The following is a 72,089-nucleotide window of genomic DNA, read 5'->3' as shown; positions in this document are numbered from 1 at the left end:
TATCCTTTTCAACAACATCCGCTCCCTTCCCCCCAACAAGAACCTCTTCCTGCACACCCTTGCCACCCACCGCATGGATGCCTCCCTCCTCAATGAAACCTTCCTCCAACCCCACCACACCGTTCACACTTCGCCCTACCTTCTTCACCGCTCCGATAATCCCCTCCCGATTGCGCGTGGCGGAGTTGACATTGGTCACCACCGCCAGATCCCAGTTAGACTCCAACCTCTCTTTCCCGACCCCACCGAACACCTGATACTTAGTCTCTTTTTCCTCTGCCTTACCGTCACCTGTGCCACCATCTATGTCCGCCCTAACGCCCCTCTTCCCTTCGACTTCCTCTCCCACATTGACCATACCTTCTCCTCCTACGTGATCGCCGCCGACCTCAACATCCATGGTCGTTCCGCCGCCCAGTTAGGATGGTGGCATTGGTTCCTCTCCTCCCTTAAAGACGACCTCATAACCACTCCCCAGCACACCCATCCCGAATCCAACACCACTCCTGATGTTGACCTTTCCTCCGCCAACCTCCTTGGCCATATAACGGTGGATGTCTTGGAACCTATTGGTAGCGACCATCTCCCTGTCCTCCTCACCGTTTCAGACGGTCGTCACCCCCGCCCTCACCCTTGTAATGACCCTCCCCCTCAGTATGTCCATGACTATTCCCATGCCAACCGGAATGCCTACTGGGATACCGTCTCCACCCAGGACGATAGCCACCCCCTCACCTACCACCACCCTGATGATGTAACCCATGCCGCCTCCTTTCTCCAGCAGACCTTGTCTGAGGCCATGGAGGCCCACGTCCCTACTGTTGCCATCCACCCCCACCGTCCTACCTTACCCCCACAGGCCATCCTCCTCCTACGTGTATCCCGCCGTCTCTACCATGCCTTCCTCCACACGCGCGACCCGGACACACTACAACGCCACCGGCAACTCCAGCGACACATCCGAAACTTGCTCGCGGCTAAGAAACGCCGGGAGTGGCGACAGGCATGCACCCGTCTAACAGCTACCCTGCCTATCAGCTCGTCCAAGTTCTGGTCAGCCTTCCGTCGCTTTACAGGAAATAAACCCTCCCCCTACTATCCTCTTCTCCATGATGATTACCCCTTCCCTGACACCCTTAGTAAGGCCAATCAATTTGCCTCCTACCTCTCTGATGTCTTTTCCATCCCCGATGATCCCCAGTTTGATTACTCCCTCTTCCCAGGTGTCCGCGATCGAACTGGCACCTTTGTCCCTCCCCTCGCACTTGGATTCCAGTACTTGGACACAATTGCACACACAGAACTCAATGCCCACATCACTACACTGGACCTCATTGCTACACTCCGCACAAAACGCAACACTGCTCCTGGTCACGATCGTGTCACCTACCGTCACCTTCGTGAAGCTCCTGTCTCTTTCCTCTCCACCCTGACCAGGCTCTGCAATGTAGTCTTGTGCACCGGTTACTACCCCGACCTGTGGAAAACCTCCCCTATCCTGATGTTCCTTAAACCCGGTATACCGCCGTCCGCCGTCTCCTCCTACTGTCCAATCAGCCTTAACTCCGTCTTCAGCAAGGTCCTGGAATCTATCATCACCCAATGCATCCACCCGCATCTCCGCCAGCACTGCCTTCTTTCCATTACCCAGTGTGGCTTTCGGTCGTCCTTCTCTTCCGACGACCTTCTCCTTCACCTCACTCATCTAATTTTGGAACAGCTTAATTCCCGTCACTCCGCAATCTTCCTCTCCCTGGACCTCGAACCTGCTTATGACCACGTATGGCATACCGGTCTCCTCTTCAAGCTCCAAACCTTCGCCCTACCCACTAACTACGTTCGTCTGATCGACTCGTTTCTCTCCCACCGTCCTTCCTATGTCACCATCCATAACACGGATTCCTACACCTTTTTTCCCTCCGGTGGTGTGCCCCAAGGCTCCGTCCTCTCCCCCCTTCTGTACCTTTTGTATACTGCAACCTTCTCCAGTTTGCCGATGACACCGCCTTCCTTGCCCTTGCCCCCCACCCTGCAGCGCTCCCAACACCTTCCCCAGTCCCATCTTGACCGGTTCACCACTTGGTGCAACCAGTGGTTGCTCAAGGTCAATCCCCCCAAAACCCAGGCGATCATTGTAGGCAAAACCACGCCTTCCTTCCGCCTCCTTGATTTCTATCTCACCATCTATGGCCGTCCTATCGCCCTCACCCCCACCCTTAAGTACCCTGGCGTCACCCTCGACCGTCGCCTCTCCTGGACCCCCCATCTCCGGACAATCCAAGCCATGGCACGCTCCCGACTCTGTCTCCTCAAGCTCCTTTCCAGCCGTACGTGGGGTCTGGCCCCCCAACCATACTCCACACCTCTAAATCCCTCATCCGCCCTATCCTTTGTTACGCGTATACTGCCTGGATCTCCGTCGCCCCTGCCTTTTATAAATCCCTCCAAATCCTTGAACGCCATGCTCTGCGCCTCACCTATCCATCTCCCCTCCCCCACGCGGATCCTGTACGATCTCATTCCGTTCCTCCACCTCTTCCTTTTTCTTGAAAGGATACAGATCCTGTACACCTTCCATAAACTCGATCCACCTCACTTGCTTGTCTCGCTCATCCTCTCCCACCCCTGCCCACTGTCGCACCTGTATTGCCATGTCCCACCTGGTCTCCATCTCTCCACCCTCCTTACCCTCTCCCAAGGTGGCTTCCGCCAGCTCTCCCTCCCTGATGATGTCCTCCTCCCCTCCATCTAGCCCTCCTATCAACTTTGATCCTCCCCCCCCCCACTTTCTGTGTATTTTCCTTTTGGCACCCTCCTTCCCTTCTCTCTCCTTTTCCCCCCGGGCTTCCCATCCCCCTTCCTCCCTTCCCCCTATCTCCCCTGCCCGTGGCATCTCTGCTCTCCCCCCTCCATCTCCCTCTCTCACCCCGCCTCCTCCTCTCTTGGCAGGTCCCCGGACTTGTACACGCTTAGTGAACATTCGCGCGCCGGAGATCAACGCCTCGTGTTTCTGTGTGCGCCGTCGTTTTGTGCTTAAGTGGTTCAGTGTTATTCGTTTTGTGCACCTACGTTCGCGTGTGACAATTTTCGTCTATGTATGTGTCCAAGTGTCTGAACAAAATTTATCTTGGACTCTGCGTCCTTGAACGGCTCCATGTATTTTAAACAGTGTTTGTCTCCGTTTATTGTCCACCATATTTTTTCTCTCATTGCCTTCATTTGTCTGTTTTGTGTTTCTCTATGGCCAAAGAGGGGCGTAGTATGCTGCTGCTGGCCTGCCTGTGAACAGGTTTAAAAATACCAATAAAGAAAAAAAAATTTCACGACAGTCAGTTTTAGCCCTGACGACGGCCATGGAGGTAGTGGTCGAAAGCTTTTAGTTTTACCCTGAATTGACGCGGCATGTACACAGAGAGATTTTTATTCATAACGTGTTGTTGATACTCCACATACGATGCTGGAAGACGCTGGGAAGGAGCTGTTCGAAGTCGCAGCACATGTCCATTCCTTCGCATCATCCCTGTACACCTCTCAGACATGGCTTCAAATGGACAAAGTGTTGCGGTGCCAGTTCACGTGCATCGCAGGGATCACATCCCTTCCTGACGGTTCTCGCGCACAAGCGCCACTACTTCAATTTCAGCATTTTCGAAAAGTCGACTGTGTGGGCCAGTGAAAGCTTTCCTACTCGACTTTGCATTTTTAATAAGTCTTTTGTCCTTTCGCTTTTCCGAACAGTTTCTATGGCTCCATACTTCCTCGAAGCCGCTCTGTTGTTTGTTGCTTCTGCGTGCTCAATAACCACGATTTTGAAATTTGCTTTGTAGTAACACCTGCTGAAATATTCGATGCTGAAGTTCCACACTTCGATCCATTACACACTTTCTAACTTAACAGCTTGTCTACTTCTCACTCTCTGAGCAAACACTTAAAACTATCAACCAAAACTTCTACAAAAATACCTAAACAAACTAGTTCCCAACTTAAACTCGAGTACTGCGCAGAACTCCGGCTATACTGAATTATATAAAGACATATACGATTTTCTCAATACCGTATAGACATTGAAATCAACTGCTTCTATAAAAATGCAGTGCTACCATGAAAGTAACGGGACTTCTGAAATAATTCCGAAACTGACCTTTCAAAGGAATTCCTGGCCCTAAACTGTATTTTCGCTTACTTCGTGTCTTGTCAAATATTTTTACAAAATTTAGAAATGTGTGGTAAAGTCTTATGGTACCAAACTGCCCGAGGGAGGACTCGAACCTCGGAGGGGGGGGGGGGAGGGGGGGAGGGGGGGGGGGGGGAGCAGCGCGGTCCGTGACAAGACGCTTCAGACCGCAATATTTTTACAAATTTCTCGAAAGCAGCGCACAGCCTACAGCTGCAAAGCAACACTAAAATGTACGACTGGAGGCTCCGTACCATAAAGTGCAGTGTGCATAGATTTATAATAAATCGAAGGAACTGTACGAATTTCAACTGGTAAAAAATGACTTTTGACCAAATTCAAATGAAGCTCTATATTCAAAAATGATGCTTCAAAAATCAACTGAATATTCACAACAGTATTTACATAACATGACTCAAAGAAATAAGTTTAAGAATAGGGTATCTCATTTTCCTGTCAGAGGAATCCCTATAACCGTCGTCATATCTGAGCTTCGTTACTACAGTTTCAATAACACAAAAAAATGCTACAAGCTTATGTGCTTACCTTAGTCTCTCAACATTCCAGAAAAACTCACAAATAATCTCCTTAGCTTCTCTCTCCATAACTGCAAAAAAGTGTTCATATTCCATCACCTTACCTCACACTCACAAAGAAAATTTTTCGGCCTTTCCTCCAAAAAGGTTGCTTCTCGACACTGCTCTACTTCGAATACGTATAACTTTGCTGGTGCTCTCAGATAGAGGCGGTGTAGCAGTATAAAGATACTGTACCAATAGTGGAAGATTACTCCGCTACATGGTTTTGCTCTGTGTCAGCTTCGAAAACTATGTTTATATAAGAAAGATAATTTACACAGTGAAAAACTAATACGCATACTTCGAAATATTAATGGACAGTTTAGAGGCAGAATCTTTAAAGTCAAAGAACAAATGTTAAAAGAAATTCCGGAAAGCGGTAGGCATGGCAGAGAGTAGAGTTCAGCTTAATGTAAGCTCGAGGTTCTGTTCGGTTAGCAAAAGAAAAACTCTACGTCACATACCGCGAATGTAAGGCGACCCCTCACTTCTGGGCATGAAATTTCCGGAAAGAAAACCTGGTCTTGGATTCGGAGGTATGCGGTGCTACGTCCTAAGCGAGAGTTCGTTCTCAGTAATAACAGAGAGAGGTATTACCGTTTCCAGTCGCATTCATTCTCTTTTCACATTAAACGCAGGAGCTTCCTCACTGCTTTAGCTCCGATGTCGTATGTCTGATAGGTTTTCTACATTCGTCCCCTTCATCTCATGTTAATCTTACTGTAGAAATATTAGAGAATCGTGTTTCGCTGCGACAGGCTCACTATTGTGTGCGCTTGTTAAGAGTTCGTATCCGGATTCGAGATGAGTCAGATTCAAGGCCTCTCCCTGGACTCCTGGTTCAGTTTTCCGGTGGTGGCCGTAAATCGTACGCAGCGGAAGCCGGCGCGGTTCCTCTGAGGTGGCCGCCGTCTGTTTCCGCCCCGCCTTTGATCAGGCCTCGTGGCGCGTGCTCCGTCGCTACCGACCGGGCCGTGGACGACGCTCCAGCCGTGACACTCCACAGCCAAGTGCCTAGCAGGGACACCTGGAACAGTAGCATGTAACTAGCGGCTCTGGTAGTGAACCAGTTCTCAATATCTTGGTCGTCTGTTTGTCAATGCGTGAAGAACGCTCCATCAGTAATCATCACACTGTTCAAGCGACTAGAAAACGCAAAGAAGTTTCACGGTCCCTAATGTAATACAAATAAATTCCTTAAAGGAAAAACTTTTTAAATAAATAATAGAAAATGAAGGAAAATCTGTATTCTTCATAAAACAAAAAGTAAGTAATCGAGAACACAGTTTACTGCGCGTGGTCATTGTGGAGAATAAACCTTTAGTTTCCTTAGAACTGAAGCCAAAATAACAGATTTTTTTGAAAATGCAATTTAATGTGTAATTACCTTACCGTTTTCGTCATACAGAGAACACTGTGAGTTGTAGAAGTTTCTTTAAATTTTACACAGACATCAGTTAGGACTGAAAAGGCATAGAACGTGGAAGAGAGCCACTACTTCAAACTAAATTTTCCACAGATGGCATGTCATGTAGCAGACTACACCGGCTGTTCGACCAGTAAATTCACCCATCATAGTGTTCAAATGGTTCAAATGGCTTTGAGCAAAATGGGACTTAACTTCTAAGGTCATCAGTCCCCTAGAACTTAGAACTACTTAAACCTAACTAGCCTAAGGACATCACAAACCTCCATGCCCCAGGCAGGATTCGAACCTGCGACAGTAGCGGTCGCGCGGTTCCAGACTGTAGCGCCTAGAACCGCTTGACCACTTCGGCCGGCTATCATAGTGTATTCTCTACATTTACGTCAACCGCTTTGTAGGTATTAGAACTGTGCTCGAAACATACTAACATCATTATTGTTATCATCATTTTATTATTTCGAACGTATGACACAATTTCTTTAGCTGTACACTTGGGTAAACGAGTGGCACAGCAGATAATTATCAACAGAGAATGAAGGAGAGCAGACAGTGCTGTTTTCGTGAGCCCCGTAAAATAAAAGTGACGTAGCGTCCATCTGACTTCTGATTTTCTCAGAAATGAAGGAATACCTGCACGGTTATCATTTTGATGCTAATGATAGTCTTACTCAGGGCCTTCACCATATAATATATAAAGTATAGCTTCCAGGTTATGTGCGCACGCACGGCTGTGCGTCTCGGAACCACACCTTCCCCGAGCGGTCACGTATGGTTTCTATCTAATACTTTCGTTGTTGCCAGCTCGTGGTAGTAATAAAGAGTTCCTCGTATTAAGACAACTTAAATCCAATAGTATTTGGGGAATTTTAGCAAACGAATAATCAGTCACGAGAAGCTGAAGGTTCGTTCGTGACGTAACAGCGAGATGATTTTGACAGAACCAACTCTAAGAAAAATGTCGATACTCGTGTTGATAAAAAATTGAGATCGACTACTGTAAGCAACTCTCTTACACTGTCATGAATCTACAATCTACCGTTTTATGAGCACGTGTGATGCCTTTACGATAAGGGATGAAGCATGCTAAAACTGGTAATTTAGTTGACATTTCTTAATTTTTCCGAGGGTGACATTCGTTGTTGATTCCACTTTAATACTGGTGCAGAACCAACTCTCCTCAGACATTATTTTTACCGATTGACTGCTGACAGCTGGGACATGACGAAACGATACTGTGCAGTATATGACGGTACGTCACATAAATATTGACATTTTTATCGGTTGTAAACCGAAGTTAAATTATTTTATGAATATAATTACTGTAAAAGATATAGTTAATGTTCTTGAAAGAACTGATATGAAGCGATAATTTAAAAGTAACATCTTTGTTTAATGTCTATGAAAATGCAAAAGGCCGAGGAGGAAGGACGTACTTTATGATACACACACTGTCTTGTTTCGCGTTACGGAAGGCAGCCATTGAGCGGCTACACATATTTTAAGTAAGTTATCCTGTATTATACTAAAATAAACTAATTACTTTTATCAAAAAATAAATTTCTTTCTAATAGTTGTCACCTCAGATGCTCGCAGTGTCTAATTATTTGCAATAAGCATTTTTCAGTAATTTGCGCTGCGAGAAGCTCATCTTCCGATGCAGCCTCTGGTCGACCATTACGTGCGGAAGTATCAATTTATTTTTCAGTGTTAACAGTAACTGTAAATGCGAGAGATTTCGTTGTAAGAACCTTTTTAAATTGCAACAGATAATTAATTTACGTTAAAGTTCATTTTTTAAACTATACAGATTCCATGGGTTCAGTAAGTTCTATTTTGGCCGCTCCACGGCAACAATCGAAATTCTCTCGAGCCTTGCTTTGCAATAAATAAAATTGAAATTAACAAAATTACATTCAATTCAGTTAACGGCAACTATATTTTAGTCACCACGTTCAAAAAGTTGGTACATGAATAACTGCGGCCCTTTAAGAACCCGTTTCATATTTACTTATGCACGTAAGTAAAAGCGATAAAAAAAGATAATATGAGTGAGAGAAAGAATCATGCTCTAACAAAAGAAAAATTAAAAACACAATATATATATATATATATATATATATATTTGTTACGTTATATGTATATATATAACGTAACAAATGGCAACGACATAACAAGTAGCAGGCAGCACTGATGTCTGACATAACGCATTTAAATTTTCAGTTAGCTCAGGAATAATCGTTTTGCAACATTTGGTAACTAGTACGATGTCTATAGTCTATCGTTTTCTAGACATATTTATACTCTGGTGTGCAGTTTTTATTACAAGCCTCAAAAGAATCATATGTTCTGGAAGCAGTCCATTTAAATGTAGTAAAGAAAATAAATTCGAAATATTTTCCTCTCTCGCACTAGTACTATGTTTTCTACGTAGCTTTCCCGCATGGTAAGTTACCCACAGGGAGTGATTACACGATAAGAATACCTAACGTCAGACAGTGTAGCAGCAACACATTCCAGACCTGTAGTGGCGGGCCACCTCACCGCAACACTTCAGGAAAGGTGGAAAGCTCGAGGTTTACCTCAAACGTGGCCTCTAAGGTCCAGAGATTTTACACTTTTAAGGTTTCCCTTGCTGGACTGATACTTGGAGAGACTTGTTTACGGGCCTCCTAAACGGGGAGAGGGACACACAGCCACGTGCGTCTGCTCGTATTCCTTAACCGAGGACATCACAGCTTACTGCCATGTTTGTGGTTTGTTCAACATACGGTAGGTAACTGTTCTACCGAAGAGTGTGTGTAGTTGTCACGCTTTTACTGTTAATACTGGCGAGAGGGCTAGAGACCTCAGTGGATTTTGTTTCTTTCTGCAAAAAGCAGAAACACTGCTTCCGAACAATGTTCCTACACAAAACTTAATTTATTAAATTCCTTTACAGCCTCTCCAAGTGTGCGATAGGAACAAACGGAACTAGTGGGAAACAAAATGCTGGCAAACCGCTACACCAGATTACACTTCTCTCAGCGTCGTACACTGCAGTGAAATGATGTAATGAATAAAAGAAAGTAAAATTAAAAAAAGAAAAACAAGAAATTCAATTAACTTCCTGGTGAAGATAGGTCTGTTTCAGAGACCATATAGCTCGTAACAAATCACGATCTCTGTTCGGCTATTCGTCGAAATATTGAGGCATAAATTTAAAATGCAATCTTCTTCTGAATGTGAAAATTGATATTTTTAGTGTAATACGCAATACAGAAGACAAACATCTATGAAGACAAAAATTTATTAACGTAGCACAGTTATTGTCACAATAATTAACGATCATCTGACAGATCGGTGCACTGATAGGAATGTGCTGATGCAAAGCCACCCTTCAGAGTTTTGCTAAAGCAGAATCCCGTCGTAAGGCGTGTGGCTGTCAAGAGTACTTTTAGCAGTGCTCTGGAGAATGCGCTTAGTAGTAGTCAAATACTCTTCAGGCTCCATCATAAGTTGCCGTGAGCACGCCAGTGAAGTTGTTACCACAATATGCTGAGGTCGAAGGCGGAGGAGGCGGATGAGGTGGAAGATATATATTAAGAGTCCAGTTGACGCTGAGGTCGTTCTGACTGCCGTCTACTACAGAGGTGTTTCTTACTATGTATTCATATGCGTATCGACAAGAATTCACATGTCTCAGGGAACAAATAATCAGTCTTCCATGCGCTAGAGTAGCTTGGCAACCACGAAGGCATGTCTGAAGCCAGCTACGTAGGCTCCGAGACTAGCCAGCCAATCGTATTGCTTTGCGCAAAGTAGCAGCCAGCGAGGCCCCACGTGGTGGTCGAATGGGAGCAGCAATTCGCGTCTACCCGGTGCCGTGAACACGCTCTGGTTTCCTGCTGGGACGCTCTGTACTATTTGGTATGGACGCTTGTCTTGTGATACACAAGTGGGCACACTGAAGCGGCAGCGTCCAGTTTTATGGCGAGATGGTGGCTTGCTTTCACGAGCTTTGCATCGTTATACGTTACGTGTTTTTTTCAGATTCATTCACGTGGAATGCTTTGCAATTTGCGTTTCACGTGAGAAAGGTTAGTCTCACTGTTCGGTTTCACAACTTAGTTGGACCTGTGGGAACCAGCATAAATTTTCTGTTCACTCATCCGAGTCGGCAAGTTCGTGTCCCATTGCAGGCGCTGATGTAAATACAGGACTGCTTTTCCAGCTTTTATAACTGTGTGGTCGTCCAAATCACGTGGTCCTTTGAGGGACACTTGTTTGTCAGGCATGAGAGTGTGCAATCGTTTTCTACATAGCATACACAAGCTTATTTGGTAATAACATGATTTGCCTCTTTTAAGAAGTAATTTTACACTTCTTTGCTTTTTGATTAAAATCCTGACAAGTGTCCACTTAAAAACTTCGTTCACGAGAGATTACCTCTAGTTTTATTATACCTCACGACGAAAAAGAATGATCTGCCTTCAGTGGAGAGATAACTTAATTTTCAAATCAAATTTTCAGCTAATAAGAACTTCAAGGCACGTGTGTGGTGTGACGGACGTTTGTACCTAGCTACCATACGATCTCATTTTCCATTTAATATTTGTTGTGGGATACTGTGTTTCATTTACATTGCCAGAATTACTCCCAAAAGGAGTGATTAAACAACACATATACGGAGTAACTTAGTGAGATATGCTAACAAGGTTGTGGTCTCATGTTGTCTGCGTTTAACTTGTTTAATGGCCCTTTTTCATTATTTCGTTGCGCTGTGAGAAAGTTCCCGCTCGCTACAGCGTATTATTGTATAATTACTCAGGTTGTGTTGTCTTTTGCTTGCTAGTAGAATTTCATTTAGAAGAGAAACCATTCATGACATTAAAACCCAGATCGTATTATCTCTAAACATGTGTCTAAAATCGGCCATATGACCTAAAAGGATGCATCCCGGTATTTCCTTAAGCTTTTCACTAAAACGATGGGAAACCTAAATAAGGATAACCAGTGTTCTTCAGAATGACAATCCAGTGGGGCTTATGATGGCAGGTACCCTCTGTGTCTCTTGTTAAACTATGTTGTCCTGCGAACGCTACATAAAATTCAAGGTCGTGATACTTAATCCCCTCCTATTTCTTTACATTATAAAAATTAAGTGCCCAAACGTCCTCAGCCATTGTTTGGATGCATTCCAGTCTGGGTCGTGCACTACGTTAAATCCACTTACTTGCGAGCATCCCTCGACAACTCAAAGTTCCCTGTTCCTTTCTTTTCTGGTTCTCGCACTGGATATGATTCAATGTGTAGCACCGTTCTCAGACATTTCTTGCACAAAGCAGGGCCCTTTTAATAGCAGTACAATTCTTCTGTTGAAAAATGCTCTCTTTTCCTGTGCTAGTCTGATTCATGTATCTCGCTTCGCCTATGATACGTTGTTTTGGTTCTAAGGTGTCAAAGATACTTCGTCTGCTTCGGAAACCAGTTTTGGTTTACTGAGAATTTCGAACATCCTGTGCTATTATACATTTTCGAACGCTTTTTCTAGGTTGACGAATTTCATGAACGCTTCTCGATTTTCCTAGTCTTGACAACATATTTGGACACAACCTCAGAACTGCCTGTCTGGTGCTTACTTCTCCAGATCCGAAGTATGAGTTCTCTAACGCATCTTACGCTCGTACTACATCCTTAATATCAATTACGTCAGCAGTGTGCACAGATCTCGGAATGTCCGTCGCTATGAATCTGAAATCCGGACCGCCACCTCCACCTTTCCACCAATGACGCTGATTCCCTTTCAACTTTGTAGCTACGTAGGTATGTAATTTTGCTCCACTCATCCTGATATGCTTCCCTAAATTTCTCTATGTATGCCATTACTGGTTTACTGTCGCATTGTAGGGCTTTTAGTGTATCATAAGATGTTTCTCGCTCTCTTCACACCAGGTGGTCTCCAGACGCACCCCTTACACAGTACTGCGAGGTATCTGAAAACAGGCCTCTTGATTTGGTCTCAGTATCAGTTTTTGCCAGCCTATCAGTCCACTCATTTATCCATTTCGTGACCTCACCTACGCTTGCATATTGATGATAGACGAAGCGAGATATAGGAAGCAGACTGGCACAGGAAAAGAGAGCATTTGTCAAGGATTCTGCTGCTGTAAAAATGTCTGAGAACGGTACTACCCACTGGATCATAGCCAGTGCCAGAACCAGATAAGGAAGGAACAGAGAACATTGAGTTGTGGAGGGATGCTCACAAGTAAGTGGACTGAATGTAGTGCACGACTGATTGCTTTGATCGTGACGACACAGTTTTGCACAATGGCAATCACAACAGCGGTGACACTTTCATCCGCATAAAACTGATCAACCTCTTTCCACGGTCGTAATTTTTTAAGTGACACCTTTTAAAAATCCTCTAACGGCTCTAAGCACTGTGTGCGTATTGTTGACTATTTGCCTGCGTCATCTACCAAAACAAACGCAACGACGCAAAGATGATTAGGGTTTAAGATCTTGCCGACGAAGTCAGTGGACATGGAGCACAAGTTCGGATTGAACCATACCGGCATTAGCAGTAATCGCTTTAAGCAAAGCACAGAGGACTTTAAACTGGATGGTCACACAACGATAACACGCGCGACTTCTGAGTGTGTGTCTAATGCCTTAACCACTGAGTCCCTCCAAGCTGTGTGCAGTATATCACTTCCTTATCGCCGTTATATAGACGAATATGGATGCAGATGCGGAAATCTCATTATTTTCAAGCAAGTATGATACAGTGTACCAGGGGTGATTAATGTAGAGTGGTAGTAGTGTAACGTTCCCTGGCAGCACATACAATATTAATAAAATGAAATGACATTTAATTGTACTATGTACGCCGCTATGAAGCAATTCGAATGTACTGTAATTGTTTAACAAAAAATGTTATTTAATTTTGTGTAAAGGACGTTGGTTATTATTGTAATATTTTCTGTAATAATATTCTCGATGTATTTACGATTGTAATATTTCTATACTCATAATGTAATTACGAAATATGTAAATATCTGCGATGAAAAAATGTAAGATACAGCCACAGATGAAAATAATGTTGTAAGATTACAAAGAGATATTCAAAATCAGCAGTAGTATAAAAAGCGCTACATAATGTGTATTCTTTGTCGTCTTCCTCGAGAGCTGAGAGAGAGAGAAAGCTGTGACGTAGCATTATATGAATGAGTAGACTTCGTTTGTCTTGTAAGTAGGCTGTTTAGGTTTTTTTATTGGTAACGCCGCCGCCACATAGCGTTGTGTATAAAAATCACTGGCTGTGCCGTGTGCAGTCTCTGGCTGGTTTGCATTGTTGTCTGCCATTGTAGTGTTGGGCAGCGGCAACAGCACTGTCTTTCTGTTGGAAGGACAACACTACTTCTTCAAGACTGCATGGAAATCCTCTACTTCCGTGTGCATTTTCTTTTACTACTCAGACTTTGAGAAAAACACTGCAATTTTACGTTGATGAATGATCAGGACTGTCTTTATGGACTGTGAGAAAATTTTAACTTTTGACCAACATTGTATCGATAAGTGTGTGCATTTCATTTCTTTGTCATAGTAATTATGAAAAATTTTATCAAATCATTATTGGCCACTGCCCAAAACAATTTGTAAAAATTTTTTGTGGGGAGCATGGGGGCTATGTAAGTAGGCTGTTTAGGTTTTTTTATTGGTAACGCCGCCGCCACATAGCGCTCTGTATAAAAATCACTGGCTGTGCCGTGTGCAGTCTCTGGCTGGTTTGCATTGTTGTCTGCCATTGTAGTGTTGGGCAGCGGCAGCTGGATGCTAACAGCGCGTAGCGTTGCGCAGTTGGAGGTGAGCCGGCAGCGGTGGTGGACGTGGGGAGAGAGATGGCGGAGTTTTGAAATTTGTAAGAATTGGTGTCATGAACTGATATATATATTATGACTATTAAGGTAAATACATTGTTTGTTCTCTATTAAAATCTTTCATTTGCTAACTGTGCCTCAGTAGTTAGTGACTTCCGTAGTTTGAATCTTTTAGTTAGCTGGCGGTAGTGGCGCTCGCTGTATTGCAGTAGTTCGAGTAACGAAGATTTTTGTGAGGTAAGTGATTTGTGTAACGTATAGGTTAATGTTAGTCAGGGCCATTCTTTCGTAGGGATTTTAGGAATTCAGATTGCGTTGCGCTAAAAAATATTGTGTGTCAGTTTAAGCACATTCGTGCATAATTGTTCAAAGAGGACGTTTCACATAGACCAGTCTTGTATAAATTTTTCTAAGGGGACGTTTCAGTCTGTATCTATCTTTAGACGCCATTAGAGGAGAAATTGTACAGGTGTGTAATTTAAATTATTGTTATGGTCTAAATACATTATAATTTATCAAAATTGTGTATTACTAATGTAAATTAGCTTGCCCATGTCATCTATAATATTTCTTTAAAGAATTTTCAGCACTTTTATCGATTATCGTTGCTATTGCTGGGCTGTGCCGCGACCGAAACGATTTGCAGCGGCGACTCATTTAAAAAATTGTTCCGCTATAAAATTAACCAAACCTGTAAATCTGGAGCAGATAAAATTAGCAGTGAATTACGGAATATTTTTCTTTTACAGCGATCCTGAGGCTGACTGAATTTATTTCTGGTTTTACATTTGAGCATTCATGGGCGGATAGTTAACGTTGAAGTTGTTAATCTGTTGGTTCTTTCTATTTCTAAAGCAGACAACTTAAACGTATAGTGAAGTGTGTTTTGTCAATGATATTTAAACGTTCAAGTCGGCTTGGCAATATTTAACCATTTTATGCTAACAGAGACAGTCTTGTGTACCATAGCTAACGCCGGAAAAGAATTCAGTAATTTTTAAAAACCCACTGCACCTAGAAAATGTGTGCCAAGGCCGAAATACGGAAAAAAATTTAATTTAAACAAGTTTCAAATAAATGTTATCAATCAGTTAGTTTGGATTTATCAGCATGAAAGGGTTGCTAAGGTTCACGTAATTTTAAATGTGATTAATTCTGTCTAAATGAAATTTTATTACCACACGTAAATAAGGGGTTCTACAACAAAGTTCGTACTGTAAGAGTAAATAAGATAAATATTTAAAGTCATTTCTTCCCCATTTTCATTTTCATCCATTTTAATTTTTTACATAATAAAAATATTTCTTTTATTTTTTTCATCAAAGTAGCTAATGGTCGACATAAAAGAAGCCTCAGTTTGGTGAGCACAGCAAACGTAAAAGATATGTAGAAGACGAGCATTACCCGTTATCTACATCTGTATCTACATTTACATGCAAATTGGAGAAGCTACTATACGGTGCATGACAGAGCGTAATATGTATCACAGCCACTCAATCACTTTCTTGTTCCACTCGTAAACGGAGAGAGCCGAAACGACTTTGTACATACTTTTCTACCAGTCCCGTTTTCTGTTATCTTGTCCCCTTGTGCTTCACACGAGATGTATGTTGCTGGTAGGAGGATAGTTCTGCAGTCTGTCCCAAATCTGTGTTCCCTACTCCTGAGTTCACGTAGAATTTCTCTAACACTCGCATGTTGATCGAACATGCCGGTAACAAACGTAACGCTTCGCGTCTAACTTGTTCGATTTCGTCCTGTGATCCAGCCTGGTGGAGACCGCAAATACTCGAGCAGTACTCAAGAATGGGTCGCACAAGTGTTTGTGTAAGTGACGTGCACATTCCTAGAATTCTTCAAAAAAAAAACGAAAGTCGAGCGTTTGACCTCGCTGCTAATGACCCCGTGTGTTTGTTCCACTGCCTGTCACTTTGCAACGTTAAGCCTGGATATTTAACTGACGTAAACCTGTCGAGCAGCTCACCAATAACACTGTATTCGAACATCATAGTTTTGATTTCCCTACTCGTGTTCATTAATTTATATTTTTCATCATTTTGAGCAAGCTGCTTTTCATCACAGCAAATATAAACTCTGTTCAAATAATTTTGTATCCTCCTACAGTCATTTAAAGACGACACTGTTCCGTACACCAATGCGACGTCAGCTAAAAGTCGCTCATGCTATGTGTCTGATCCGGTATCTATGCAAGGAACGAGAGTGGTCTCATCGCACGTCGTGTGGGGCGCCCGTGATAATATCCTTGCCTCCGATGAAAATTCGCCATACAGGACAGCTTATTGCGTTTTCTTACTTACAAGGTCTCCGAATCACTCACGTACCTGAAAACCTATTCGGTATTGTGGGGTCTTTGTTAACAGAAGACAAAAACTTTCTGGAAATATAGGTAAATGGAATCTGTCTGTTTCCCTTTATCCACGTTCGTAGGATATCGTAAGGGAAAAGGGCAAGATCAGTTTCGCACGAGAGATGTTTTCTGAATCCGTGTGATTTGTGGACTGAAGTTGTTCCCTCTCAGGGAGTTAATTCTGTAGAAAAGTGGAACAGCGTAAGGTGAATGCACGCGAGGACTAGGATAACAGACACGTCCCTTGGGATGAAATGAGGTAGCGCAGCCGTAAGACACTGGACGCGCATCCCGAGTTGGATTCACCGTGGTCCCTCTTAACGCTACGACAGTTCCTTTGAAAATGGCACGGCCGGTGTCTTTCTCCGTAGCTCCCCCGGTCGTTAGACTCCAGTCGACCTTGCAGCCTCTGTGCCCTGTCGTCTCGCAGGGCGCCGCGCACACTACAAAGGATTGCCCGGGCGGGGCGTGGCGTGTCCCGGCAGCACGCGGGCCGCGCCCGGTTACCGTAACTCTAGCCGCTCCTGATGACGGACGGCGACCTCATGCGCCGAAACCAGACACCGCGGCCCTGGCGCAAAACACGACACTGCCGCCGCCTCCCGTGCAAAAACGCGCTCACCCAACTGCCGCTAAACAATTGAAAAAGCACAGGCGACGGCACACCTAATGTTATGCGGGCAATATTGTTGCTTCTAACTACAGATTATATATTGTCTTGAAGAAAAAACAAAAAAAAGAAACCTGTCCGACATTAACAAATCTTGTTATCGCCAAGGAACTGTCATCATTTACGCGATCCACGTACATTAATGTGACCACCTGTCAAAATCCTGAATAATCCTATTTTGCAGCTCGATGTGCAGGATGAGTGTCAATGATGCTCTGGAAGGTACAGTTTATTCCCAAGAGTTAGCAGCTTTCACTCAGTTAATACTGGCTAGAAATCAAATCTGCATGTGAAATGCACTTCCTTGACTCTTGCGCAGAAAGGAGTGCACTATTCTGCTGCATCCATTTTCAATAAGCTACCACAAGAACTCAAAAATCTTAGCAGTAGCCCAAACACTTTTAAGCCTAAACTGAAGAGTTTCCTCATGGCTCACTCCTTCTAATCTGTCGAGGAGCTCCTGCAAGAGCTGAAAAATTAAGCAAATTCCAGTGTTACATAGTTAATTTTCTTTATTTAAAGTTGCGAACTGTCGCCTGAATACGTCTCTTGTATTTCATTTTATCTGTTTCTACTATCGTGTCATAATTTCATGTATTGACTCGTTCCATGACCATGGAGACTTTTCCTTAATTTGGTCCCACGGAAGAATAAATAAATAAATAAATAAGCAGGCAGGGATGTGGAGCCATGCAGACTCGAGGGCCGTGGCCAGCTGCGCCAGGTTTCTCTCTTTGAGGATCCAAGGCCCGAACAGACTCACCGACGTCGTCCCTCAAATTCCGGAGAGTTAGGTGGCCAGGGGAGGAGGGACGATCCATCCTGGTGGTCATCGAACCACTCAGGTACAATGGGAACAATAGTACACGTTGCATTGGGCTTCTGATTTTCGGAGTCGTATACGCCAACCGTCCTATCAGCTTGCTCTCAATTTTGTACAAAATTTTCACAAAGATCTTGCTAAACCGATTTAGTTCCACCCTAGACTCAGCCCAACCTATAGAACAAGCACGATTCAGAAGCAATTTTAGCACTGTTGACCACATTATGACCGTTAGTGAAGTGATAAGCAGAGCGAATGAATACCAGCTGCCTCTCTGCATTGCCTTTGTTGACTTTGAAGAGGCATTTGACTCCGTTAGCCATGTAGCTGTTCTCCAAGCTTTGATTGAACAAGGAGTGGGAGCAGCATACATTGAAGTGTTCAGGAAAATCTACGAGAATTCATCAGCTTATGTTAACATTGGCGAATCAACTCAAGAATTCCGTATCATGAGAGGTGTCCAGCAAGGCGATCCCATCTCCCCAAAACTGTTGTCTGTTGTATTGGAAATGGCTATGTCAAAGCTGAGCTGGGAAGGTAAGGGAATTAGAATTGATGGAAGAAGGCGTACCAACTTGAGATTTGCTGATGATATCGTCTTACTGGCCAAAGACTTCGCAGAGCTCCGAAACTTAGTTACAGATCTTGCATCGGAATGTCAGCTGATTGGCTTGAACATGAACCTTTCCAAAACAAAAGTAATGTCCAACAAATGGGTCCCAGCTGGAGATTTTAAAGTCAAGGACAGTCTACTAGAAGAGGTCAGTGAATATGTCTACCTTGGCCAGATTATAAATATGAAGGGAGACATAAGGCCAGAAATCTATCGACGCATCAAGCTTGGTTGGCAAGCATATGGGAAGAATTCTACAGTATTCAGATCAAAAATGCCAGTAAATCTGAAGAAAGCAGTATTTGATCAATGCATTCTTCCTGTGATGACATATGGCTGCGAGACATGGACACCGAACTCAATTACAAAAGGGAAACTTAGGACAGCACAGAGAGTCATGGAGAGATCAATGCTGGGCTATACAACAAAGGATAGGGAAAGGGCAGATGACATCCAGTCTGTGACGAAGGGTAATTACATTTTAGAGACAGTAGGTCTTTCTTATGCATTGCATACCACTGACCCATGGGAATGCAGAACTTATATTTTCCCCCAAAGCTTTCGTTCTGGCCCGCGACTATGATGATGTGGGCCGCGTTCATAATTTTATTAGTTCTCTGGCCCTCTGGTTGGTATAATGCGTCACCATCAAAATGGTTACACGGTCGCATTCCATGAGACACTGAGAACATCGGTGGAATGTGTGGTCCTCGGAGACTTCCTCACACCATCTTTCACTCCTTGCCCGCCAATACCGAGTTGAGGATCCCTTCCACCATTAGGATTTGGGTCGACTGTTATTGGCTCTGATAGAGAGAGTGTATACAGGGTGGTCCACTGATCGTGACCGGGCCAAATGTCTCACGAAATAAGCGTCAAACGAAAAAACTGCAAAGAACGAAACTTGTCTAGCTTGAAGGGGGAAACAAGATGGCACTATGGTTGTCCCGCTAGATGGCGCTGCCGTAGGTTAAACGGGTATCAGCTGCGTTTTTTAAAATAGGAACCACCATTTAATACATATTCGTGTACTACGTAAAGAATTATGAATATTTTAGTTGAACCACTTTTTTTGCTTTGTCACAGATGGCGCTGTAATAGTCACAAACATATGGCTGACAATTTTAGACGAACAGTTGGTAACAGGTAGGTTTTTTAAATTAAAATACAGAACGAAGGTACTTTTGAACATTTTATTTCGGTTGTACCAATGTGATACATGTACCTTTGTGAATTTATGATTTCTGAGAACGCGTGCTGTTACAGCGTGATTACCTGTAAATACCAGCCGGCTGGTGTGGCCGTGCGGTTCTAGGCGCTTCAGTCTGGAACCGCCTGACCGCTACGGTCGCAGGTTCGAATCCTGCCTCGGGCATGGATGTGTGTGATGTCCTTAGGTTAGTTAGGTTTAAGTAGTTCTAAGTTCTAGGGGCCTGATGACCACAGATGTTAAGTCCCATAGTGCTCAGAGTCATTTGAACCAGTTTTTTGTAAATACCACATTAATGTAATAAATGCTCAAAATGGTGTCCGTCAACCTCAATGCATTTAGTAATACGTGTAACGACATTCCTCTCAACAGCGAATAGTTCGCCTTCCGTAATTTTCGCACATGCATTGACAATGTGCTGACGCATGTTGTCAGGAGTTGTCGGTGGATCACGATAGCAAATACCCATCAACTTTCCCCACAGAAAGAAATCCGGGACGTCAGATCCGGTGAACGTGCGGGCCACGGTATGGTTCTTCGACGACCAATCCACCTGTCATGAAATATGTTATTCAATACCGCTTCAACCGCACGCGATCTATGTGCCGGACATCAATATGTTGGAAGTATAACGCCATTCTGTCATGCAGTGCAACATCTTGTAGTAACATTGGCAGAACATTACATAGGAAATCAACATATATGGCACCATTTAGATTACCATCGATAAAATGGGGGCCAATTATCCTCCCTCCCGTAATGCTGCACCATACATTAACCCGCCAAGGTTGCTGATGTTCCACTTGTCGCAGCCATCGTGGAATTTCCATTGCCCAGTAGAGCACATTATGCCGGTTTACGTTATCGGTATTGGTGAATGACGCTTCGTCGCTAAATAGAACGATTGCAAAAAATCTGTCATCGTCCCGTAATTTCTCTTGTGCCCACTGGCAGAACTGTACACGACGTTCAAAGTCGTCGCCATGCAATTGCTGGTGCACAGAAATATGGTACGGGTGCAATCGATGTTGACTCTCAACGCCGACGTTTTTGAGATTCCCGATTCTCGTGCAATTTGTCTGCTACTTATGTGCGGATTAGCTGCGACAGCAGCTAAAACACCTACTTGGGCATCATCATTTGTTGCAAGTCGTGGTTGACGTTTCACATGTGGCTGAACACTTCCTGTTTCCTTAAATAACGTAACTATCCGGTGAACGGTCCGGACACTCGGATGAAATCGTTCAGGATACCGAGCAGCATACATAGCACACTCCCGTTGGGCAATTTGATCACAACAGCCAAACATCAACGCGATATCGACCTTTTCCGCAATTGGTAAACGGTCCATTTTAACACGGGTAATGTATCACGAAGCAAATACCGTCCGCACTGTCGGAATGTTACGTGATACAACGTACATATATGTTTGTGACTATTACAGCGCCATCTATCACGAAGCGAAAATAGTGGTCCAACTGATTCATATTTCTTTACGTACTACATGGATATGTAATAAAAGAAAATGGGGTTACTATTTAAAGAAACGCAGTTGTTATCCCTTTGACCTACGGCAGCGCCATCTAGCTTGCCAACCATGGCGCATTTGGTTTCCCCCTTCAAGCTAGACAAGTTTCATTCTTTGTAGTTTTTTCGTTTGACGCTTATTTCGTGAAATATTTGGGCCGGTTACGATCAGTGGGCCACCCTGTATACAGAGCAAGTCTATGGCACTAGACACAAGATATGCCTCCGAATTCAAAACCAAAGCAAAATTTAGGATTCGACAATTTATCGACGAGGTCATTACAGCACAGGTTACGAACTTGGACAAGTCAAAGATGGGGAAGAAAATTATGCGTGGCCCATAACAGACTGGGCTCTCGCAGCCAGAAACTGTCTCAATAAAATTATTATGTACATGTGACCACATCATTGTATGATAGAACTATTCTGGGCGGGAAGGAGCGCCCGTCCGACCCGCAGATTAGTGTGGAGGTGCGGTGAGCCGGCCAGTCTGTGGATGGTTTTTAAGCGGTTTTCCATCTGCCTCGGCGAATGCGGGCTGGTTCCCCATATTCCGTCTCAGTTACACTATGTCGACGATTGCTGCGCAAACACTGTCTCCGCCGGCCGGAGTAGTCGTGCGGTTCTAGGCGCTACAGTCTGGAGCCGAGCGATCAGTACGTTCGAAGGTTCGAATCCTGCCTCGGGCAGCCCTTCCATCGTTTCTAGGTCACCAGTTCAATACAATACAATAATAGAATTTACGACGTTTCCGCAGACAAACGTGTCGTTCCTGAAGAGGGGCAGCAGCCTTTTCAGTAGTTGCAGGGGCAACAGTCTGGATGATTGACTGATCTGGCCTTGTAACAATAACCAAAACAGCCTTCCTGTGCTGGAACTGCGAACGGCTGAAAGCAAGGGGAAACTACAGCCGTAATTTTTCCCGAGGGCATGCAGCTTTACTGTATGATTAAATGATGATGTCGTCCTCTTGGGTAAAATATTCCGGAGGTAAAATAGTCCCCCATTCGGATCTCCGGGTGGGGACTACTCAAGAGGATGTCGTTATCAGGAGAAAGAAAACTGGCGTTCTACGGGTCGGAGCGTGGAATGTCAGATCCCTTAATCGGGCAGGTAGGTTAGAAAATTTTAAAAGGGAAATGGATAGATTAAAGTTAAATATATTGGGAATTAGTGAAGTGGCAGGAGGAACAAGACTTCTGGTCAGGTGACTACAGGGTTATAAACACAAAATCAAATAGGGGTAATGCAGGAGTAGGTTTAATAATGAATAGGAAAATAGGAATGCGGGTAAGCTACTACAAACAACATAGTGAACGCATTATTGTGGCCAAGATAGATACGAAGCCCACACCAACTACAGTAGTACAAGTTTATATGCCAACTAGCTCTGCAGATGACGAAGAAATTGAAGAAATATATGATCAAATAAAAGAAATTATTCAGATAGTGAAGGGTGACGAAAATTTAATAGTCATGGGTGACTGGAATTCGGTAGTAGGAAAAGGGAGAGAAGGAAACGTAGTAGGTGAATATGGACTGGGGCAAAGAAATGAAAGAGGAAGCCGCCTGGTAGAATTTTGCACAGAGCACAACTTAATCATAGGTAACACTTGGTTCAAGAATCATGAAAGAAGGCTGTATACATGGAAGAACCCTGGAGATACTAAAAGGTATCAGATAGATTATGTAATGGTAAGACAGAGATTTAGGAACCAGGTTTTAAATTGTAAAACATTTCCAGTGGCAGATGTGGACTCTGACCACAATCTGTTGGTTATGACCTGTAGATTAAAACTGAAGAAACTGCAAAAAGGTGGGAATTTAAGGAGATGGGACCTGGATAAACTAAAAGAACCAGAGGTTGTACGGAGTTTCAAGGAGAGCATAAGGGAGCAATTGACAGGAATGGGGGAAAGAAATACAATAGAAGAAGAATGGGTAGCTTTGAGGGATGAAGTAGTGAAGGCAGCAGAGGATAAAGTAGGTAAAAAGACGAGGGCTAGTAGAAATCCTTGGGTAACACAAGAAATATTGAATTTAATTGATGAAAGGAGAAAATATAAAAATGCAGCAAATGAAGCAGGCAAAAAGGAATACAAATGTCTCAAAAATGACATCGACAGGAAGTGCAAAATGGCTAAGCAGGGATGGCTAGAGGACAAATGTAAGGATGTAGAGGCTTATCTCACTAGGGGTAAGATAGATACTGCCTACAGGAAAATTAAAGAGACCTTTGGAGAAAAGAGGACCACTTGTATGAATATTAAGAGCTCAGATGGAAACCCAGTTCTAACCAAAGAAGGGAAAGCAGAAAGGTGGAAGGAGTATATAGAGGGTCTATACAAGGGCGATGTACTTGAGGACAATATTACGGAAATGGAAGAGGAGGTAGATGAAGATGAAATGGGAGATACGATACTGCGTGAAGAGTTTGACAGAGCACTGAAAGACCTGAGTCGAAACCAGGCCCCTGGAGTAGACAACATTCCATTGGAACTACTGACGGCCTTGGGAGAGCCAGTCCTGACAAAACTCTACCATCTGGTGAGCAAGATGTATGAGACAGGTGAAATACCCTCAGACTTCAAGAAGAATATAATAATTCCAATCCCAAAGAAAGCAGGTGTTGACAGATGTGAAAATTACCGAACTATCAGTTTAATAAGTCACAGTTGCAAAATACTAACACAAATTATTTACAGACGAATGGAAAAACTGATAGAAGCCGACCTCGGGGGAGATCAGTTTGGATTCCGTAGAAATGTTGGAACACGTGAGGCAATACTGACCTTACGACTTATCTTAGAAGAAAGATTAAGAAAAGGCAAACCTACGTTTCTAGCATTTGTAGACTTACAGAAAGCTTTTAACAATGTTGAGTGGAATACTCTCTTTAAAATTCTGCAGGTGGCAGGGGTAAAATACAGAGAGCGAAAGGCTATTTACAATTTGTACAGAAACCAGATGGCAGTTATAAGAGTCGAGGGACATGAAAGGGTAGCAGTGGTGGGGAAGGGAGTGAGACAGGGCTGTAGTCTATCCCCGATGTTATTCAATCTGTATATTGAGCTAGCAGTGAAGGAAACAAAAGAAAAATTCGGAGTAGGTATTAAAGTCCATGGAGAAGAAATAAAAACTTTGAGGTTCGCCGATGACATCGTAATTCTGTCAGAGACAGCAAAGGACTTGGAAGAGCAGTTGAATGGAATGGATAGTGTCTTGAAAGGAGGATATAAGATGACCATCAACAAAAGCAAAACGAGGATAATGGAATGTAGTCGAATTAAGTCGGGTGATGCTGAGGGAATTAGATTAGGAAGTGAGACACTTAAAGTAGTAAAGGAGTTTTGCTATTTGGGGAGCAAAATAACTGATGATGGTCGAAGTAGAGAGGATATAAAATGTAGACTGGCAATGGCAAGGAAAGCGTTTCTGAAGAAGAGAAGTTTGTTAACATCGAGTATAGATTTAAGTGTCAGGAAGTCATTTCTGAAAGTATTTGTTTGGAGTGTAGCCATGTATGGAAGTGAATCATGGACGATAAATAGTTTGGACAAGAAGAGAATAGAAGCTTTCGAAATGTGGTGCTACAGAAGAATGCTGAAGATTAGATGGGTAGATTACATAACTAATGAGGAAGTATTGAATCGGATTGGGGAGAAGAGAAGTTCGTGGCACAACTTGACCAGAAGAAGGGATCGGTTGGTAGGACATGTTCTGAGGCATCAAGGGATCACCAATTTAGTATTGGAGGGCAGCGTGGAGGGTAAAAATCGTAGAGGGAGACCAAGAGATGACTACACTAAGCAGATTCAGAAGGATGTATGTTGCAGTAGGTACTGGGAGATGAAGAAGCTTGCACAGGATAGAGTAGCATGGAAAACTGCATCAAACCAGTTTCAGGACTGAAGACCACAACAACAACATCCGCTAGTGTTGCAGAGGGTTTTCGTCAGCGTGACAAGTAGTCACCGTAATGAATTCTGCATGCAATAGCAGTGTACTCGTTGATAGTTTTATCACATGTATTCGCGGCCAGAAGTAGAAGGATTTTGTTGATACACGCGAAGCCCTAAATGACTTAAGTGGACTACTATAATCGAAAATCGGGTTGGCTGAACACCATTCCTCCCGAATGCGATCGTATGTCTTAACCACTGCGTCAGTTCCCTGGTGTCAGATTCCGGGCGAGGAAGGCACGTTGACAAAACTACAGCCGGCATATCACCGCTTGTGAAATAAAACGGTATGGGTTCAGATTGCTAGTTGTAATTAAGTTTAAGGGTAGTAAAATATTTTTGTGCTTCAGTTACGCCGTCATTAATGTTTTAGAGCGCTGTGTGTGTTATTCCAAATAGTCGACAGAAAAATTCTGTCAAATACTTCAGTGTTCTCTAAAACAGGTGCGGACAGTATTTTCCTCTTTGTGTATTCGATTTTAATATAGCGTCGGCGCCTTCATTGTTCTGACGGGTTGGCTAGAGGTTCTGAAATTGTCACTTGTCGCTGCTTCACGTTTCTGGCTGCGTATTGCTCAAATACAGAGGCCTTTTTCGTTGTCTGCGTAACATACATTTCTCAAAAGAAACTATTTCCTAAAAAATCAGAAGCATTGTTTCACACTATGTTTATGTGTTCGTTCATATTTGGAGCAATATTGCCTCCACATTTTCATTCAGTCATTGTGTATGTTGTCTTTTGGACATACGTTATTGTTGCGCTGATGTGCATGTCTTCGTCATTACATCTCCAAGAATGATGAGAAATCAAATAAGAGAAATAATGTAATGGTTAATAGTTAGATCTCGGGATATCATACTTCGATTTTCTCGTTCACTTAGCCAATATGACAAAGTTATCTTTTGCTCCTTCGTAGCCCAAAAAACATTATTCCTAACAAGAGTAAAGACACTGTCAGGCATTAATAGCGGTCTGAAGTAAAGTTATTTACCTTAATCAACATACAGGGTGTCCATAAAGTCCCTTTACAACTTCAATAGCAGGCCGCGGTGGTCTCGCGGTTCTAGGCGCACAGTCCGGAACCGTGTGACTGCTACGGTCGCAGATTCGAATCCTGCATCGGGCATGGATGTGTGTGATGTCCTTAGGTTAGTTAGGTTTAAGTAGTTCTAAGTTCTAGGGGACTGATGACCACAGCAGTTGAGTCCCATAGTGCTCAGAGCCATTTGAACCATTTTTGGACCAACTTCAATATTTTATTAAAACGACAGTTGTTGAAATATTTTTAAAAAATTTATTTTATTGTAATCACAGTTTACTAAAGTTTTTGTATATACTAAAATTTTTTGTTTCAGATACTTTGTTGATAGAAGGAACTGAACCTCTATAAAATGGCAACTCCTCAAGAAAAGGCACAATGTGTGTCCTAGTTTATTCAGACAAAATCGGATGTTCAGACTCAACTAAACTTCAGAACGAAGTATGGAAGTGATCCACCATCGCGTCCTTCAATACGTGCAAGGCACAAAAAACCTTCACTCGTTCACCTACTAAGTCCATCCGCACTGCTGCCAGACTTTGAAACTACCACTTTCAGGTGTGCAAAAGGTCCTCTACAAGAACTTAATGTTGTACGCTTACAAAGTGCAACTGTTACAGAGACTTGAGCCAACTGACAAGCCAAAACGGACAGAGTTTGCACTCGACATGCTCGAACGCCTTTCGGAGGATGAAGCATTCCGCAAGCGAGTTTGTTTCAGTGACGAGGGAACTTTTTATGTTTCTGGAACATTAAGCAGCCACAATGTGAGAATCTGGGGATCTGAACACTCCCATGTGACTAGTGAGCTTCATCGGGAGAGTCCAAAAGTGAATGTTTGGTGTGGAGTCATGTACAACCGAATAATTGGTCCATTTTTTTTTCAACGAGTCAACAATTACTTCAGATGTTTACCTCGACCTTCTGACCGAATATGTAGCACCACATATGATTGACTTACAACCAACTGTCATTTTCCAGCAAGATTGTGCACCACGTCATTGGGGACTGCACGTTCGTCGGTTCCTCAATGAAACATTTGCAGGCAGATGGATTAGGGGTATGGGCCAATTCCTTGGCCGCCACCGCGTTCGCCAGATACCACTCCCTTGGACCTTTTTATGGGAGTAGCTACAGCGAATATGGCAAGAAATTGAGTACCGTGTTGATGTGCTTCGTGCAACTTAAGGCGCCCATACAGACGTCTATTAAACACAGTCAAATAAACTTTTATAAACCCTGATTACAACAAAAGAAATGTTAAAATATTTCAACAACTGGCGTTGTAATAAAATTTTGAAGTTGTAAATGGAATTTATGGGTACCCTGTGTATTATTTACTGATTTACTGAAGCAAGTGATATACTGAAAAAAAAAAAAAGTTAAATTGGGAAGAGTTCTTTGCAGCCCCTAATAACACATTTTTCGAAAACCACATAATACTATATTCAGGATGATGTATTTCTTCTTTGCTTAAACAGAACAATTAAAAAATGTTTCAGTAATTGGGGAGCACTCTTCGCTTCCAGCAGAGAGTAAAGAGCACACCAGAAACACCAAACTGCCAGTCTAAAAATCCTCTAGACTGATTACTAGAAAGGTGACGACGTACTGAGACACATTGCTCTCAACAGAATCTTTATTCCTCCCGCAATGACTGAAATTGCGTGTGCCTTGAAACATTTGACATGTTATTCTGACATAGAATTTCGTACGCTAATATCCAAAGCCAAACTCATCCCAAAAGCAAATAACGTAATTACACTATTTAGATGACATTACGGAAAATATAGAATTAAATTACATAGGAGTCGCATAAATGAAACAGGGAAGTAACGTACTGCATACATCCATCAAAAGCTACTGTTCTTTTGATTTATGACCTCGTCGATATAATTCTACGACAGCGCCTTGTCTGGTCGCTGACAAATATCCATTATGAAACACGAGAGCAAGATAGGACGGTAGCCGACGAGGTGGCCTTGTGTCAGCCAATAGAAAGTCACCTGATCCGATCAGGCGAGCTATGCATAATCTCTGGAGTGAAGGTGGGGTGGTCAGTTTCATGAAAAGTGCGAGTCCGGAGGTACGCAAAAACTGGAACACCTATGCTGCGCAGGCGCTAAATAACGATATTACGGAATGCTGAAAGTGCCTTGACTAAGGAAAATAGTTGCTGAAGAAAATAATTAAGCAGGGTCACCAAAAACACTCAACACAGCTGTCAAAATTGCTTGACATTTTGTATTTCCGTTGTCTTGTATAGCAAATATCATGAGGGTACTAATTTAGGTAATGGGAACTGATCGTACAGAGGAGGAAACGAGGGAGGCTCGAGGTAACATCAATTCGGAGCCATAACTATCAAGCCCTTCAAACACTTTTCATGAAGTGGGAACAGCTTTTACATGCTAACTTAACAGAATTCCTCTCCGACAGTAATAAACAGTTGACGGTTCGTTTCTCAGCACCATTATTATTTTATCATTTGTCAGTAAGCAATGAATTGGGAGTCAGAAATAAATAAGAAATACTAACAGATAGGTCAGGGTTGTGTGGACAGCGAGAAAACTGATCGAGCCTAAAGATGTTGCGTTGCGGTCGTGTACTAATCGTATTAAAGGTATCACCCAAGCCACGCAGTTTATTGCGATTACTGCTGACTACACGCATTTTTGTGTGTATTTCAGGACATAAACGTTCTTCTCGTACTTCTAGGGAACGAATGCCTCCATTCAAGTGACTTGCATTTCGCATATGCCTTAGAGTGCTACTGTCAAATTAGGTCACAAGGGACTATAAATGACACATAATTGTATTCTTATTGTAATAGCTAGCAGAGGTAAGCTTTTCTTGTTTTAATTTGGATAGTAGGTATCCAGTTTACGTAATAGCTCTGTAGTTAAAGGTGTTCATCCAGAAGTTAATGGAACTGCGCTCTGCGCAGTACTGTAGGTATTTTAAGACAGGGAGAAAGTAGTGAATAAGCAACTAACACGATTTTAAATACTAATTTTTTCTCAATAGACTTTCAATACCTACTGTGACGTCAAGAGGTTAACTTTAGCACCAAAAAAGTCAGATAGATGGGTACTTCAGCAACTTTTATGAATGAGTTAAATGTTACGTAGACTGTGGTAACTTCTTGCGCTAGTTAAATAACTAGAGTTAGCATTGTTACACAATAGTCTTCCGTAAGGGGAGTATATTTCATTAAATTACACATAAATTGAATTAAATGTATGTCATTGAGTCGTTTCCACATCCAAGAGACTGTAACCGCGGGGTTCACGGAATACGACTAATATAATAAAACTGAGATACAATGACACTCCCTCCACACAGAGAAAACTTAGCTAATAACTTCTCTCTGCAGCAGCGTTTGAATTTTCTGCACACAAACGTATTGAAGATAATGATTACCTGATGCAAAGTAATATTTCAAGATGAAGGTGAGAAAGTTTCATGTTCAGTAAACTTCCGTTTTCAAGAAAAATACAGCTATTATGATGTGTGGAAACTAGACTATAGACTTTTGGAGCTATTGTAGACGGAGGCAATAAACGGAATGTCTCACTTTTTCGATAGATGTACATGTATCTGTGACTTACCTGACAAGAGCAAAGAGAAGCAGCCTCTGTGGCAGTAGATGCTATTTTCATTTAACTCTCATTAGTTCAATGGCTACGTATAGGAGGGATGTCTAACGTGTTAGCAGACCTTGTAACATGCATAATTACGGAAAAGATGGCACTCGCGTACAGAAAAATGAATGGACTCTTTGGAGAAAAGGAATGGTAGCTGCATGAGTATGAATAGCCGAGATGGAAAGCCTCTACTAAATAAATAAGGGAAGGCTGAAAGGTAGAAGAAATGTGTAGGCTTATTTAAACAGATCTAACTTTTACAGATGATTCTGTCATTTACCGTTTTCTAAACTCATTACATGATCAAAAATAATTGCAAACAGATTTAGACAAGATGTCTGTATGGTGCGAAAAGTTATTCGCCTACACGGTAAATCACACAAATCTAAAGGCTGTAAATCCATCTATATAGTTGAGGATCACAATTACTAATAAGTTAAACTGGAACGATCACATAGATAATGTTGTGGGGAATGCAAATTAAAGACTGCAGTTTATTGGGAGAACACTTAGAAAATGAAACAGGACTACTAAAAAGCCTGCTTACAATATTCTTTTCCGCTCTCTCCTGGAGTATTGCTGTGCGGTATGGCATCCGATTCAGACAAGGCTGAAGGAAGACATCGAAAAAGTCCAAAGAAGGGAATCTCGTTTTGCATTACTGCGAAACAGGGGAGAGAGTGTCGTAAATATGATACGCGAATTGGGGTCGCAGAAACTTCTCACGAAATTTCAGTCAGAAACTTTCTGCTCAGAGTGTGAAAATATTTTGCTGGTGCTCACCTGCATATAGAGAAATGATAATTATCATAAAATAAAAGGAATCACAGGTCGCACGGGAAGATTTACGTGTTCGTTTTTTCCGCACGCTGTTAGAGAATGGAACCGTAGAGGAATAGCTTGAAGATCGTTCGACGTACCATCCTCCAGGCATTTAACTGTGAATTGTAATGTAGACATAGATGCAGAACTTGAAGACAATATAGTGGAAAGGGAAGAAGAAGTAAATAAAAATGAGATGAGAGGTATGATACTGCTAGAAAAATTCGAAACAAAGAATCCAGAACGTAAAGGAATTCAGGATTCTCTGCCACTTGACCACAGGAGCACTAGCTTGAAAAACAGTTGACGATCTGATATTCTGACCCCAGTTCGTCTGGCACCTACACCTGTATTGTATAACCACGTAACAATAGCTTCCGTACAATCTAGGCTTTTCAGTTTATTGCTGACCCTTTGTTCTGCTCTGTCTACACCTGCACGTGCCTGAGGCCCAGCCATTTCTAGCTGAAACAACAGGTTAAACTAATTTTCGTGATTCACTACAAAGTTGGCAGGTGAAGTCCTATTGCTGCTCCTTCTGTTATTTGTGTTCACTTCCCAACTCTCTTCACCGTTCTCTATCTTTAACCTGTCCAGAATTCGCCTTACCTCATGTAATTCAGCCTGAGTGGCAAAAAATTTCTCATCTCCCTATATCTACTGCACATCCTTCAAAAGGCAGAGTCAGATCATATTTCCTCTAATTGGAGGACGACAAACGGCAAATAACCGAGCCTGCAACTATGACAGTATTAAATATTAAGTGATTCTGTACATTTACTGCAGTTAAAAATGATATGAAGTGTGATTTTAGGTTGTTTGTGACTTAAAAATATCGCGTTTGTAACTAGAAGTAGCTTGAGTGTCGAGAAGAACCTCTCTGTATACGGGATGACAGCATATGTCAGATAGTGAGTTACTATGCAGTCACCAACTTACGTTAAGCATTTCGGAATGGAGCTACTGGTTTGTCCATTTGGGCGGCCACATAAGCGACATCTAGGCTGCAAACCGTTCTCCTGCAGTGACGATACGCTGCAGCCCGAGCAGTTGGCAGAACCGCCGGCGCTCCCCGCCCGATCTACTCTGCTCACTCGTCGTGTGTTCAGCCTGGACGGCCGGCCGTCGCCACGTCACTCGGCACGCGCTGCTGACGAAAAGCACGCCACGCCACGCCACGCCCTGCCTGAGAGCCGACAAACAGGCAGCCAGTAGCGAACTGCGCTGCACAGCCTCTGCCGTTATCTCACCGTGCTAACTGCATCGTGCATCAGTAAAGATTAACTGTTTTCACCCAACGTATCGACTAATTGCAATCACATTTTTCACATTAACATTCAAAATTACAGGATGACAATCATTGAACCATATGAAAAAAAAAAAAAAACAGAAATTAGTTACAAAGTACGGCGTGCACGCCCACCCGGATAACGCGCTGCTTCCCTGGCTGGAAGGCGTGCCGGTCCCCGGCACGAATTCGCCCGGTGGATCAGTGTCGAGGTCCGGGTATTCCGAGCAGTCTGTGGATGGTTTTTAAGGCGGTTTTCCATCTACCTCGGGGAAAGAGGGCTGGTTCCCCTTATTCCGCCTCAGTTACACTATGTCGGCGATTGCTGCGCGAACCAGAATTCGAAACCAGAACAGCTGTTAGCATGAGTGACATAAAACTAGATATCTTAGGTGTTGCGAAACAAATCACTTAAGAAAGGCAAGTCTTCCGGTCCAGATGGTATACCAATAAGGTTCCTTTCAGAATATGCAGACACAATAGCGCCTTTCTTAACGATCATATTCAGCCGCTCACTTGACGAAAGGTCTGTTACTAAACACAGCACAGGTCACACCAATATTCGAAAAAGGAAGTAGGAGTGACCCATTGAATTACAGACCCATATCACTGACCTCAATTTGCAGTAGGATTTTGGAGCATATACTGTAGTCTATCATTATTAATCACTTTGAAGAAAATGACTTATTGATACACAACAAACACAGATTCAGAAAATATCGTTCTTGTACAACACAGCTAGCTCTTTATTCTTTCATGAAGTAATGAGTGCTGTCGACAAGGGATCTCCATATTCCTAGATTTCCAGAAGGCTTTTGATACCGTTCCTCACAAGTGACTGTTGATCAAATAGCGTGCATATGGAGTATCGTCTCAGTTGTGTGACTGGATTCGTCATTTACCCTCAGACAGGTCACCGAGTAGAACAAAAGTGATATCTGGCGTTCTGAAAGGTAGTGTCATAGGCCCTCTGCTGTTCCTGATTTGAATAAATGATCTAGGTGTTAATCTGAGCAGCCCCCTTAGATTGTTTACAAATGAGGCTGTACTTTACCGTCTAGTAAAATCATCAGACGGTCCATTCCAATTATAAAATGATCTAGAGAGAGTTTCTGTATGGTGCGAAAAGTGTCAATTGGCACTAAACAAAGAAAAATGCGAAGTCATCCACATGGATACTAAAAGAAATCCGATAAATTTTGGGTATACGATAAATCGCACAAATCTAACGGCTGTCAATTCGACTAAATACCGAGGAATTACAATTAAGAGGAACTTAAATTGGAAAGACCACATAGATAATATTGTGGGGAAGGCGAAAGAAAGACTGCGCTTGTTGGCAGAACAAACCCACTAAAGAGACAGCCTACATTACACTTGTCCGTCCTCTGCTGGAATATTGCTGCGCTGCATGGGATCCTTACAAGGTAGGATTTACGGAGGTGATCGAAAAAGTGCAAAGAAGCGAAGCTCGGTTCGTGTTGTAGCGCAGTAGGGAGTTGGGGTGGCAGTCACTGAAACAAAGGCGGTTTCCTTTGCGGCGAGATCTATTTACGAAATTTCAATCGCCAACTTTCTCTTCCGAATGCGAAAATATTTTGTTGAGGCCCACCTACGTAGGGAGAAATGATCATCATAATAAAATAAGAGAAATCAGAGCTCGAACGGAAAGATTTAGGTGTTCCTTTTCTCACGCGCCATTCGAGAGTGGAATGGTAGAGAAGTAGTATGAAAATGGTTCGATGAACCCTCTGCCAGGCACTTAAGTGTGAATTGCAGAGTAACCATGTAGATGTAGAACACTGTCTCCACGTACGCGTACACCATAATTACTCTACCACACAAACATACAAACATTTGCAAACTTTTGGGGTTGCACTCGTCTGGTATGAGACGTTCCCAGTGGTGGTGGAGGGGGGGGGATGGGGGGGGGGGGGAAGAAGGGGTGTAGTAGAGGCCGAACCGCACAAAAACCCTGGGCTCGGCGTGGGGCGGCTACGTCGTGGGTGCACTGATGTTGCTTGTTGTGGGGTTGTGGACCGCTGAGGGCTACGGCGGCACGAAGCCTTCCTGTCGTTTGTAGGTCCTCGGTTCAATACACAATGCACACAGACAGACATGGGGTGCACACACTTTATTCAACATGTAAAAGTCGCTAGAGATATTCGGATTTAGGTTACGTCATGTTGGATATACCTATACCACTGGCGATGATGTGACGCTGACGAATAGCGAAATTTTGCGCGCCCCGCTGAGGTTGGCCGGTTGACTTGATTTTGGGGGAAGGGATCAAACAGCGGCGTCACCGGTCCCATCGAAGGATGGGGAAGGAAGTCGGCTGTGCCCTTTCAAAGGAAACATCCCAGCGTTTACCTGAAGCGATTTGGGGAAATCACGGAAAACCTACATCAGTGTGGCCAGACGCCGAATTGAACCATCGTCTTCTCGAATACGAGTCCAGTGTACTAACCACTGCTCCTCCTGCCTCGGACATCACCAGCTGAAGTGTAGGAGCATCGATTTTGTCGATGACCTCATAGATGGCTTTTTTCAGCTCAGCAATGGTTTTGGGGTTATTGCTGTACACATTGTCCATAACGTTACGGCGTAAAGTGAAGCGCCGGCACGCCAGGCGGGAACGTTAGAACAGAGAGGGCTGTGGAACGACGTCAGCGAATTGCTTTCTAGCCGACCGCTCTCCAGGATGACAACGAGACGGCAGCGCCCTCTACACGAAGAGGACACAAGCGCCGCGCCGCTTGACCGCGCCCAGTTGCACGAATTCTACAGCAGCGAGTTCAAGACTAGTCATCTCGCTCCTACTACATACTACTATACTGAACAGGTTTCTTATTTTTTCCGTCGCCCTTTCCTTGCGACACACCTGTTTAACACAAAGTATGGTAGTCATTTCCTTTCGTTATAAAATTTATTAATAAAATTTTCTTCAATTGTTTTCTAGCGGTCCGAGAAAGGAAGGTTCCAAGGCACCCCATTATAGACGAATAGGCAGGATGCAACATTGAGAAACTCGCCCCCCGTAGCTGAGTGGTTTTGGTCAGAGAGCTGGTTGGCCTCTGTAATAAGGAACTGAGTGAAAGGATCAACAACGAACTTGAACGGATGTCATGTGACGTCCGCAAAGACCAAACGCAACGATCAACAACGAAAAAGAAGGGAAAAAAAGATGAACAGAGTAGGAAAAAATGTGGTCAGCATAACAGAATGTCAATCCTACAGGCCCAGGTTCGATTCCCGGCTGGGTAGGAGATTTTGTACGCCCAGGTACTGGGTGTTGTTTTGTCCTAACCATCAACATTTCATCCCAATCTACGCGCAACTCGAAAACTTGCACCCGGTGAACAGTCTACCTGATGGGAGTCCCTAGTCGCACGACATTTACGTTTTAACATTCAGAATAGCCCCACAAAAAGGAGTCACTTGTGTTCAGATCCGGAGAACATGGCGGCCAACCGGGGCCCGTGCCAGTGGCCTCTGGGTATATGCCGTCCCAAGAGTGCTCCTCCAGGACATCAAGGACTCTCCTGCTACGATGGCGTCGAGCTCCGTCTAGCATGAACCACTTCTTGTCGAAATAGGGATCACTTTGGATAATGGGGGTGAAATCATTTTCGGAAACCTTCACATATCGCTCGGTAGTCACCGCACCATCGAGGAATATCGCATCAATTATTCCATGACTGGGCACGGCACACCAAACTTCTCGATAGCGAAATGCGGGTTCTCAGTATACCAAATGCCCCAATTTTGCTTATTGACGAATCCAGCCAAATGGAAATGGGCTTCGTCGCTATGCCATACTAACCATGCACATGGTAATTACCACCATGCTCCGCTGCCACCCGTGCAGTTTGAAACGTCCTAACTCAAACCGTTCAGAAGTTATGACGATTTTATTTTGTACAGTTCAATAACTGACGCCCCGTACATCGACGTCTTATTCTCTACAAAGAGATTTCACTGCTAACACACTACTACGGCTCTCCGAGCTGATTATCAACGATGTAATAAACATTCCTGCCTGAATTTCAATAGGATTCATTTAAAGCCAAGACGGAGCTGAAAGGAGCCTTCCCAAGTCCAATGGGACTTTCGTCGACGGTTGGTGTGAAAGGAAGAGTCGCCGAAACGCAGCATCAGGTTGACGGGAGCGGCTGACTTGGACATGGTGGTAGTGCAAGTGTGCTGAAGTGGCAGGAAATACCGAGGGCGTGGGGTTTGTGAGCACTCTGGCAGGTTGAGGAGACGTGCCTCACGGGTGAGGCAGGCTTGGTGTTCTGCACTCTATGCTGTGCCTCAGAAGAACCATCAGTTCCAGCACTGTCAGAACACATCACCTAAATATAAAAGAAAACAACTAGCTGGGAGCTTTGTATTCGAAAATAACGAGGATTTTGCAAATACAAAAAGTAAAAGAAAGAATGACTGAGAATAGACAACACTGCTTCCATTGTCGCATTCAATAAAGTTTCTCTGCGTTTGTGACCGCATTGTCAGTAAATATGAAATTGTCGACGTTCCGATACCTGAAGAAGATCGCTTACAACAGGGACCGAAACTTCGGTAATTTACATATATATTGACAATGTGGTCACAAACCTAGAAATTTTTTTTGAATATGTCCATTATACTTTAGAAAAGCACACAGCGTATGTCCGTCTGAATGTTTGTTAGAGTATCATGTACAGATCTGAAGTTCAGGTGGCCAAAAGCAGAGCATATATATTAAATCAATATGTAAATTATGCCCATCCGGACGTTTATTAGAGTATCATGTGAAATTTCAGAGGAAACTGCTCAAGAACTTTTCAAGATTCTTGATAATAACGCTTTCCTTTTATGTAGTGCATATGAATTTATATAACTTATGTATTTAAAGAAATATGTAGCCTCTGTCCGTCCGAACTTGAGTAACTTTAAACAGCGATTTGTCTTTATATAGCAGTATTGATTTTGTATACAGATCTATACGTCACACATATTACAAAAGGCAGTCCGCCTGCTTTGCTGGGTTGTAACGTGCTAGGCTTTCATGTAAGGAGGCCCGGGTTCGATTCCCGGTTGGGTTGGAAATCTTCTCCGCTCGGGGACTGGTGTTGTCCTCATCATTGGATCTTCATCACCGGCGTGCAAGTCGCCCAGTGTGGCGTCCAATGAAATAAGACTTGCACTCGGCGGCCGAACTTCTCCCACTAGGGGCCTCCCGACCGACGATGCCATACGCTCATTTACATTTTCCGTTACAAAAGATGCAGCCTATGTTCACCCAAACATTTAATAGAGTACGGTGCAAGAATTTGATCAGCCGTAGTAAAGTTAGCTTTGCGCCATTGTCGCAATCGAAGGCTTCGGTGGCTCCCTCTAGCGGGAAAGGGGAAAAGTAGACTGTTCGCGCTGGTTTAAGAGGTGGTTGTGTGGTCTCTCGTAGAAAGTTTGTAGTCGGGGCATCAAGAAGCGACTTCTCTGCCGGTACTAGAGGGACAGCACGCACACCGCGGCATCAGCGTAAGCGACGCGAGCAGCGGCACCGTGGTATGGAGCGTTAACTGCTCGTCGCGAAAGGAACCTTCCTCAGCGTGGGTCCGCAAGGGGCCTAATCTGCAGTTCGCCGTATGCTGTCGGCCGGCGAGGAGGTTCTGAAAATCGGCGCGCCTTCCTGCGTCGGTTGAAACGGTTGGCGGCGGGCAGCTCGACAAAGCATTTGGAGGTGCTGCGTTGGTTCAGCCCTGGGAGTTGTAACGCACCAGAAGTCGAGTACCAATTTTTAACATATTTTATGAAGTTTAATTGAATTCAATTTACTTATTCTTGTTAATTATACCAGCCGTTTGTGTGTGTGTGTGTGTGGTTTCCCCGCCGTTCATTCTCGTCTGCCCACCCGCGGGAAGGTGGTAATATTAGAAAGGGTGGTCCGTTTGTCCCCTTTTGAGGACGAAAGGGGGGGGGGGGGGTCAATCTGTGGTACGGATTGCTTCTTTCCCCTCCCAGCTTACCTACGGGTTTATTTGACTGTTAGCCTCCGCCATGTCTGTGAAAGTCTAAGGCACCAATGACTGTACTGTCTAACATGCAAGGCACTGAGACCTGTGGCATTCTCTCGCCTGCCGTAACCAGCATTACTAGACTCACGTGTAAAAGGTACTCTAAGAGCGAAGAAAAATTACTTTTGTCTCGTGGTAAGAACCAGTCAATTGCATAACTAATTCCTCCTCATCTGGAAGCTGTAACTTACGTAAATTTGTGTTGATGTATATTTAGCTATAATAAGCAAGGTTGTTAATGTACGCCGTAGTGGATTTTTTATATTGTTTCTAGTCATCAAAAACTGTTGTGTATTTTTCAAATTCAGTGCCTTTTAAGGCTTTTACTCGACGTGCTTATGTGTTTTATACAGGTAGTTGGTTATTAGTGTGTTTCCTTGCCATGCAAAAGTTTGCCATTTCATTACGGGTAGAAATTGTTGCCTTGAAAGGAGAATGTTGTAAAAGTTCGCGAGTCCTACCTTGCGAGCGCATGTGTTTGCCGTAAGTTAATTGGCAGAAATTTGTAAAATTTGTTTTTTATATATTTTGGAAATGTTAATGTTATTAACTGTTAGTGTGTGTGTGTGTGTGTGTCCCCCCTCCCCCCATCCCGTGTGCATGACTCATGCGTTTTTGTTTTTGTTGTGTTGGAAGACGGCCGAAATGCACGCGTTTTAGGTCACGCAGGCTGGCGTGAGCCGGGAAGAACTATACTGACGTGAGATCTGTAACATGACTAGGAATTATAATTCAGAAAGAGGACATAATTAGTTTGATACTTAAAGTCGCTCTTGGCGGTACGTGATTCACAATATTATCTGTTCAGAATATATTCGTAGTAACTGAATATGGCGCCTTGCTAGGTCGTAGCAAATGACGTAGCTGAAGGCTATGCTAAACTGTCGTCTCTGCCAAAGAGAGCGTATGTAGTCAGTGAACCATCGCTAGCAAAGTCAGCTGTACAACTGGGGCGAGTGCTCGTATTTGTTAAGTGATTGTTGGTCTTTTTTTAAAAATATCGGAAAGTCTTGCACCAAATTTAAATAAAGTATGTCATTGGAAATTGTGTGTAACTTCACCAGTTACTCCTTGGTACCTACTTCCACTTTACATTTTGTGTATTGATTAAGATTAATAACATTTGGTGAACCAGTAGTAATTTTACGGCTCATATGAAGTACATCTGTCGGGAACTTTCCGAAAGCTTTGCTAACAACTTTAAAAAAAATTATGTTATTTCATAGCATTGTGGACAGAAATAATCTAAAATGATAAAACTACAACTCACGACGTGAAACTGACCATATGAAATAACCGAGACCGCTCCGCGACATTTAATGTAGAAACCTATAGACACCCGATTTAACGAGCTTCCACGCCCCTGTTAGTAGTATAATGGAAATGAAGTCATAACTACGAGTTGCGGAGTGATTTCCAAGGTTGTGGCAGAGGCCGCCCTGCAGAGGCTGGGTGTGGCCGCAGCAGCAGCAGCAGCGGCAGCGGCAGCTAGCAGGTAGCTCCGCTCAGCTGCCTTCCCGATCACAGACCGCCCGCCACCGCCGGTGTAGTTCCGGCGCGGCTCCTGCTTTATGAGCCGTTAACCTCGCGTAAATAACGAAACAACGCGTAGCCGGCCGGAAGGGATATTAAGCCGGCGCCACTTTTACGATCGCCGCGGGATGCACTCCCCGGACAAGACACTGAAAGACGCTGTCGCACTCACACAAAGTGTAAAAAAGCAGCCGACTGCCGCCACGCCCGTAAATCTCGGAGCCAGCGCCGGAGTTATACGGCGGGCTAGGGCTGCGCCGCGACGGCTCGATACGCGCGCCTTTTAGGCATTCGTTATGAGCCGCGCCGTAAATTACAGGCGGGCCGGCCTACAATTATTGCTCGCGGTTAATTACATCGCTACTCACTGTCCGGCCGCTTGCATGCCACGTGACACAAGGGCCTGCTGGCTCGTAAAGTTGGACGCCTCTTACGCAATACAGTGCCCGGCGAACATACCGGTACGAACCAGCTCCGGATCAGCTGGGACGAATTAACAATGCCCCTTTCAACCGAATGTCTTTAGCATTCGGAGAATACAAATGCTATATCCGCTTACAACTCTAACAAATTTCGGCGACCCACGCTTCTTCTAAGTTACCGCCCAGAAACAAGGGTGCCTTAACAAGGCTAACAGCAGCACTTGTCTTTTATATCACCCATAAATCAGTCTGTTCCATTGCTAATTTTGTGCTATAAATAAACTGTCACACGGCAGTGGCCTCGATATACGGCCTTGGTGATACTTGGAGTCATACACTGGGTTCTGCCTGACAGCTGTTCTCAGGTATACCAAGTGTAAAATCCACTCTGATGCTGTGACACTTTGGCATTGAAGGTTGTCTGAAGATAAGTGATTTTGTAATTCGAGCATGTAAATACGAGGGTCGTTCCGAAAGGTTCAAATGGCTCTCAGCACTATGGGACTTAACATCTATGGTCATCAGTCCCCTAGAACTTAGAACTACTTAAATACAAGGTCTTTCCTCTTTCATTTTCAGGTGGTCCCGTTGTTCTGTTGCAGTTGGCGCCAGCAGCAGAGTGTTCCATAATGAAGTCTATATGGACGCGCATATAAAACACCGATGTGTGACTGAATTCTTCACTGCTGAATCGGCGCTTGCTTAAAGTGTGTGGAGCCGATACAATAGACGTGAGCAATGTGAGACCATGGGTGCGGTATTTTCGAGGTGATAAATGGAAGTGCCGTGTGGCTATGGCCTCCCGTGGGTAGACCCTTCCCCTGGTGCAAGTCTTTTGAGTTGACGTCATTGCGGCGACTTGCGTGCTGATGGGGATGAAATGATGATGAGCCGGCCGCTGTGGACGAGCGGTTCTAGGCGCTTCAGTCCGGAACCGCGCTGCTGCTACGGTCGCAGATTCGAGTCCTGCCTCGGGCATGCATGTGTGTGATGTCCTTAGGTTGGTTAGGTTTAAGTAGTTCTAAGTGTAGGGGACTGATGACCTCAGATGTTAAGTGCCATACTGCTCAGAGCTATTTGAATCATTTTGAAATGATGATGTTAAGGACAACACAACACCTAGTCCTTGAACGGTGAAAATCTCCGACCAGCCGGGAATCGAGCCCAGGACTGACATTCTGTCACTCAGCCACCGGGGTCGGACTTCGTGGTGGTGGAAACTCTGTGCATGACAAGACACGATCCGGTCGACCGTCCACAGCTGTCATCCCTCGGAATGAAGAGCGTCTTGTGCAACGCATCCGTGCTGATTGGAGGATAACGACCAGAGAGTTGTGTGCAAAGCTAAATGTCGGCTGTAATGCCTTGGAAACAATGTTGGAACATCTTGGTCTGTCTGTGCGAGGTGCGTCCCGCGGATCCTTACAGAAGAACAAAACAATGCATCGAATGGAAATTTGTCGGGACCTGCTGGACCAATATGAAGCTGAAAGTGGCAATTTTCTGACTAGCATCGTCACCACAGATGAGATGTCAACACTATGAGCCGGAATCCAACAGACAGTCCGTGGAATGGCGACATACGAATTCTCCGTCAAAGAAGAAATTCAAGATACAGCCGTCTGCAGGCAAAGTGACGTGCACAGTCACGATGTGGTTCTTTAGGATGTCCTGGAGCCTGGAGGCACTGTCTATTCAGCACGCTACAAGACGACACTGATACGCTGAAAGGCCCAGTTTCCAGGGTAAGGCCAGAGAAGAAGATCGATTTTCACCTGCTACATGATAACTCTGGACCCTACACCAGTCTTGCGACCATACAATTCATTGAAAAATTCGGCTGGACTGTCTTACCACATCCGCCACACAGTACCGATTTAGCGCCTTCAGACTGCTACCTCTGTGGGTCTCTGAAGGATGGACTAAGTGGCGAACATTTTCAAGACTCGGATGCTGTTGTCAAAGGTGTAAGGAAGTGGTTAGCCGCAGCTGGTTCAGACTTTTGGAAGAGCGACATGCAGGCTCCGGTTCATCGTTGGCAAAAGTCCATAATGAATGGTGGTGACTACGTAACGTCCCCTTAGAAAAATTTATTAATGATTGAGCTGATAAACCCCTTACGTTGTTTGATTTTCAAACAGCTGAGCAAAACTGAACGTACTCAGACATTACTAAACAGACACACAATATTTTTTGCGCAACGCAATCTGACTTCCAATAATCCCTACAAAAGAATGGCCCTGACTAGCAACAACCTATACCTTTCATGAATCACTTACCTCACAAAAATCATTACTCGAACTACTGCAATACAGCGAGCGCCAATACTGTCAGCTAAATAAAAGATTCTACCTACTGAAGTCACTAACTACTGATAGGCATAGTTAGCAAATGAAAGATTTTGATAGAGAACAAACAATGTATTTACCATAAGAGTGTTCAAAAGTAATAATATATATATACCAGTTCATGACATCCAGTCTTACAAATTTACTGTCTCTAATGGACACAAATCCAGATCATCCGCTCTCAAAACTCCGCCATCTCTCTTCCCACATCCACCACTGCTGGCGGCTCACCTCCAACTGCGCAACGCTACGCGCTGTTAACAGCCAACTGCGCAACACTACAATAGCAAATTCCAGCAATGCAAACCAGCCGCAGACTGCACACAGCACAGTCAGTGATTTTCATATAGAGCGCTACATGGCGTTACCAATATAAAAATCTAGACAGCCTACTTACAATTGTGTGGATAAGCGACAGTCTGTACCTGAAATATTGCTCTCCATAGCTGTGCTGATGTGATTTATGCATCTCCTGCAATTTTCATGAGTAAAAATGGGAGTCATTACTTTCGGAACGACCCTCGTGCATACAGAGGGTAAACGGCAACATAACACTATTTTTCAAAAAGAAAATATTGTATTTTTGTCTGTGTATGAGCAACTGTCTTGCTGTTTGTTGCTGTAGACTGGATAATATACCATCTTAAAGAGATAACATTAATTCGGTAAGATAAGATTGCGGTAACTGCCATAATAATAGTCTTTATTTATGAATCATCCGCAGTGTGGGGCTTAGATATTAGACTGTAAATTTATCCTACAACTTGTAAAGTATCCATTTGTCCTGATACGCCTAACGCACTTTTGTAGTAACTGCATACCCTCCTTACACGGCTTTAGAAAGCATCGCTCGTGCGTAATTCATCTTGCCCTTTTCTTACGTGGTATACTGCGAGCTATGGATGAAGGGCAACAGGCAGATTCTAGATTTCTATATTTCCAGAAAGCATTTCACTTGGTGCCTCACTGCCGACTGTTAACAAAGGTACGAGCATAAGGAACAGGTTGCCAGGTATGTGACTGGCTGGAAGACTTCTTAAGCAACACTACCCAGTGAGTTGTCCTCGACAGCTAGTGTTCATCAGAGGCAAGGGTATAATCACGGGAATGTGATAGGACCTCTGTTATTTTCTACATTCATAAACGATGTGGCAGCCAGAGTACGCAGAAGTCTAAGACTGTTTGCTGATGAACTGTCATACACGGGAAGGTATCGAAATTAGGTAACTGTAGGAAGATACAACATGACCCAGGCAAAATTTGTAGTTGGTGTAATGAATGGCAGCTAACTCTAAATGTAGAAAAATGTAACTTAATGCAAATGAGTACGAAAAACAAACACATAATATTCGGATACAGCGTTAGCAGTGTACTGCTGACACAGTCGCGGCGATGGTACTGTTTACGTCAGCGTAACGTTGAGAAGTGATATGAAATGGAACGAACATGTGGGGACTGTAGTGGAGAAAGCGAATGGTCGATAACGATTTATTAGAAGAATTTTAGGAAACTGCGGTTCATCTGTAAAGCATAGCGCATAGAGGGCATTGCTGCGAACCATTTTTGAGTACTGTTCGAGATTCTGCGATTTTCACCAGTTCGGATTAAAGAAAGGCATCGAAGTAGTTCAGAGGCAAGATGTTAGTTTCGTTACCCGTAGATTCGAACAACACGCAAGTGTTACTGAGAAGCTTTGAGAACTTAATTGGGAATCGCTGGAGGGAAGGTGACGTTCTTTTCGAAGAACACTATCGAGGGAATTCAGAGATCCGCTATTTGACGTTTACTGTAGAGCGAGTCTACTGCCGCCAACGCACATTTCGAATAAGGACCACAACGATAATATTAGAGGGGTTGGGGGTCGTGCGAAGGCACACAGATAGCCATTTTTCCCTTGCTCTATTTGACAAGTACTGGTGCAAGGTACTCTCCGCCACGCACCACGCGATGGTTTGCTGATATGTTTGCAGATGTAGCCCGAAAGTGAACCGTATTCGCAGCCCAAATGTTTGCAGACAAGCACTTAGAGACAGGTCAACCCACTTCGTCTTGCCCACAGGAAGGCGTTAACGGGAGATGGGCGTTAGGACCTAAATTCCCAGCAACTGGCCGTTGCTACTCTGATACTGTCCCACATCGGCTGACTACTTTAACGTACCTTTTATTAGTACTGGAATTTACGGTTGCTGATTACCGTTTTGCTCAGTTGTATAAATTTGCTCTCACCTGTGTTCGTTGAGTGATAACTGTGAGCTTGTATTGGACATTATATGTCGCCTCCATATTTGTCACTGCTGTAGATGTGACTCTTCTTTGCCAGCGATCTTAATTATGTCGCAGTGTGTTGAACTTAATCAAGAAATGAATAAATTTTGGTACAGACACAAAAGTGACGGTAAACGAAGCAGCAATGTACCACGTGCATTACTTTTTGTTTAATTATTTGTTTCTTCTTATTTCTTTCTTTCTTTCTTTCTTTCACCGGACCACGATTTCACACATACAGTACTTTTTTGCATCGTATTTACTTATTTTAGATTCCGCTGGAGGTAGATCGTAAATGTGCATGCGCTCCGAAAGTTATGGGTTCATTTCCCATAGAGGCAAATCAGTTACATGAAAGGGTGGTGTCTCTTCTTTCAGGCATTTCCGAAAGAACAGATCCATCGCATTCCAGTAACTTCGAAGTATGTAGAGACAAAGTGGGCAAATAGTGCTGACTAAGAACTAGGAACATTAATAGTAGCAGTACTACTGCTACAGCTACTACTAACAGTAATGCTAGTATAAGGGACAGTCAAACGAGAACGAGACAGATGGGAAAAGAAAGTAAAATGTTTAATAGTTCAAAATGTTGTCGACGAACTCCCGTGAATCAAAACGGTCAGTGCCTACGGGGAAAATATTGCGCAAACATGATTTATTAATTTTTGAAGTGAGTTAGTAATTTGAGCGGCTGGTAACATTTTCACAGCACCTGCCACCTTGAGATGGTGACACACTGCAGCGACAGATAACGATGTTCCAATTTAAATAACCAGTTTTATCAATAATACTCATCTTTCTTGTTGCTCGTCATTGTCGTGAGTTGAAGGCTATCTGCGTCCTTTGGTTTAACTTTTATGATCCTCTAAAGGATGATTGATTTCCTTCTACCAAAATTATGTGTACACTGGTAGACTTTCTGAAGAATTACACATATATTTTGAATCATTTCACTTGACGATAGAAATCAATAAAAACTTATTTAATTTGTACTGCTTTCTTGCATTTCAAACTCGTATAGCTAATTACACTAAAAAGAAAGCTTTATGTCTTACAACATGTAGCAATTAAATTATTATCATGTTGTTGTTGTTTTGGTCTTCAATCGAGTTCTTCAATGCAGCTCTCCACGGTATTCTATCCTGTGCAGGCCTCTACATCTCCCAAATAATTACTACAACCTACATCTTTCTGAATCTGCTTACTATATTCATCTCCTGGCCTCTCTCTACGGTTTTCACCCTCCACGCTCCCGTTCAGTACTAAATTGGTGATCCCTTGACGCCTCAGAACATGTCCTACGAACCGATCCCTTGTTCTAGTCGTGCCACAAATTCCTCTTCTATTCAGTACCTCCTCATTATTTACATGATCTACCCATATAATCTTCAGCACTCTTCTGTAGCACCACCTTTCGAAAGCTTCTGTTCTCTTCTTGTCTACACTGTTTATTGGCTGGCTGTGAGCACTATGCGACTTAACTTCTGAGGTCATCAGTCGCCTAGAACTTGGAACTAATTAAACCTAGCTAACCTAAGGACATCATACACATCAATGTCCAAGGCAGGATTCGAACCTGCGACCGTAGCGGTCGCTCGGCTCGAGACTATAGCGCCTGGAACCGCTCGACCACTCCAGCCGGATTTTTCCATTCGTTTGTAGAGAATTCGAGTAAGTATTTTGCAACCGTGACTTATTAAACTGATAGTTCGGTAATTTTCACACTTGTCAGCACCTGCTTTCTATGGGATTGGAATTATTATACTCTTCTTGAGGTCTTATTATCATGTATGGGTCGATTTCTGCAAAATCATCTTTGGAACATACGTGTCATGCTTAAAATACAAATAATAGGTTATCTTTTTTGAGAAGTCCATAATCATCGTTGAATTACATTAAGTGTCTACAAAAGTTGACATTCAAAATATTTTCGCATACCTATGTAGTGATTTTTTGTTTTTTGTTTTAAATATGATATCGGCCGTTTCATATGACCCAATATAGGTTGGTGCAATTGTCTCTCCATAACCAGTTTTATTACACAATGGAACCACGACTGCACTCAGACGTGCACCTCTTTGTCCGAAGCAAACCGGCTGCCACGAATGTCTTTCTTCAGGGCTCCAGCGGTACGGAAGTTACGCGTGGAGAGATGGGGACTGTGGGCGGTCCACATGGTGCCAAGGTTGGTTCAACTGAGCTGCAGAAGTTCTGCTGGGAAACCCGGACACATCCTCCATACAGTTCCGATTTCTTCGGATGCGATTTCCGTAGTTTTGGAAACCTGAAGGAAGACATTCGTGGCCGTCGATTTGCTTCCAACAAAGAGGTGCGCTACGTACAGTAGTGGCTCCGCAGACAGGAGCAAACCTTTCTCCATGAAGGCAGTGACCGGCTTGTCTTACAGCTGGACAAATGTATTAACAGTTGTGGTAATTTATTTTGGAATTATAGTTTACTTACTTTTTCCCATCTGCGTCGCTTTCATTTTTCCGCCCCATCTCATAATAATAATAGTAGCAGTAATGGTACAGAATCATGGCCCTAGCTATACTGAAATTTCAGGGGCGACAAGAGATAAGCCATCATGAGCAGTGAGCAATTTTCAGAAAGCGACAACAATAGGCATTCGAGCTACAACATCAGAAAATCCAACAGTGGCTAGGACGGCATCTAGCCAAAAGCTCCAGAACTGCTTCTCGTGTTCCTTTCCTCCTCAACGATGCTAATGCCGGTATTATACTATTACATTTCTTTGACAAAGAAATATGGTCAAATATTCGTCAAATTTCTTTGACAAAGATCTTTGACGTGGTGCTTAAAAGGGAGTATTACACTGTCGTCATAGCCGGCCGCTGTGGCCGAGCGGTTCTAGCGTTTCAGTCTGGAACCGCGCGACCGCTACGGTTGCAGGTTCGTATCCTTCCTCGGGCATGGATGTGTGTGATGTCCTTAGGTTAGTTAGGTTTAAGTAGTTCTAAGTTCTAGGGAACTGATGACCTCAGGTATTAAGTTCCATAGTGCTCAGACCCATTTGAACCATTTGAACTGTCGTCATATTTTTCGTCAAATTTCAAGATGGCGGATAACGGCTTGTTATTACGTGCTGCAGTTGTTAGTACCGCAACTGCATTGTCTGACCATTTGTAAGATAAGCGACGTAAAAACAGGAAACATACTTGGATGAAGCCATAGGTATTACGTCGAGATACTAAAAGCATTCCGGAAAATTTGTAGAGAGCTGAAAGTGGAGGATGTCAAGTCTTACATACAAAATATTTATTAAAGGATGAGAGTGTATTTCAGTATTTCCTCAGTATAGTGGTTTCTCATATTAAAAAACAGAATAGTCTCTAGAGAAATGTAGTACCTGCAGAAAACAGGCAAACTGTGAGACTGCTATTTCTAGACACACGAGAGAGCTACTCTACTTTACAACATAGCATTCGAATATCACATTGCACACTAACTAAAATAATTCCAGAAACTTACGAAGCTATTTATGAAGCACTGAAGGGGGAATATGTAAAGGTAAATATATGTGTAGTATACTATATGGGGAATAAGTACTATTTTTATTTGTGAATAATTTAATTAATGGAATTAATGTTCCAACAACGAAAGAATTAATAAAAAGTAAGAAACAGCTGAACCGCTTTGTAACTTGAGGCATCCAGAGTTCAAAAATAAAGTAGAATGGAAAGCTAAGAAAGAATTTTTTATTCTAGAGTGCGACCACATCCTCCATTCCTGCTTGCTGGAAAGATGCCTGGATGTTTCCAGATGTAGAGGTGGATACATGTAGCTGTGTTTGTGGGCAGCTGCAGCATATTCCACCTGCTCACCAACACACAATTGATAGCATGCACTGTCCGCCCCCGCCCGTACCTTAGACAAATGAAGCTTGTTAAAATAAAAAAAATAAAAAGAGCCGAAGGAACAAACCAACTTTGATGCCATGTTTACAACACTTCAGAAACGTCAAATACCGTAGCGAAGCCAGAGCTCCAAACGATTACATTACGCATTGGAGTTAAACGAAGAAGAACGACTTTTACGACCATATCTACGGCGAGGCCCTAGATTTGATCATATTTATTTAACGTCAGGCGAGATTTGACAAAGTTCCCTTCTACATTAACAAATTTCTTTGACATAAATATTTCACATATCAACTTTGCCAAAGCAATATCACTGCGTAATATCGGCAAGGGCTGCAAGAACAGTCCACAGTATTCCAGGCAAAGGATCGGCGTTTACAGCGTTCTCTGCGTATCACGTTTGCAGTGCCCACAACTTGCGAGTTCGAACACACAACCAGCTGTACATAGCGGCGCGGGAGCAACAGTAAGTCACCGCCTAGTTGGAGTCCAAGTAGACACAACATCACAATTACAGCACCTGAAGATGGCTGAGCCGCTAGTCGAAATCCTACGCAGAAATGAAAACAACAACTCGGCTCTACACCAGTATTCAGTCACGCCGAGAAAAAAACTGAGTTCACGTCAGACAAAATGTGAAGAAAATAAGAACATTCCAGTCCGCTCATCTTGAAACGTCCCCTTAGAAAAATTGTACAAGACTGTGCTTTAACTGACACACAATATTTTTAGCGCAACGCAATCTGACTTTCAATAATCCCTACAAAAGAATGGCCCTGACTAACATTAACCTATACCTTTCACAAATCACTTACCTCACCAAAAATCATCGTTACTCGAACTACTGCAATACAGCGAGCGCCACTACTGCCAGCTAAATAAAAGATTCAAACTACGGAAGGCACTAACTACTGATAGGCATAGTTAGCGAATGAAAGATTTTAATGGAGAACAAACAATGTATTTACCTTAATAGTCATAATATATATAGCAGTGCATGACATACAGTCTCACAAATTACAAAACTCCGCCATCTCTCTCCCTACGTCCACCACTGCTGGCGGCTCACCTCCAACTGCGCAACGCTACGCGCTGTTCACATCCAGCTGCCGCTGCCCAACGCTACAATGGCAGACAACAATGCAAACCAGCCACAGACTGCACACGGCACAGCCAGTGATTTTCATACAGAGCGCTACGTGGCGGCGGCGTTACCAATAAAAAAAAAACCTAAACAGTCTACTTACAATCTGATTCACCAGATGTTCCTTGACGATCAGTCGGTATCGAATCGCGGATTGTTTCAATGTTGCCGTCTCATCTAGAAGTTACATGATGTCCCGGCCGGTTTTCACCTTTCACGGACATCCAAGAACTTTTAAAATGGGAAACCTATCGTGTACTCGTGGTCGGATCAACGCTTTCTACCCAGACTCCTGTCGCAGAAAAGCGACAGTTTCTTCTGGTTTTTACCAGAGAAGGAAACAGAACGTGGCGTTAGTTCGTTGTTCTGTCATGTTCTCAATTACAAAATCGCCGAAAGCATAAAACACATTTTACGAAAACAAATACTTCGTCGTAACTTTCTGCTCCACGTGGAGTTTCAAAACGACTTTTAGTAGGGCTACCTCAACAGCTGTGAACTGTATTCGGTGCCAGCGCGAAATATATGAGACAGACCACTACAATAACCCGGAATGGATTGGCTTTGGAAACATCAGCTCTAAATGTGGAAGTAGAACTGAATACTAAAATTAATAAAGGATTAAATTTCGTAACATTAATCTTAACTATGTCAAGTATAAATAATTTCAAACATGTAATACAGGTTTGAGCCTGGAGAAATATCACATAGATTCAATGGCAAAGAGGTTAAATAGAAGGAGAAAATAAAATTTTGAATGTCCATGGCACACTGATCTCCTAGAAATGAATATCTCTTGCTAAACGCTATCGCCAGGAGCACGTGAAGATCTGGTTCGCCACTAAATGTGTCGTCTTGGCGGCTACTCCAAAGAACGTTACGTCGGTATCTGGGAGTTTAATCTTCGTCCGCACCGCAGCGGCAAAAGTAACGCAGTACACATTTCCTGAGGCCATCGATGCTATCTTTGAGCAAACGACCCATTCAGATATAAATGTCTCCGTGCCGTCTACCGAACGTTGCGCGCTGTTGGTCATAAATTACCTCTGCAGTCATTTGGTGTAGCGGTGGTACTGCTGTGAGCGGCCGGCATGTAACTTAGCAGTATTGCGTCACTCTTTCGATGCTCTTCTTTTTCAGTGTCTATAACGAGCTCCAAAGTAAAGTCTGCCAACAAAGAAACGATTCAAACAGCTTCTAACGTACCACTGAACACCCTGAACGATTGAACGATGGGAACATACAAAAGCTGTATGACTGCGCACTATTTTCAGACTGTACCACGATACACGAACTGAACTTTCCGTTTCTGTCACGGGGTTATTGTTCACTGGCTTTACAAAGAGAAACCATGGTCTGTAACGGTCACACACCACGTGATAGCACTTAGATAAAAAAAACTGGCTGCAGATGCCAACATAGTTTTCTATGAAAAAGGCCCCCTACATTTCGTTGGTATGTACTTGTATAGCAATAAGCTTGCGTGGTTCCCGCATTACACTGACTCCGCACTTTTTTCGCACTACGTCGGAGACTGTGTTAGTAATCTGTTTGGTCAATGACAGACTGGTCGTGGTAGTTCCGTTCCATGATCATCTGCGTCGTCATACACGAAACGAATAAACATCTCCTTCAAGAGTCATGCAAGTAGTCAGTTTACGAGACTGCAGTCAGCAGTTGCATGGTTCGGGTTACTGGAACTCTTGCAACCTCTAAAGTTGTATGTCTACCTAAAACTAAAGTCCTTCCGAAAAGGCCGTAAATGATTGAATGGTATCGACCGGCCACCGTGTCATCCTCAGCCCACAGCCGTCACTGGATGCGGATATAAAGGGGCATGTGGCCCGCCGTATGCCATTTTACAAGACCAGAGCCGCTACTTCTCAATCAAATAGATCCCCACTCTGCTTTCCAACAGCGTTCGGCAGACTGGATGGTCACCCATCCAAGTGCTAGCCCAGCCCGACACCGTTTATGTTCGGTGATCTGACGGGAACCGGCGTTACCATTGTGGCAAGGCCGTTGGCTGAATGTCAGTCTCTAAGAATCAATAGTGTTTGAACGGGCCCATAACTGGAATGTATATGAAGTTGCCAGTTTTGTAGAATTATCAAAGCGGGCTGTTGAACGTGTATACATAGAACGACATGCCACTCACAGCCATATAACACAACCGAAGAACAGTGGTCGTTAAGGATCCTGGCCCACATCTCGTCAATGACGGCTTCAAACCAGACAGAAAGTGCTGCTGTCAGTGAATGAATTCCACCTCAACCACTTTCCGGGCGATCGTTGCTATCGATCGACATTTGAAATTGGATACAATGCACGTCTTATAAGAGGCAAACAGTGCAAAAACTGGACACGTGACTTAGTGCTGTCCAACGAGTCGCGGTGTTGCCTCTCTTCAAATGATACGAGGCATCGAGTGAACGGACCATCCGACAGGGCTCTAAGTCGTACTAAGTGGATCGTGTCGTACGAGTCTGAAAACGTTCTCTAATGTTTAGGAAGTATTTCTTTTACCATGATCTGTGGGCACTCATTCACATTCCTGTGACAACTAACCATACTGTTTACTGCAACTTTCTTCTATATCTTCACAATGAATATTCTGTGGATTTCCTTTTTTGTAAAATGAGGACAGCCGTGTTCACAGAGCTGCTTGCATACTTCCTCGGATTGACCAACAGCCAGACAAGCTGTCGTACGTCGACTGTCCATGTGAATCACACGATCTGAACCCACTGAAAATGGCTGCGACTGTTTTCAGCAACGGTTGAGACACAGCAGTCAACGTTCCCGCAGTTCGAAAACTCTTAGATATCTGGTCGCCACTGGATGGCTCCAGCTGGATATGGCGCTCCTGAGTAAACATTGGACTCTCTTCGTCGCTTGCAGTCTGGCCGTTTTGAGAGCTATCCGTGCTGTAACACGTTATTAGCGTGACGTCCACCGGGGCTGACAAAGTTTTGGTTCGCTGTACATAGTTCCTGAAGGACAACATTCTTTATAACAGAGCATCTGCGGCTTGACGATTTTTCTGGCGTAGGGGTAATAAATTATGTACACAAACCACCCTCTTGAATCAGTATTAGTGAATATATATCAGAATCCGTGCAGTAATTTCTGAGGTTAGCGTTCGTATGAAGATAGAAAAACGCCCCGAGAGTTCAGTTGATTTTACGTATTTGACGTATAAAATAAATTTTTCTGGGAAATAACTTCGGACTCTGTTAAGAAAGTATGTAGTGTTGAAATAAAGCGGGAAGAAATCACAGAAACCTCTAGTTATTTAGCTGACACATGTTTTAGCACCAAGTGCTCTTACACTTCTTCTATAATTTAAACAACACACCTATAACGTGCCACCTGCCGATGACAAGCCCCTTTGTAGCTTCATCCTGTTCAGTAAGTTGTTCTGAGATGAACGATGCGTTATAAACCCCCCACTGGAAGTAACTCAGTGGACTGCTTTATACGAAGATCCATAGAAGGCACATGCACATCTTCGCCCCAAAGTTTGCTCGCTTTCTAGATGGTGAGACGTAATCTTCTGAATCACAGGAATATGTGCGAGCCGTTCCGGTTTCAGGGAAAGATCAAGTTCACTTCCGTCCAACAGGCTTGTAATGAGATTTGGACACATCGTACTATTACTTTAAACTAGAGATTCGGCTTCAAAACCATGGTATAGTGGGTATTTGTACGAGACAGTGCAGATATCCCAAATGGAGAAAGGGTAGTTATATGTAATTTTATGACTGTGTCGCGGTCTGGTCGTCTTCATACATAGCTTCCCAGTTGTGTAGGAATGTGAAATTGACATTCAGTTGTGAAATAACAGGATGACAGTTCTCAAGTTCAGTCATTGACATTTTTGCTAGCTTCCTCTTTCCTATGAGACTTCCGAGGTACCACCAAAGCATAAGAGAGGCTCCTCCCCATTCCATGAGAGGTTACGTTGTAAGAGTACCCTACCACTGCCTGTGTCCTCTTGCGTGCTGCCCTTGTGTGTACCTATATGGTACTAACTGTAATGGAACTGCCAGAAATTGAACAGACTGAATATCACACTCTTCTCAGAACGTGGAATGGCTTACTGAACGCACAGTATCCTTTCATTTTTTGCTCACCACCCATTTGCCTTCTCCACCCAAAGTACTTCTATGTGCTCCCACGGTGGCCTGTTTTCTAGCTTTCGTTGTACCGCCCGTTATTTTTTGATTGCGAAGCGATATTAGCCACCCCAGCAGGGAATAATGTGTCTAATTTGCCTCGATGTCATTCAGACATACTTGTGTGCCTCAGCAGCGTTACTCCTCACACTAAATATGGAGTCCACCCGGTCCTAGGCGTCGGTTAAGTGTCCAGATCTCGCCCAAAGCCTGCACAGAATCCTTTTCACTTTAACAAGTATCTTTTTTTGTTCCTTAACCTGCTTTCTCCGGACACCGTCATCAAGTCAGGAAGCGCTGTCTTGTATGGAGTTACAAGCTTCCAAATGAACAGCGTCTGTGGCGACAGGCGAGTAGAGGGAAATGTGTGCAGCAAGGAAGGCCTCTGTTACTGAGCTGAGATGCGGCTATTGGACTCTGAAATTTAAGTATCCTCCTGTAGAGTGGTAGCCTCAAGTTATCGTACTCTGGTCCACGTTTTCGTAAATAGAGTATGGTGACCATTAAGTACTGGACTATTATTTCTCTTTGGATTATACTGCAACTTAAGTGTTATGGAGATGATGAAAACGTAACAGACGTTCTTTAAATGACTTTTGATGACTGTATGAAAAAATTCCCCCGAGAATACCCTAGCATAACTGTACTCTGCGTTGTGTATGCGCTGCAGCTATCAAGACGAGAACGATTTTACCGTTGCAATAACCTGGACAGAAATGAAGCATTTTTAGCGATACCTGCAATGAATAGAAATACGTAAGGTCCGCTTAATAAATATCAGCAGCAATATATGAGTAATGGATATTCGCTTAGTTCCTTGGTAGCAGTGTCTTGAGAAGTTTTCGTCTGACACAGAGGGTATCTTAACGGGGCGAGCAGTGCACGCGGCGTAGAAGGAAGCAGCAAGTGCAGGAACGCTGCTCCAGGAATAGCCAGCGGCGCTCTTCTGCAACTCCCTCACGGCGAGTGCAGACTCCAGCGCCGGCCGCGGACGTTACAGCACGCTTGTCCCGTATTAAGTTTTCAGCTGCGGTAAGCTACAGGGGAAAAAAAATAAAAGAGCCGCCTGCTCACTGTGATGTAATTCTGCTCTTCTCGCCGCGGTTTTGATAAATCTGGGATGGACAGCTGAAACGTCCCCTTAGAAAAATTTATGAATTACTGTGCTGATAAACCTCTTACGTTATTTGACTTTCAAACAGCTAAGCAGAACTGAATGTACTCAGACATTTCTCTCTTTACTTATTCTGATCAACACTAAACTAACACACAATATTTTTAGCGCAACGCAATCTGACTTTTAATAATCCCTACAAAAGAATGGGCCTGACTGACAATAAACTATACCCTTCATGAATCACTTACCTCACAAAAATCTTCGTTAGTCGAAATACTGCTATACAGCGACCGCCAATACTGCCAGCTAAATAAAAGATTTCAACTACTGAAGGAACCAACTACTGATAGGCATAGTTAGCAAATGAAAGATTTTGATGGAGAGCAAACAATGTTTTTGCCTTAATAATATTCAAAAGTCATCATATATACATCAGTTCATGAAATCCAGTATTACAAATTTACTCTTTCTGATGAACACACATCCAGATCGTCCGCTCTCAAAATTCTGCCATATCTCTCCCTACATGCACCACTGCTGGCGGCTCACCTCCAACTGCACAACGTAGTGGTGGGCAGGAAATCGCGTATCTGTTAGAAATCAGAGTGATTGAGAAGTCACAGATATCACAGTAACAACTTTACAAAATATAACTGCGATTTCAGTCACAGTTATCAGTCGCAAGTAGCATTTCACAATAAAAGCCGTCAGCCATCTGTTGGCCGAATTCCATACTGCTTTCTGCGATTTCAGTGACAAATCGCAACTAAGAGTCGCAAGTAGCAACTAAAAAGCGCAGTTAGCAGTACCATCTGTTGAGCAAAGCTCATACTATGCTATTCGCTACCGAGTCAAACTGCGATTTCCGTAACAAATCGCAACTAACTGTCACAAGTAGCAACTAAAACGCGCAGTTAACATTCTTTTCCTAGTGCCATCTGTTGAACGACGTACGTACTTCGTTATAAGAGCCTTGTGCCTCACGAGATCGGTATGCTGTATGCGCGTATGAAGCACTTACACTCCTGGAAATTGAAATAAGAACACTGTGAATTCATTGTCCCAGGAAGGGGAAACTTTACTGACACATTCCTGGAGTCAGATACATCACATGATCACACTGACAGAACCACAGGCACATAGACACAGGCAACAGAGCATGCACAATGTCGGCACTAGTACAGTGTATATCCACCTTTCGCAGCAATGCAGGCTGCTATTCTCCCATGGAGACGATCGTTGAGATGCTGGATGTAGTCCTGTGGAACGGCTTGCCATGCCATTTCCACCTGGCGCCTCAGTTGGACCAGCGTTCGTGCTGGACGTGCAGACCGCGTGAGACGACGCTTCATCCAGTCCCAAACATGCTCAATGGGGGACAGATTCGGAGATCTTGCTGGCCATGGTAGTTGACTTACATCTTCTAGAGCACGTTGGGTGGCACGGGATACATGCGGACGTGCATTGTCCTGTTGGAACAGCAAGTTCCCTTGCCGGTCTAGGAATGGTAGAACGATGGGTTCGATGACGGTTTGGATGTACCGTGCACTATTCAGTGTCCCCTCGACGATCACCAGAGGTGTACGGCCAGTGTAGGAGATCGCTCCCCACACCATGATGCCGGGTGTTGGCCCTGTGTGCCTCGGTCGTATGCAGTCCTGATTGTGGCGCTCACCTGCACGGCGCCAAACACGTATACGACCATCATTGGCACCAAGGCAGAAGCGACTCTCATCGCTGAAGACGACACGTCTCCATTCGTCCCTCCATTCACGCCTGTCGCGACACCACTGGAGGCGGGCTGCACGATGTTGGGGCGTGAGCGGAAGACGGCCTAACGGTGTGCGGGACCGTAGCCCAGCTTCATGGAGACGGTTGCGAATGGTCCTCGCCGATACCCCAGGAGCAACAGTGTCCCTAATTTGCTGGGAAGTGGCGGTGCGGTCCCCTACGGCACTGCGTAGGATCCTACGGTCTTGGCGTGCATCCGTGCGTCGCTGCGGTCCGGTCACAGGTCGACGGGCACGTGCACCTTCCGCCGACCACTGGCGACAACATCGATGTACTGTGGAGATCTCACGCCCCACGTGTTGAGCAATTCGGCGGTACATCCACCCGGCCTCCCGCATGCCCACTATACGCCCTCGCTCAAAGTCCGTCAACTGCACATACGGTTCACGTCCACGCTGTCGCGGCATGCTACCAGTGTTAAAGACTGCGATGGAACTCCGTATGCCACGGCAAACTGGCTGATACTGACGGCGGCGGTGCACAAATGCTGCGCAGCTAGCGCCATTCGACGGCCAACACCGCGGTTCCTGGTGTGTCCGCTGTGCCGTGCGTGTGATCATTGCTTGTACAGCCCTCTCGCAGTGTCCGGAGCAAGTATGGTGGGTCTGACACACCGGTGTCAATGTGTTCTTTTTCCCATTTCCAGGAGTGTATTTCATTAGTGGTACAAGTCCATTTTTGTTCATTTTGAGATACGAAGTTGTAAAGTTAAATGAGCTCTGAAAAATCTACAGTTGACATACCAGAAATATTCAACCATATGGCTTCTTGCTGGAAATGAACCTTTATAAATGTTTGTTTAGATCATTAATTTCAGAAGCATTATAGACAGATAAGTGGAGGTAATGGACTAGTACCACTATTGAAATAAGCCCTTCACATTATAAGACGACATGCACATTCAGCATCAGTTATGATTGGACAAACACAGCTGCGACTCTGAATGTATTATATTAATAAGAAGCAACATTGCCTTTTTCTTCTGAAAATATCAAGTAACGTAACAAATGTGATTCTGCTTCCAATATGACAGTTTTGGTTAATACTCCACATGCCTACAGGACACAGCAGAACTCAGACATCTGTATAAATGTAGTGAAATGAAAACAGCATTATTGAGTCATATGAATGCCTCACTTTTATTCCGGCACAGTTCAAGACTCGGGATAAAAGTTTTGCCCCTGGTGTTCTACATGGCTGTTCCTGATTTAACTGGAAGATCTGTACTTCCCACTTTCATATCAACAGCCTCAAAATGCATATTCTATACCTCAGGCTATGTTACTGGTCAGTGTCACACCAAGATTTTGGAGAGGGGGGGGGGGGGGGGGCGGCATGTCACTCTTCAACTAGTGTTTACCAGTAAATGTGTGGCGGAAAATTACGGGTATAGGACGGCTTAAACATGTGGCAAATGAGATTTTCGTAATTCAATCACTGTATTTAACATTTATTAATCCTTTAAAATCGCATAACAACTTCAATAAAACACAGTTTAATCACCCATCTCCACACTTATTTCACAATTATGTCACTTTTAAACTGCAAATCTTCTAAGAGGTGTCTTGAATCTTCACGAGTCTCTCTCAATAGCCTTGATGTGGATAGATACGTACAGCAACCAGTAATCAAGAGTCAGAACTGTGTCTGCAAAATCACAAGGATTATTAAACAATTTTTGCTGTCACTAATTACAAGCAATATAATTGACAGAGTAGATTGCTAATATTTGCTGTAATGAAAGCCACTCAATGGGGTATATTTCACATTTGCAAGAACGATCTCACTGAAGTAATTAAGTCAATCGAAACACTTAGAAACTAACCTCTCGTCTGACGAAAATGGTCTAAAGACGCAGTGGCAATTTCTCCAGATCTGTTGACAGTGATATTTTGAGTTATCAATTTACTGAGTGACTGAAATGAAGTTCGGGTACCTGTGAACGTAACAATATGTTAGAATTCATTTTCTAAACACGAACTATTACGCTACTGTATGGCTACTTACATATTAATTACACTATTAATATTTTCACAGTTGTTTCTTTAATACATAATTAAAGCCAAAAGAAGAACAAACGTAAAACTTACTTACCAATGACAGATTTGTTGAGATGCAATTTTCTGTGTGGGCAGATGTAACTTTTTCATACGGTGGTAAGTCGCAGAAATCGCAGAAGTAGCAGAAGTCACAGAAATCGCGAAAGTAGCAGAAATCGCAGAAATAGCAGTGGCGGAGGGATACGCGACCTACGTTCCTTAACTGCGACTCTTAACTGCGACAAATCACAGTTAAGAATAGCAGATACTGAAAAGTAGCATTCACGGAAATCACTGACATCGGAAAATCGCAGTTTAGGCCATCACTAGCGCAACGCTACGCGCTGTTCACATCCAACTACGCAACACTACAATAGCGAATATTCCAACAATGCAAACCAGCCACAGACTTCACGCAACACAGTCAGTGATTTTCATATAGAGCGCTACGTGGCGTTACCAACATAAAAACCGAAACAGCCTACTTACACAGCGACCTGTGAATCTATTCCAAATCGATTCCTTAGCATGAAAAATGTTTTGTTCGTTATATCATAAATTACACGTAATAAAAGCTGGTTCTGATGTAGCATACCAGAAACTTTCGGACACTACATAAAATGACCTGAAACTATCCATACTTCTCCTTATCGATCTCTCTACTTACTTTTACTTTTTCAGCTTTCTTCCTCTCGCTGAAGTCTACATATTTGGCTTCTATTTCAGAAATTATCCCCAGCTTTAATAACATCTGATGGAAGTGAGAACCACATCTTATTCTCAGTGATGTAACAGGTTTTGTATGATACGGCTCAAACAAACTAATCCTACAAAGCGTGTGCTGGATACTGGCCGTCTGAATTTTGATACTTTCTTAGAACAGCTTTTCATCGGAAGTGCAACGTTTCACTCGATGCACAAGGTCAAAATACCAATTTTACTGAAAAGTGGGTATTTTAATTACTATTTGTTAATGGTATATCTGAGTGTAGGTACTACTTTCATAGTACTTTGTCTGCAAAAAATCCAGTCCATCTCGTAATCCTCTGATCAAATGGAATAGTTTAATATACACCACGATAATATTTGCAGATTTTTGTAGGATAATATTTTTGTTTATCTACATCTCTCTCTCTCTCTGTGTCTCTCTCTCTTTGTCTCTCTCCCTCTCTCTCTCTCTCTCTCTCCCTCCCTCCCCTCTCCCTCCCTCTTCCCTCTGCCCTACCGCTCCTCTTGGGGGAAGTCCCTATGGGACCAAACTGCTGAGGTCAACGGTCTCTAGGCTTTCACACTACTTAATGTAAAGTAAACTAACTTACGCTAATGACAACACACACAGCCATGCCCGAGGGAGGACTCGAACCTCCGACGGGAGACACCGCGAGAACCGTGGCAAGGCGCCAAAGACCGCAAGGCTACCAAACGTGGCTGGGTGCACTAAATCGGTCCGCATGCCAATAGAGTTGGGAAATTTTTTAAAGGTGCTGAGGAATGTACAATGAGGCAGCTGGTACCCCACTTTCCAGTCAGAGGTTTTGTTTTTTGTTGTAAAGGAACGTATTAGCATTTTTTGTGCTCCGTTAGGTGGACAGTAGATCATGCGTTGGCTTCTGCTACGTGCGACAGTCCTCTGCAGTGATTGTTCCCGCAGCAGACTGAGTGAAGCCAAATGACGATGCAACGTCCCACACTACAGTGAACTCCATCCCGTGGTACAATGTTCAGGTAACTCTGGATTACGAGATTGAAATGTATCATTTCCTTGGGAGATACGTTTGCAGTGCAATTCAAATGTTTGGCTCAACAGACAAGAATTTACGACTGCTCTTATGTCGGAAAAAGGGATACCGTCATGTTGCATGAAAACATGTAACTCAGTGCCAAAGCTTTGCACAGGGAAGTGAGAGGTGGGATCGACCAGGCGGCAGTGAATGCGGAAAGGCGTTGGCCGGAGTGACTTTGTCTAATGGCAAGATGGCATAGCCAAGCTTAGAACGAGTACCGCCAAAACGTCGAGAGTTTTAAAATGATCATGTGTTACCCCTTAGTAGTTTTCTTCTATTTCCCTTCTCCGTTCGCCGAATTTCGTGGATTAGGGCTTAAATCTATCACATTTTCTCACATGTTTGTCCAACCGTATTTAGAAATAGTTACTAAGAACTATAAAGCAACATCTGAGGTTCCCACATGCAAAATTTTACTAGCTAAGACTTTTTCTACTTGGTATCTACCAAAGATTGCTTTAGATCATTATCATAGATCACGTATTCCATTCGGATGAATTATCACTGAATTGCTGATAGTTCTCAACCTTTATTCTTGATCAAAGTGGATATTGAAGGTTTACTTATACTAAGATTCAACAGACAGGTGCGTAAACTTACATGGATGCGTCAAGTGTTTTGACTGACTGGTCACTGGGCACTACCCGAACAAGCTGCCGACCAGACAGCTACCCATGTATTGAGCTGTCAGTATAGTCAAACTAAAGAACACACTAAAAATGTCATAAGCGAACTCACAAAAGTACAGAAATAAAACTTTGCACAAAGAAAACTGGCAGCACCCACTCTTAGAAGCCACGCCAAAGTACGTAAGACAGCAGAAGTATAAAGCACTACATAGAATTAATCCAGAAAAGAGTTACACACATGCTATCAACTGCAATACTTACATTCTTTCATGTAAAAGATAGAATACACTTATATCCCATCTGAGTATCCATTACCTTACAAGAGTAGCTGACAATAAACTCGGAAATGAGAAACATCAACACAAAAGAACTGAGAGAAATCATAACAACACTTTCAGAGAGAAACTACTTTGGCACCAACAGTTCATTATGTTGCAAAAACAGGAAAGCCCTCGTCCATCAGAAGACCGTCCTCACAGATATCAGCGAATATTTCAGTGACTAATACTGAAAATATGACTTTTTAAAAAATAAGAATGACAAAACTATACAAAGTCTTATATGTGTACAAATATGTAGATGTTATCACACGTTTGGTTGAGAAATCATAAGAGCAAATGAACTGTTTGCACATGCATTATATAACATTCAGCGCAGTATGTAAGTAGAAACTGAAGAAAGATTACACATTACCTTGATTTCAAAATTTATAGTATCCAACTGCAAAAAAAGAAAACCACCTAACTTACCAAAAAAACTGGGAGCCAGTTTCCATGTGATAAAAGATTGTAGAATATCTTTAGATCAACTTATTGGCAAGAGCTAAAAGTGGGTATCAAACAATGGATAAGAAAGAAAGATTGTACGAAAGCTGAAGAACACAATTAAAAAGGAGATACGAACAGACGACAATAAAATAATAAGAGTATATATAATATAAAAAAAGTCAATGCATTCTCATGCTGAAATACTCATCCCGCAACAAAAACAGAAAGTGGTTCATCCTAACTCATTATAACCAGCTCATGCACGAAATTCGTGACGTGGAATTAAACTAGCGTTCGAAACAAACAGCGCACATCGAAAGAAACTGTAAATAGAGACTGCAGAGAAAGATAAATATGACATTTCAGGGATCTAGAAGTCAAAATGTAATAACTGCTACTCGAAGTGTATTGGAATGAGTGGTTGCAATTTCGTTATTCGATAGAAAGAATACATCGGAATTAAGAGCAAATTTGATACACAGAAAATCACCACCACACTGGAACTAAAACAGGAATGGCTGCGTTATGTCATAGTGCCAGCCTCAGCTCACTAGGAAGAATATTTCATTTAGAGGGGCGTAAAGAAAAGACAGTACTGAATACTTCCAATGAGCACCAACAGGAGAACAATACTCCAACTATATGAAATTTTGTCGGGCTTACATTGACGTCAAGTGGTTATTCACTCACGATCTTTGGGCTGAATGCTATTCGGCCATTGTCAAGAGCTAAATGACACGGCTGTGCTTGCTGCCCTCTTCGTACAGCCGAGACACAGGCTGTGACGTCACCGGTGCTCCGTCCATCGCTGTATGACGCACGTTTCCGTGCCTTGTCTGCCGTTTACGCTTCACCCTCGCGTTGAGTGACTTACACGCTGCTCTCACCTGCAATCTGCCGTCTCCATTGAAAGTATTACTATGTTATTTTAGTCTCAGTAATTATTTCAGCTGCGCTATCCTCCCGTCGTTCATTGCAATTTTACGTTAGTAGTCCGATGCATGTTCAACTACCGCCGAAATCTCGGGATAGCGCAGAAGCAGACATCCCTCGTGTTTGGCGCAGTTTTGTCATTCGCACGGTATTCCCCACGTTATATACTGTCTGCACTCACACTGCGTTTCCTAACGCCGTTCTGAGGCCCCTATTATCTTTCACGTGCCTCATCACTTGGCGTATTTTATTTGAGACGTGAAGATTAATTCTTCAAGAGGCTGCCGCCGCCGAATCACAGAAGGTAAATCTCGTAAACAGGTTATCGGTCTGACTGCAGGCAGGGAGCAACCTTCCTTCGCCGCGGCGCTAGGAAGGCGCATCTCCGCGGCCACCTGTTACCGCAGGAAAAGATCCCCGGCACTCATCTGATAGCAAGCGGAGGGGACCTGCGACCTTCCTGGACAGACTGGAACGAGGAAAAACCCGCACCCTTATTTGCCATCGAACCGACGCACTCCAGTTTCGGAGTTTAGTCTTCCGCCCGCTAGAGCACCGCGGCCACAACTGAATCAGAAATGAAGAAAAAAAGCACTCCGTCTTCAGACCACAAGTGTCCCATCGGGACCATCCGACCGCCGTGTCATCCTTAGATGAGGATGCGGATAGGAGGGGCGTGTGATCAGCACACCGCTTTCCCGGTCGTTATGATGGTTTTCTTTGACCGGAGCCGCTACTATTCGGTCGAGTAGCTCCTCAATTGGCATCACGAGGCTGAGTGCATCCCGAAAACTGGCAACAGCACATGGCAGCTGGATGGTCACCCATCCAAGTGCCGGCTACGCCCGACAGCGCTTAACTTCGGTGATCTCACGGGAACCGGTGTATCCACTGCGGCAATGCCGTTGCCACAAATGAAGAAAAAGCAAAGTTTTAAACGTCTGCCTCAAGAAAAATGATTGACTCTTTAACTGCAAAAAGTAGAATTTTTGGAAAAGAACTGTCGCAAAAGCGGAATTTTACTTCGAGTCTGTTATATCCTATGATATCCCACACAAAACAGCACCCATGTTTTCGAGTTTCATACAGGCTTTTGTTCAAGTATCTTAGAATACAGTTCTTAGCATGCCTGTACATACATTCCTTCATGGGATTTGTAAATTTTGTAATTGGTAATATGAAGTTATTTAAAAATTATTGTCTCATCCACTCAATGAATATTATATGGAAAAAGTTTTCCAGTTGGGTAATACTTCTGTAACTGTCGTACAGAAGGCGTGCTGGTTTAACTTTTAATAAACTTCCAGCAGAACTGAAAAAGATAGGTAAGAAACCGAATGTTTTCAAATCTAAGGTGAGAGAATTGAACGTTGACACTCTTTTTGTACCGTACATGAGTTCGTCGCATTAGCTTAGAGCCGTGCATACAGCTGGAAGTTTTTTTATGCTTTCTTTCTTATACTCTCTTCGGTTTTTAAATTTCGTATGTTTTCGCATTTTTTAAATTTTAAATCGTTGTTTTGGGAATTATGTACCGGCCCCTACGATGAGTAGGTCACTAAGTAATTTCGTCCAGTGGACACCGGCAGATTAAATTAAAGAACGTAAACCAGTTTCTTGCTAAACTAACTTGACTGCTCCTCCACCTGGTCGAAGGTCCTGTCAAAATATGTCGTCTTCCGGAACGAGCGCCTGCCACGTTTGCCTGTTTTGTCTTTTATGGCAACAACAAGGAAAATATCCCGTAAAATGCTATCAGACACGGCATGGGTGGCAACGAAATCCGAGATAATGACGTCTGCATATGCAATGAGGTAATGCAATCTGTAAACGGCCGTTATCACATCGTATAACTATACTGCTGAAGCCTCGTATAACACGGGAAGCTAGTAACATGTTCCCTCTTATGTATCGGGCACTTTTGTCTGGAGAAATTTACAAAGGCCGATTAAAGACGTGCTCTCCAGCAAAACAAAGAAAGTGGACAGGATGGAAGAGACATTAGTCGGCCGTCAGCGATCAGCGGACAAGCGTGACGCCCTCTGCATTACACAGCCCCCCCCCCCCAATTACTGGAGAAGTGTCCACCCACACGATCTTATCAGTCCGTACAAGTGTCAACTCGAGATGCCGTACCACCGGCGTAATGTAATTAAACAGCCTAATTTAATTCCCTAAACGACCTGCTGGATAAACGACGACGTACACTGGCATCGAAGCCTCATCTTTCTGGTCTATAAAAGGCTCGAATCGATTTACTTAACAAGGAGAGGCGAAGAAGCATGGGCAGTAGTTAGTACGGAGGAGATGAGTTACGAAATTAGTTTAGACCAGATGCTATCTGGGATTAGGTTGGGCGGAGGGTGTCGACGCAACACCGTTAGCACTGCATTAAATCGCGCCCGGGGAAGTGGTTGTCTCGTAACGCTGCGTTACAAATGGCCGTAGAAGCAGAATGGAAAGTTGATTGGGGCAGTGCTGGCGAGGGTGCTAATGGCATCAAGCGCGTTGGGCGAGGCTGCGATGGGCGCTGTGCGGACAACACAGGACGCTGTCGTCTGGATCTTGATGTGTCCACCGTGATCTGCATGTACCGTAGTGTTCTTAAACACTCCGTTACGAAAACGAATGAATACGTTTCGTGCAATTTGTTCCATCACTACCACCCACATTTGAAGGCAATTTCTTAACAAAAGATTCGCACTTACGTGACCATCTTCAGATAGTTATTTGTACTGTGTAAGCAAATTAAATTTTAGACGTAAGTTTGGCGCTCCAATGACTAATGATGCTAGGTTAACAGCCGCTTAAAAAAGGCGACTGAGAAAAAAATTTCTGATTATTCTACTTGTTTTTTTTTTTAAGATTTATTAATATCTATTTTCTTGCATTATTTGTATGTCACAATGTTCATTCTACAACCCTGATGCGAAGAAGGTTTTATATGTATCTACGAAGAAGCAAAGTCTAGAACATACGAAACTGAACGAACATGGGTGGCCGGCCACGGTGGCCAAGTGGTTCTAGGCGCTTCAGTCTGGAGCCGAGCGACCGCTACGGTCGCAGATTCGAATCCTGCCTCGGGCATGAATGTGTGTGTGCAGTCCTTAGGTTAATTACGTTTAAGTAGTCCTAGGTTCTAGGGGGCTGATGACCTCAGATGTTAAGTCCCATAGTGCTCAGAGCCATCTGAATCATTTGAAAATGGGTGATGGAGAGCGAATAAAGTCTAAAGTTCTGTCGACATCGGGGTCGTCAGAGACGGAGTATCAGCTCCAACTGGGCAAAAATGACTCGGGAATCGGTCCTGGACTTGCTTAAGGCATCATTGATGTATCCTGCCTACTCGTCAAATACCTAGAAAATTTGCTTTCTCTGATCGCTAGACAATAATTCAAGCAAAACGGTTTAAATAGCTCTGAGCACTATGGGACGTAACATCTGAGGTCATCAGTCCCCTAGAACTTAGAACTACTTAAACCTAACTAACTTAAGGACATCATACACATCCATTCCCGAGGCAAGATTCGAACCTGCGACCGTAGCGGTCGCCAGGTTCCAGGCTGAAGCGCCTACAACCGCTGAGTCACAGCGGCCGGCCAAATCATATTAATGAATTTTATTTCAAAAGGAAATGATTACAATACTTAACTGCGTGTCAAACAGATGTGAAGCAAACAAAGGCAGACACACAAAATAAACAATGTTCTTCAGTATATACAGTTCCTCAGTCGTTGAAGTGCCTAATCTCGATGCTGCTGTAGAAGTAGGTCGCGACCAGTCGGCGCGGTGCTTATGTCCTCTTCGCGTAGAGGTCGCTGCCATCGCGTTGTTGTCCTGGAAAGGGGTTGCTCAGCGTGCAATTGGCTGACGTCCTCTTCACAGCCCTCGTTTCCTAGTAGCGCGCCGGCACTTGACTTAACGCCGTGACAATCATTCCAGCGCTTTTCGCCAGGTTTTTCAATTTGAGAATGAACTATGACGATTCCATCTGGGACACAGTTCGTTATCCAATGGGACAAGGTCTTGTTCAATGCATTCAAGCCAAATCCGGTTCAGATAGCGAGACACCGAATCGGTTAAGGTAGAACAAGGTATCAGTCCTCATGCAGCTGTTACAGCAAGTACGGAAGGTAGGAAAATGTCTTTGCTTAGCAAGAGTGACAAGATACAAATTCAGAGTATATAAGTAGGCGGCATGAAATATTCAGTGGTGAGGACGAAGATCTAGAGTACAAATGGAAAAAAATTCAATAGCATCTTTCATTTTTCCTTACGAAAGTAAAAATTTCCTTTACTTCACGTCTGTGATCTCAAATTTTTATATCATCAGACTACCGGTTTCGTTCTATAACGACCTTCTTTAGATCTGTTTTATAAGAACTTGAGAGTTTGTTTTGAACATTAGTGCTGCTGATGAGCTGGCCGCGGTGGTCTCGCGGTTCTAGGCGCTCAGTCCGGAACCGCGTGAATGCTACGGTCGCAGGTTCGAATCCTGCCTCGGGCATGTATGTGTGTGATGTCCTTAGGTTAGTTAGGTTTACGTAGTTCTAAGTTCTAGGGGACTGATGACCATAGATGTTAAGTCCCATAGTGCTCAGAGCCATTTGAACCATTTTTGCTGCTGATAAAATGACTCTTGTGTATACTATTATTTATATATGACTGACGATGCACGCACAGATTTTGTGTTTAGTGTTTGACGATGCCACTATCGCTCCAGTATAATAGGACTTGTTTTTATAAAACAGATCTGAAGATGGCCATTATAGACCGAAACCGGCGGTCTGATGACATACAAATTTGTGACCACCGACATGAAATAAAGAAAATTTATTCTATTTTCGAGCCATTGTTGAATTCGAGACCATGTCGCAGCTTGCGTTATACAAGTATGTTCCGAGCGAGGTTTTAAGTGATGGGAAAGATCCACTGTGGCTTAGTAGTTATCTTACAAAACTGATACGTAAACAAAGAGAGCTTCGGTCCAAGAGAAGTGAAAACCTAGCTCACAAGTGAAAGTTGGACTTAACGAAAATGAGCGTAAGGAGCGCAATGGGGGAGGAATTCAGTGACTTTGAAAATTAAATTTTGGCAGCCGATCTGAGTAAAAACACTAAGAAGTTTTGGTCTTACGAAAAATCAGTGAGCGGTTCGAAATCCTCTATTCATTCAGTGACTATACTGGAGGAGAAAAAGAAGGTAACAGAGCGACGGCTTAAATATTGCATTCCATCTTCCGAAATTGTGTCATTGCGAAAGATCGTAACATGGTCCCTCCTTTCAATTATCGCACGAACGCAGAAATGGCAGATATTAAGATAACCGATCGCGAAATAAAAATCAATTACAATCGCTTAGTAGTGGAAAGGCTCTAGGAACAAATGAGATACCTCTAATATCCTACGAAGATTATGCGAAAGAACTTGCTGCCCTTCTAGCTGCAGTTTTTCGTAGATGGCTGGAGCAACGAAAGGTACTTCACGAATGGAAAAAAAAATGCTGGTCATTCCCATTTTCAAGAACGGTAATTGGTCTGATACACATAAATATAGGCGCATATCATTGACGTCAAGCTGTTGTGGAATTATGGAACGTGCTTTATGCTAAAGAATTATCATGTTTTTGGAAAACGAACATCTCCTCTGTAAAAAAATCAATACTGGTGGCGCAAACAGAGGTCTATCGAAACCCGTGTCACGCTTTCCTTCCATGAAATCCGTAGCGCTGTATACAACGGCGCTCAGGTTGACGCCGCGTTCCTTGGCTTCAGGAAGGCGTTTAACTTGGTCCCACACTACTGTTTAGTGGGAGGAAAAGAAAGAGAAAAGAGACGAGCTTACCGGCCAGCGAACCAGATTTGTGACTGATTTCAATACTTCCTGGAGGCAGAAATAAACACATTGCTCTTAATGGAAGAACCTGGTCAACGTAAATGTAATAATTTCCCGAGTACCCTATGAAAGTGATTACGATGTATATAAGTAATGTTGGTGAAAGCGTCAGAAGATCTTCAAGACTGTTCGCAGATGATGCAGTAGTCTATAGGAAGATATCAGCGCAAGCAGGCGGTATCGATTTCTAGAACGACCTGCATAGAATTGGTGAATGGAGCGCCGGCCGATGTGGCCGAGCGGTTCTAGACTCTTCAGTCTCGAACCGCGCTACCGCTACAGTTGCAGTTTCGAATCGTGCCTCGGCCATGGATGTGTGTGCTGTCCTTAGGTTAGCTAGATTTAAGTAGTTCTAAGTTCTAGGGAGCCGATGACCTCAGATGTTAAGTCCCATAGTGCTCAGAGCCATTTGAACCATTTGAAGAATGGTGCACGCTCTGGGAATTGACCCAGAATGTTGATAAATGTAACATATTGCACATGCATAGGAAAATAAATTTACTACTGCACAGTTTAACTATTGTTGCTGGAAGCAGTATCTTCCGCAAAATACCTAGGAATAACTATCCAGAGCGATTTAAAGTGGTATGACCACAAAAAACAAACAACAGGAAAAACAGATGTCGGACTGATTCATAGGAAGAATCCTAAGGAAATGTTACTTATCCACGAAGACAGTGGCTAACAAGGGACTTGTTCAACCGAATCCTGAGTATGATTGGCCAGTCTGGGATTCTTACCAGGTAGGATAGAAGATCCAACGAAGAACGGCGCGTTTCGTCACGGGATCGTGCAGTCGACTCTATAGCGTTACAGGGATGCTCTACAAACTTCAGTGGCAGACGTTACAATAGGTGCGTTATGCAAGACGGGTTGGTTTATTTCGAGAGAACACTTTCCGGGAAGAACCCGACAACGTATTACTTTCTTCGACATGGACCTCACGTAATGACCACGACGAGAAAATTCGAGATATTAGAGCTCATACAGACACTTCTCGACAACCATTCTGCGCACGTGCCCTTCACTATCCGAACAGAACGGGTCTGTAATTAATTTAAAAGACGTACGGAAACGTGTATGTATGAAGTCACTCTTCCCGCGAATTATAAAGAAATCAATTTTCAGCCAACTGACTACGAGTTTTGAAATATCTTCTAACATTTTCTAACAACTGTTCTGGTACGCTCCTGTACGTCTTGCTTTGTCTTGCGGCTGCAGCTGCGTGATCAGCAAAACCCTGAAATAAGCCAGAAAGCAATAGTGCGATCCATGCAGAATGCAATGCTTTAACCAATTGCAACAAGTGCTGGGGGTCATACTTCTATACATAGAAATTGAATGAACAGAACGGATTTGGTCAACTAACCTGAAACAATGTAAATAATAACGAAAGAAACTAATAAAAACTTTTAATTTACTGTATTCAGAAAATATATGATTTAAATGCTGACAAACTTTTCACAGACCGTTAATTATTCGAGAATGCCTATACTCAATAAACACGTTTGTTGCCATAACAAAGATACGAATATGACTCTGAGGGTAAGCATACGTAGCTCTGACAAAATCCCTATAATGGGGAAGCAACCAACAACTACATGCACCGAAAAAGGCAAATTACGAAAAAAATTCTCGATTCATACCAAAGTCTCCTCCGGCGCTACTAACACGATCGCAGCAAGCTGCGACCTCCCATGTCCCGCGGCTTGCCTCCACTGCACCCTGCGTCCGACCACTTCCGACTCCCCTCGACAACTGCTCGCTCGCTGCTACTCGCGATAGTAATATCTGAGACTCAGAGTTTGTATATGCACACAGGAGAATCTTAGACGTCCAACTAACTAGTGGTACCAGAAGTACCCTCCGCTACACAAAGGTAAGCATCTTGCGGAGTATGACGTAGATGCAGATATTTCAGAATACAATTAAGTGGGCAATTGCAAAGATATTTTTATTTCACCTTACCGGTTTCAGCAAACTAATTTGTCATCTTCGGATGCCTACAACGTAGGGTGTATTATACTTCATTATATCTTGGCCATAGATTTACGCAACTTATAAGAAGTGTGTTACAGAAATGTACTTAGTATTGCTTTAGCAGAAATCAATATCTTCTTAAGAGAACCGTAATGCCAAGACGTGTCCAGCAATGTACATTTTGTATGTGAGTATTGTAAACACAGATTAAAGAACAGATAATGTACAGCAAATGAGTCTTATCTACATGGCCCAGTCACGTCAGAGTGAGCGCAACCCATATTCGACGTCATCGTGCAACAACCACGCACAGGCGGCAGGCTGCAGCACTGGCAGTGAAGAGTAAGAACTCTCTGAGACTGCAGACGTGTGTGCAAGTTGAGTTTACGCGCTTTGTGTGTGTGTGTGTGTGTGTGTGTGTGTGTGTGTGTGTGTGTGTGCGTGTGTGCATGTGTGTGTGTGTACGTGTGTATGTGTGTCTACTGCTGACAAAGGCCTTAATGGCCAAAAACTATAATTCTGTGAATCTTTTTGTTGTGCCTATAGCGACTCAGCATCTCCGCTATATGGTGAGTAGCAACTTTCCTTCTCTGGGATTGTTGCTCTCCATCGTGATTTCCATTGTTTGATTTTAGTTTAGTTACCTGTAAGAAATATGAAAAGTAAAAACATGTGGCATGATACTGAGGTTATAGTGACGATTGCCTGCCTTCCCGCCTGGCCGACCGCGGCAGCGCCGCTCTGGCGCTCGTAGTGTGGTCAGCACACAATGTTGGCAGTGCTGCGCCGTAACAGCGCCACTCCGGGCTGAGACGACGTGGCGCGACGTGGACAGTCAGGCAGCTGCGCCGAGTGGAAACAACACCTGTACGCCAGCGGCGCCACTGTGTTAGAAGCGGCAGAGGAGCCAACGGCCCTTTGTCAGCGCCAACGGTAGGCGCGGCGGCCGAGGTTGTCCACATCATCGGGCTGGGCGCGGATGTGGCGATGAGCAGGAGGCAGCAGCGGCTGGCGGCAGGAGGGGCGCGGGGCAGCGCCAGTCCTGCTTCGCAGCGCTGCCCGGACTTGCCTGCGGTGCGGCGCTGCACGTCCAAGTTGTCGTGGCAGGCCGCAGGCCTCGAGTCCTCTGGTGGCCAGCGAGGTCCTCTGCAACGCAGTGCCTGCGCAGTCGCCAGGGTGAGCGCGTGCTGTGGCCAGGTACTTGCGGACATCGCGCGGTGTCTTCTTAGCGCCCCCAGAAGGCGGCAAGCACAACCAGAGACGGGGAATGGTGATTTGTTTTTGCTGCAGTGTACAGAGCATTAGGAGTGTG

The 72,089-nt window shown here is 43.7% G+C and overlaps 1 long non-coding RNA gene across 1 annotated transcript; it reads right to left on the bottom strand.

Moving 5' to 3' along the window:
* Positions 1-58,315: 58,315 nt before the first annotated feature.
* LOC126268102 (uncharacterized) lies at positions 58,316-59,006 on the bottom strand. Its single transcript, XR_007549090.1, has 3 exons — positions 58,846-59,006; positions 58,577-58,687; positions 58,316-58,398 (listed from the first exon to the last, which is right to left on the bottom strand). It is a non-coding gene; the product is annotated as an uncharacterized LOC126268102 (long non-coding RNA).
* Positions 59,007-72,089: the final 13,083 nt, after the last annotated feature.

Source organism: Schistocerca gregaria, chromosome 4 (assembly GCF_023897955.1).
Source record: "Schistocerca gregaria isolate iqSchGreg1 chromosome 4, iqSchGreg1.2, whole genome shotgun sequence".
NCBI classification, from domain to species: domain Eukaryota; kingdom Metazoa; phylum Arthropoda; class Insecta; order Orthoptera; family Acrididae; genus Schistocerca; species Schistocerca gregaria.
Note: the sequence above shows the minus strand (reverse complement) of the source record. Positions and strands in the feature narration are given on the sequence as shown.